General features: G+C 42.2%; 3 protein-coding genes across 3 annotated transcripts; all 3 read right to left on the minus strand.

Annotated features, from left to right (window-relative positions):
- Positions 1-23,601: 23,601 nt before the first annotated feature.
- Positions 23,602-28,918, minus strand: LOC126996295 (basic proline-rich protein-like; the record flags this gene model as incomplete). Its single annotated transcript, XM_050856672.1, has 6 exons — positions 28,754-28,918; positions 26,100-26,331; positions 25,752-26,021; positions 25,655-25,703; positions 24,458-24,622; positions 23,602-24,250 (listed from the first exon to the last, which is right to left on the minus strand). Coding segments are annotated over exons 1-6 (1,530 nt in total), but the record flags the coding sequence as incomplete, so codon positions are not given.
- A 2,137-nt stretch (positions 28,919-31,055) lies between these two features.
- LOC126996073 (uncharacterized) lies at positions 31,056-34,199 on the minus strand. The gene is made up of 4 exons (XM_050856143.1): positions 33,992-34,199; positions 33,295-33,492; positions 32,984-33,088; positions 31,056-32,529 (listed from the first exon to the last, which is right to left on the minus strand). Exons 1-4 carry the CDS (start codon positions 34,013-34,015, stop codon positions 31,891-31,893), a joined length of 966 nt encoding a protein of 321 aa, XP_050712100.1. The 5' UTR covers positions 34,016-34,199; the 3' UTR covers positions 31,056-31,890.
- Positions 34,200-35,662: 1,463 nt separating this feature from the next.
- On the minus strand, positions 35,663-60,108 carry LOC126996074 (high mobility group nucleosome-binding domain-containing protein 5-like). The gene is made up of 5 exons (XM_050856144.1): positions 59,996-60,108; positions 53,551-53,604; positions 37,472-37,696; positions 37,241-37,345; positions 35,663-36,618 (listed from the first exon to the last, which is right to left on the minus strand). Exons 2-5 carry the CDS (start codon positions 53,575-53,577, stop codon positions 36,004-36,006), a joined length of 972 nt encoding a protein of 323 aa, XP_050712101.1. The 5' UTR covers positions 53,578-53,604; positions 59,996-60,108; the 3' UTR covers positions 35,663-36,003.
- Positions 60,109-66,974: the final 6,866 nt, after the last annotated feature.

Genomic DNA, 66,974 nt, shown 5'->3' on the forward strand with positions numbered 1-66,974 from the left:
GTGTCTATTTTTCTCTATCTATCTCTCACATAACACAGCAAGAGTCAACATGCTACTGTTACACCAAGGACTATACGGCCTTTAAGTTTCCTTGCACTGTCCATCGTGTCAAGCAGAAAATGACAGCTGTACAAGTGTCTGCCCCGCCCTGCCCTGCCCTGCCCACAATCCGCCGACGCCCCTTGCCCTCACCTGCGCCATTTAATGTTCTTTTATATAATGATTTTCCGTGAATCTCTCCTCCATCCGAATGAGTTGCTTTGAGAGGAGAGATAACAATGTAAATAAGAGAAGCATTAGAGTAAATAAACGAAAAAACGACAACAAAAGGAATCACCCGCAAAAAGACGTTCGAACCAATCCACCAAAACAAACTTCACACACAACAGAAGGATTCAATACCCTTTGTGTCTCCTCTTCTCCGGCGTCTCCAACTGTCCGCCGAGTATAATGACCTCTTCCTCCACCTCTTTACGGAGACACACCACAAGAAAGCTCTCACTCCGTTGTCTCAAAGTTCAATTCACGCTTAACTGATTTCTCTCCCCGTAAACCTCAGAAAAGACAACAGATGGAGGGAGGAATAATGGAGGAAAGAAGGGAGAGAAAGAGGAGAGGAAGGAAGGACGGAGGAGAGAAAGGAGGAGAAGGAGAGAAGGAATGGAGGAAGGAGGTGCATAAAGCGGAGTGTGTTGTTTCCTTCTCTATCTCACCTCATTTTCTGCTCTCCTCCATTCCCTTATTTTCTTTCATTCTCTGTCTCACTTCCGTATTGTCTTTCCTCCTTTCCTTTCTTCCTTTTCTGAGAGTCATATTTCCTTCATTATCTCCATTTCTTCTCTTCTTTTCTCTCTTCCTTTCTTTCTTATTGAGTGATCTTTCCTTTATCTCTCTCTTCCGTTTCTTCTTTTTTTCCTCTCTTCCAATCTTTCTTTATCTCACTTTCTTCTCTTCTTTCCTTCCTTACCTTCTTCTTTTAGTGAGAGTGGGATTTTCTTTTTCCTCTCCCTTTCCTTTCTTCTTTCCTCCCTTCCCTTCTTTCTTTATTGAGTGATCTTTCCTTCCTCATCTCCCTCCCTTCTCTCGTTTTCTCCTTTCACTTCTTTCCTTACCTCCTCCCTTCTTTTGGCAATGTGGGGGGGGGGGGGGGTTTAGGAAGGAGAAAATGGATGAAAATTGAGACAGTGAACAGACAGAAATGAGAGAGAGAAAAAAGAAAGAGAATGCATAAGAGGTAAATGGCAAATGTATCAGGGTTTCCACAGGTTTCAAGTCACCTAACCTGGTTTCCGCCTTTTTCCACTCCCGGAATATAATACAATTGCGTTAAGAAAATGAGACAGTGACATCAAATTCACCTAAGTTTTACGTGTCATTGTAGGTCAGAGAAATACGGGTTGATAGAGAGAGAGAGAGAGAGAGAGAGAGAGAGAGAGAGAGAGAGAGAAATCAATATGAAAGTAAAATACATATTGATGCGATTTTCAACGTTGTCTAAAATATATTATTATGCTGATGTTTGTTGGGGAAGACATATAATTCTCTCTCTCTCTCTCTCTCTCTCTCTCTCTCTCTCTCTCTCTCTCTCTCTCTCTCTCTCTCTCTCTCTCTCTCTCTCTCTCTCTCTCTCCTAACACAGATAACATATTATAAAACTTAAGTGTCTTTTTTTTTTTATTCTTTCTTATATTCAATCAAGTTTTGCGAACGAGAAAAATATGAGAAAAAATCCGAATCCGACTAAAAAACTGCGGAAATCCTGAGACGCATTTGCCATTTAAGTTTTTGACCCTTTTTCTGTATACTTTCTTGAATCCAGTTTCCAGGTTGATGACAGACAGACAGACAGACAGACAGTGACTCGTACGGCAAATGAGTGTGACAGAGAGGAAAAAAGATGAAGTAGCATATTTTTTTTCTCTCTTCCTCTCTTTCATTCTCTCTCTCTCTCAGATGAAATGACGGTGCTGTTAGATAAAGAAGAATAAGGCTGAGATAAAAGAAGAGTAAGAGGAGGAGGAAGAAGAGCAGGAGGTTTAATGATGAGGTTAAAAAGAAGAAACGATGATGAAAAGTGAAGATGAAGGAAAAGAAGAGGAGGATGACGAGAACTATAGAGAAGAGGGGGAGGAGGGGAAGAAGGAAGAGGGAGATGGAGAGGAGGAGGTACAAAAGATAATGATTAAGCAAAATATCAAAGAGAGAGAGAGAGAGAGAGAGAGAGAGAGAGAGAGAGAGAGAGAGAGAGAGAGAGAGAGAGAGAGAGAGAGGTTAGGTCACAATATGTATAATAAACATTGTAGTTATAGGTAGAGTCGCTCCACTTTCACTCTCAAAGCTGCAAGAAATGCACCTTTTTCAGTCCACTTTGGTGTTCCACAACAGAAAATGATCTCTCTCTCTCTCTCTCTCTCTCTCTCTCTCTCTCTCTCTCTCTCTCTCGTATCATCCGTGAAGGTCTCCTGACCCGTGATTTTCCATAATTTACCTTTAACACACCTGGCTAGAGTGAAGACAGGTGTGAAAGTGTGTGTGTGTGTGTGGGTGAGTGTGCGCTTGCGTGCGTGCGTGCGTGCGTGTGTGTGTGCAGTAAGGAGAGTAGGTGGGTATGTAGGTCTAAGTACTAGTATTATTATCATATTTGTAGTAAAAGTAGTAGTAATAATAGCAGCAGTGGTTGTTGTTGTTTGATAGGCAGTGTTGCGTTCAGTAGTCAAAAGATAAAATAGAGAATTGACATATTTGTGGGTAAGGTCGAAGATCATAGAAGAGAATTAAGCAAATATTATTCTCTCTCTCTCTCTCTCTCTCTCTCTCTCTCTCTCTCTCTCTCTCTCTCTCTCTCTCTCTCTCTCTCTCTCTCTCTCTCTCATACACACAAATGTTTGATAGGTGGTTGGTTTTGTCTAAGTCTTTTTTCCAGCAACTAATTTGAATGTGGAATCAGAATCCTTTGTACATGCAGACATAGCATTGAAACATCTACGTAAGAAATAATTCTTGATCATCATCAGTATTAAAGTAAAAAGTGTAAAGTAAAAGTAATTTATCTTCAGTTTATCCATGACACATTTTATTTTTTGTAATTATATCAAGATAGATCTGGAGTTTCAAACTAGCTCACTTTTTTTCTTTTTTATCTACTCTGCGTGGTTAACGTGTTGCAATCATATTCATATCAGTGTTTTGCCTCTGGTGTGATTTCTTTACCATTACAAAACGAAACTTGGCCACCTGTTTTTGTTCCACTTCACCTGCCATGCATCTATCGAACCTTGTAGTTATATATTCCTTTTTTTAATTTTCTTCATATGGCGCCGGTAAGCTTTCTTAATGGGGCCCGATGGTCGGCCCCAGCCCGTTGTGGCGCAGGCAAATATTTTAGTGGCGCCATTTTGATTGGCTCATGCTGCTCTCACGGGGTCATCTTTGATCCTCTCTTTTAGAGGGAGAATTTAGAGTCCGGGTTGATAGGTGAGCTTCAGAACAGGAGGTGTAGTCCTAGGCCACTCGGCGGTGACTGAAAAATCCCAGGTTGTGGCGGCGGACAGGATGTGAACCCGCGTCCTCCTGCAAGCGACGCCCACACGCTATCCACTCAGCCACAGCCTCCCCGAAAATTGTCCACCTGTTAGTCACGTCACCTGTCATATCTACATCAAGCTTTGTAGTTATAAGTTCCTGTTCTACCTTCGAAATCTAGTCACCTGTTCCACTACCACCTCACCTTTCACACCTACAACGATCCTCAAAGTTAACTCTTCCTGTCCTGCCTTACTCACAGTGCTACTAGAACACCTTTGAACCCTCAACTTTTCTCTAGCCTGTCCTGGAACACACCCTTTTTCTTCTTCTCCTTACTTTACTGTCTTGCTTTGCCGTCAGTCTCGTTTAGTTTTCAAATCCATGTCTGCTCATCGAGGGGATTCTATTTTGGTCTACATCAGTTTTTTTTTAATTATTTCATTTTTCCTTTGTTGCCCTTTCGTGGATCTCAATAATAACAATAAGAGAAAACAATCACTTCACTTGTCTCGCACCTCACCTGAAATGTCTATAAAGCGCCTGATATTCACACCTATTTCTCTCCCACTTCACCTGTTATACCTACGGAGAACCTAGAGTCACCTGTTCCTCAAGCACCTCCTCTGTAATGCCTTTCATATCCTTGGTATATTTTCAAAACCCACCAGAATGTAGACGGTAAATTTTCAAGGGCGAACGGGTATACACAAAGAGAGCGAAGTCACCTATTCTCCATCCACCTCACGTGCGACAATATCTACAACAAACCTCGAAGTCACCTGTCCGTTCCCTTCGCACACCCGAGTCGCCACACCTCAGCCCCGGAATAAAGTAGACGGGTGCTGGCTGGCGTCTCCTTAGGTAATCGCACGTAATCGGGGTAAAAAGCGACCCTTCCACTGCCTTACCGAAAGCTTTCAAGTCATCAAGCAAAAACGGATATTATCTCAGCACACTCTTTGGGTTGCAACGTCGCTTATAAAAGAAATCCCACTCGAAACTTTGGATTTACTGTAATATTTCTCTTCGTTATACTTTTCTGGGTGTTTGAGGTTAAGTTTGGTATTCTTGTAGTCTCGCCCAAGACCTTCTAAGAGCTTAAAGTGCCTTGGATGACACCAGAGGCAGCGTGAGGCCGTCAGATCGAGTTGGGGCACGAGCCAACCAGCGGCCGCGTGAAAGCTCCCTCCCTCCTCCCTCCTACACGAGCTTATATAAACGTGGCAGGGGCGAGCGTCTCCGATCAGTGATAAACAAGGGACGACACCGCGATGTTGTCACTCGAGGTCATGCAGTGAGCGAGTAGTTTTGAGCCAGAAGTCAGAGAAAAAGAGAAAAAAGGAAAGAGAGGGGAGTGACCCAACGCTTCCTCCCTCTCGGCTCGGACATGCAGTGCTCAAGGGGCGTCGTGGTGGCGGCCCTGCTGGTGAGTCTTGCCCAAGGTTCACGTTACTTCTAGGCTCGTCACCCCTTCCACCGACGCCATTTGACCCTCCCGCCAAAACTTCCTTGACGCCACGTGACACAGCAACCTAAAGAGACTAGAGGCCCCATCATGCCCGCAAATATCCCAAAGTTTTGCCAGAGAACAAAACCGTACCAACTGAAAGAAGATGAGCACCGACGGTGAATCTTTCTTTAGGCTGTTTCCCTTTCCACTTACTGTCTACCTTCGCCCATCCAATCTCCGGCCGAAACTGCTTGAAAGAACCAGTAAAATGATGCTATAACGTCTTAAAATTCCCTTAAACTATCCAAAACTTTGCTTGAAAGGAGAATAGAATAACGGAGAGGTGGAATACAACTTATTTTTCTGTGGCCAATGAAACGTTCGAAGAGAGCGGCCATGATGCTTGACACAGAGCCACCGTGATGGAGCAAAGTTTTAAAATGACAAAAATAACTAAAACTTTCTGCCGAGATGAAATGCAAAGGTGGAACACTATTACTGCTTGTACCGATTGTCTATGAAATTAAAAAAAAAAAAAGAGTATGAGCAGCACAAGAGGATTGCAACCTTGACGGAAAAAGTCACCGAACAAACTTTTGAAACAAGCCCACGATTCATATCATCTCATTTCAAGGTCTTGCAAGAATCGGAAAACAATAAACTATAATTATTTTTGCATTTTTCAACAATCATAAGAATGTACACAGTGTATCAATGGCTAAAAGAACATATACAAAGATTTCATTGCTAAAAGTAACGAAAGAAGACGAGCAACACCAGATGATCGCGAATAACGTCGAGTAATACAAACAAAACCATAACAAATAATAGTAACACATAAAAGAAAGCTTAGACGAGGCAAGCGCAACACAAAAACACCATGAGCACCACTAGGAGTAAATTCGCTACGGTCATACACATGGGTGACTCGACAAGACACTCCCTTACACGTGACTCAAGGCGAACCGAACCAATGACCCGTTTGTTGGAGGTGAAGGACAAGCTCAAGGACGCAGGAGCTCTAGGAGGGACTCAACTATTTTCACGCTTCTCCAAAAACGGCAAAACAACAGATGACGGAAACTGAAGCTGCATCGGAACAACATGACAACAATCCACACAGCGACAGACGGGCAAAATAACAGAATGGGAAAGAGAATAAAAGCAAAAATGGAGAGTTACAAAGCAGGGAGTGAGAGAGACATGACAAGGAGCGACCAAAGCGTGAATGAACGATAAGAGCCAGAGGAACAGAAGAAACGACAAACTGAATAAAACAAAGCAAAGAGACAAGACAAACAAGAGTGAAACGAAGATAGAGAAGCTTGAGACACCAACAAGAAGACACAGAGACGGAGCTTCTAATGACTCACAAAGGAAAGGGTAAACCAACTAGAAACAAGAGGACAGGAAAGAGCAAAGACACACAAAAGACAGACCAAGCACAACCAACACGAGGACAAGGAACCAACCACAAGCACTAACGAGAGACAGACAACTCAAGGCAACGCAGGGACTGAAGCACACTCGTCTTTGCTTCCTCCAGGCCTGCGTGGCGGCGCTGACTCTGAGCTGCCACCCCGCCACAGCCCAAGAGCCCCCTCAGGACACCCTCCACAGACCTCAGCTCTCCTCCGTCAGCCCGCAAGAGCTTGACGGCGAAGAGAGACCAAACAGTGACCAACCCGCCTCGCTCTCCCTCACGGACCAGGTCGAGGATAAGGACGGCAATGGCAAGGTAAGAAGGAGGATGGCAGGTGTGTGTGTGTGTGTGTGTGTGTGTGTGTGTGTGTGTGTGTGTGTGTGTAGATTACATTACGGTAAGTTTAGCTAGGTTATGATAGGCAGGGTTTCGCCAGATTTGGTGAGGTTAGGTTAGATTATTATACACAAGGTTATGCTTTGTTAGGCGAGGGAATGAATGCAAACACGTCTACATAAGCGATAATGATGATGATGATGATGATGATGATGATGATAATGATGATAATGACGACAATAAGGAGGAGGAGGAGGAGGAGGAAGAGGAGTCACTAGTCAGCCATATCACTCGAGCAAACAGCAATGACAGCCGCCAGTTATCTCACACAAACACACACCCGAGTGATGACTGACAGCAGGGGGCGGGACACACACACACACACACACACACACACACACACACACACACACACACACACACACACACACACACACACACACACACACACACACACACACACACACACACACAAGAAGGTTAAGCATTATTCAGCAAAATTTCAGAGAGATGGACGCAGAGGAGGAGGAGGAGGAGGAGAAAGAGGAAGAGGAAGAGAAAGATAACGATGAAAACTAAAGGAGAGAGAGAGAGGAAAATAATCAGATAAGAATGCTATTATCATTATTATTATTATTATTATTATTATTATTATTATTATTATTATTATTATTATTATTATTATTATTATTATTATTATTATTATTGTTATTATTATTATTGGTATTATTATTATTATTATTATAATGATTATTATGTACGATGATGATGAAAATAATAATGATGATGATGATGATGATGATAAGGATAATGAGGAGGAGGAGGAGGAGGAGGAGGAGGAGGAGGAATAAGAAGAAGAGGAAGAGGAGAATGAGGAGGAAGAGGAGCAAAGGAGAAGGAAAAGCAGAGGAGAAGCAGAGTTGAAGGAGGAGAACCAAAATTGAGGGGAAGAGGCAATGGATATGGAGGAGAAGAAGAAGCGGAGCTGGGAGGAGGGCGAGGAAGCGAGAAAAGGGAAACGAAAACCCCGTACAGAGAGGAGAGGAAGGGGAATTGGACCACCACCATAAGAGGGCGCGAAAAGAAAGTCTGAGGGGTCCAGAAAAGAGAAAAAGAGCGGCGGACACAACAGAAACTTTCACTGAGGCAACTATTGTGCGCGGCGCCGAAACTGCTACCAAAAAAAAAAGTGGTCTGCTTTAGTTTGCGTCTCTCTCTCTCTCTCTCTCTCTCTCTCTCTCTCTCTCTCTCTCTCTCTCTCTCTCTCTCTCTCTCTCTCTCTCTCTCTCTCTCTCTCTCTCTCTCTCTCTCTCTCTCTCTCTCTCTCTCTCTCTCTCTCTCTCTCTCTCTCTCTCTCTCTCTCTCTCTCTCTCTCACACACACACACACACACACACACACACACACACACACATGACCGTCTCTAGGCCCTCCCAGCTTAAATTAGAGGACATGAACTCTACATTATTGATTATAGATTCGTTACATGTCACACAGAAAATGACATTAGGATATAGAATAAAGCGAAGGATAGTGGAAATAGACCTACATAATAAGTAGACACATAAGTGCATTTTTATGCTATATTTATTAATGCTCTGAGAAAGAAAGTATAACCAAAAATTAACAATACAAAATACGAGCACAAAAGAAAAATGTATTCTCCAGTGCCCCGAGAAACTACCTCAGTATTATGTTTAAAAGGAAAGTCTGTAAGAGGACAAGCGATAAATTTGGAGGGCCGATCCACCAACATGACCTGCAACATTACCTTTGTCCATCAGAATATTCAGGAAAAGAAACACAAACACAAACAACCAAACACAATGCAAGGAAATCATTTGTAGCTCTGGACATGAAAAAAAAATAGTGAGAAGCAAAATAAAAATAAAAATGTTGGCTTATTCTAGTCCCTGAGTTTCTGAGGGACATAAACTAGAAGATAAGAAAGTTACACGGTGTAGACGAGGACAAGGAAGAGGAGGAAGAGGAGGAGGAGGACGAGGAGGAGGAGGAGGAGGAGGAAGAGGAGGAGGAAGATGAGGAGGAGGACGAGGAAGATGAGGAAGAGGAGGAGGAGGAGGACGAGGAAGATGGGGAAGAGGAGGAGGAGGACGAGGAAGATGAGGAAGAGGAGGAGGAGGACGAGGAATATGAGGAAGAGAAGGAGGACGAGGAAGAGGAGGAGGAGGACGAGGATGATGAGGAAGAGAAGGAGGAGGACGAGGAAGATGAGGAAGAGAAGGAGGACGAGGAAGATGAGGAAGAGAAGGAGGACGAGGAAGATGAGGAAGAGAAGTAGGACGAGGAAGATGAGGAAGAGAAGGAGGAGGAAGATGAGGAAGAGAAGGAGGACGAGGAAGATGAGGAAGAGAAGGAGGAGGAAGATGAGGAAGAGAAGTAGGACGAGGAAGATGAGGAAGAGAAGGAGGAGGAAGATGAGGAAGAGAAGGAGGACGAGGAAGATGAGGAAGAGAAGGAGGATGAAGACGAGGAAGAGAACGATGAAAAAAAAATGGCTCTGTAAATTTTAGTTGGGTTCATTATCTTTAAAAGTCAGCCACTCACCCACCCTTGTTACTACGCCTAAAGAGATGGATGAATGAACGCAAAAAAGAGTAGGACAAACATACGCTTTCTCTCTCTCTCTCTCTCTCTCTCTCTCTCTCTCTCTCTCTCTCTCTCTCTCTCTCTCTCTCTCTCTCTCTCTCTCTCTCTCTCATCCTTTCTCCTCGCCGCCTACTCCTCAAATGCCAACTCGGTCATAATTTTTAAAGCAACAACGCAAAAAATTAAATAAAAATACGAGCCGAGGAAGTTGTACTCCTCTGAAGTAACCAGTTTGTGTTCCTTCTTATTTTTTCAACTTTCTATGCCTCCCTGATTCTGATTGCTCTCTCTCTCTCTCTCTCTCTCTCTCTCTCTGGATGATGGCAACTTTTCTCTCTTCAGTCTGGTAACAATCCCATTATTTTTTTTTCCCCTCTCGGTGACATTTTGAAAAGGTGACTCGTTCATCAAAAGCAACATCGACTTTCTATTTAAGCAAGAGATAAAAATTAAAAAAAAAGGGAAAAGATAATGAAGCCGCTATTGTGTATGTGACTATGAGGATGCTGGGGAAGAGGGGAGGGGAGAGGGAGGTACGGGAGAGAGAGAGAGAGAGAGAGAGAGAGAGAGAGAGAGAGAGAGAGAGAGAGAGACGGGGGAGGGGTTATGTAAGGAAATGAGTGGGCGTAACTGATTGGGCGGGCCGATGTGGTTGTGGTAGCGTGTGAATCGGGACACAAACTAGGAGCATAAAATGACGTAGATGAGGTTAGTAAACGAATATGTGTTAAACTCCAATCTAAGTGTTATGTACGTATATGTGGTGTGAGTGTATGAATGTGTGAGTGTGCTGATAGGCGTAAGAAGGTGTGATATGCTACAGTCAACCATTAAGGCAACTCACACCATAGAATATGAATGTGTAAATATTTTGATAGGCAGCAGGCCACGAATAAGGTAAACCAGACCACAAAATATGAAGTAGGAATCATGATATTAACCTAAAAGATGTTATGTATCAAATATCAGCTTTCATCATATTTCGTTTTAATTCGGTCCAAATTATTTTGTCTTTTGGGAGAGTAATCGAATTTGTAAGGCTAATCAGACCACAAAAAACTAGCAAGAATCAGAACGACGTCGTAAAGCATAAGTCACGTACAGATATCAGCTCCCATGCACTTTGGCTTCAGTTGTCCCTATTTCATCATTTTTTCGTGGGGAGGACAGAGTATATAGTTCTTCTTCTTCTTCTTCTTCTTCACATATATATATATATATATATATATATATATATATATATATATATATATATATATATATATATATATATATATATATATATATATATATATATATATATATATATATATATATATATATATATATATATATATATATATATATATATATATATATATATATATATATATATATATATATATATATATATATATATATATATATATATATATATATACATATATATGTATATTATTTTTATTATTTCATTATCATTATTAGTATGAAGATAAAGGCGTTGATAAAGCGGATTTCAGTGAACCCTAATTTCAATTTTTTATGTCTTCTTTTCCTTTCCGATGTGGTTATGCGGAGAGTGACATTTCGTACTTGTTTCCCACCCAAAAATCCTATTAGTGGAAATCACTGGGTTTTTAATTGCTTCCACTCCAACATGGCTTCATCTTTCACTGACCTATAAATTATCACTCCTAGCAAGGGATTTCTAGCTTGCGTAAAGGACACGGCGGCACAGATTCCTTAATTTAGTTCGATTTCAAAATTAATTCAAACGCACTTTATAGAAAGCGAGAGCTGGGTATAGCAAGTGATCAAGGGCAGGTGAGTGTTGTCACCTTAAATTAAGTCGAGGGTTCAACGGACCTGGGAAAAGGAGCAAGTTTTTAAGTTTGGGTGTTTGTGGGAGGGGGGGAGGGGGTGGTGGATGAGGGGGGGGATGGGGAGGAATCGTACCCTATTACTGTGTGTTTGTGGTGGGGGGGAAAGGTAGGCTGGGGAAGAATCTTATGTATGTACCCTGCTACTAGAGTGTGTGTGTGTGTGTGTGTGTGTGTGTGTGTGTGTGTGTGTGTGTGTGTGTGTGTGTGTGTGTGTGTCAGAGTATAAATCTTCCTGTATACGCAACATACTTAAAAAAGAAAACGTAAACAAAAAAGCAGTTCTCAGGTAGCCAACGATAACAAACAGTCACAGGTAAAGAGTCTAGCCAGGTGCTCCTTAACCTGACTCTGCCTGGAAGCACGACGCACTCGATCTCGCCGTGAAAGTGTTGAGGCAAAAACATAGCAGTTCTTGCCCAAAAAACACCTCGTCAGCCCGCGAGATGAACTGGATCTGACTCCAAACCTCGCTGTCCAAGACCTCGCAAAGATACATTTTCTTTTCGTTTCTTCTCCAGTTTTCACTTTCGTTTTCTATCCCTGTCTCTGTGTCATTTGTGTCTGTCTGTTTGACCATCTGTCTGTCTGTCTGTACATGGTCTCAATTTCATCTGTCTGTCTTGTCATCTATCTGTCTAGTCTGTGTATGTCTATCTTTCCATCTTTGTTTGTTATTTTTATTTCTGTCTGTGTTTATGTCTGTCTTTCTGTATCTTTTTGTATCTGTCTGTCCGTCTGTCTCTCTATGTCCGTCTGTCAGTCTGCGTGCGTCTATCTTTGTATGTCTGTCTTGATATTTCTATTGTTTTCTTTATTTGTCTGTTTTTTCTGTCTTTCTATCTGTCTGTCTGCCTCTATCTCTGTCTGTCTGTCTTTGTGCATTTTTGTTTCCTGTCCCTCTCTCTCTATCTTTCACTCTTCTTTTCTGTCTTTCTCTGCATCTGTTTGTCTGTCTGTCTCGCTCCCATCCTGGCTTCCAAACAATCAGGGAGAGCGAAAGGTCTGAACGATGCCCAAAAAAAGAGGTCCAGAAGGGCGAACCATAACAAGGGGCATTGATGACTAAGCTACTTTTTTTTTTACTTTTTAAAATGACCCGAAATTATCAGAGAAAGGCAGAGTATATCGCTATTGTTGTTGTTGTTATTATTATTATTATTATTATTATTATTATTATTATTATTATTATTATTGTTATTATTATTATTATTATTATTATTATTATTATTATTATTATTATTATTATTATTATTATTATTATTATTATTATTATTACCATCACCATCATCAGTAGATTTATAAAAAAAAAGCGATGATGCAGCTGATTTCAATGACCTCTAATATTTCACTTTCTTTTTTATCTTCTTTTTTCAGTGCAATGCGGTCATGCGGAGTGACTTTTCATAACTGTGTCCTCAGTATAATTCTTATTAGCGGAAATTGTGTTTTTTATTATATATTTACACTCCAGTTTCAAAGGGCAGAAGGAAAATGAACCACAAAACGAATAAAAAAAAGAGAAACACAAGAAAATTAGGACTAAAGAGAAGATAAACCGACCTGAAATGAAGTAAACACACACACACACACACACACACACACACACACACACACACACACAAAGAAAACAGACCCTTAATATAGTAAAAAAAAAACACACGAGAAAACGGACCCCAGCTCAAATTCAAACAAAACCCAAATGTAAACTAACGCAAAGGTGAAAGAAAACGGAGCCAACAACGAAGTAAGAAAAAGATGCTGGCGCTGAACATAACGCGGTGGCCGAGGACAAGTCTGGGCGGCGTCGGTTTTAACAGGATCCATACGGGTGTTAAGAAGAAGGCTGCGCGCAAGTCAAGGAGAGACGCGACGAAAACATTGAGTTGTGGCGCGGCGTAATTAGGGTCAAGGAAAGCCGCCGTGACGAGGTGGATCTTACGTGACATGAGGGAGGGGATGAAAACAAAGGGAAGACGAAGAGGAGGAGGCGGAGGAGGAGTGGGACGGGAAGTGAAGAAGGTTGTTGCCTCAATCAATAGTACTCTACTACCTCCTTCTAGTCCTCGTGTACACCTCATAGTCAGTCCTATCAACGCTCATATTCTCAAGCATGTCGGGGCCTACACACCCACAATTGTTAAGGGTTTGGTAGGAGTTGTGAGCATTTCCATGGGTAGTTTTTTGACTCCAGTGATAGTTTGACAAGGCTTCTGCTCTCCATGAACGTTAAGAACATTCACGAGAACCCGACTAAACTCCTTTGTGGTCTTTGAAAATATATGTTGTGAGAGCCAAAAGTGTCCGCCCCATTGACAGCCACACCCACCACGAGACTCCCAGGTAAAGATGCCGAAAAGGAACATAATGTAAAGTAAAATATACGAATCATGATAAGGAGATCATTCAGAACACTCCCCTGAGACGCCCACACGAAGGGGACTCTATTGAAATCCATCAGAACAGGCCCATGCAGACTTACCACCGTTCAACGCCTCGATCTTTCACGTGTCTATAAGCCTGTATCGCAAACCCCACGCCCAACCCCTTCACCCTACAAGCTCTCGCGCCAAGACCCCAGGAAGATTGTGATCGTATATACGAATCATGATAAGAAGATTTAGAAGCAGTAATTTTATCATTAGTTAATGTGAAAATGGGTAATATGATAACGTATGGAGTATGCATCTCATGACCTCTTTCTTTTTTTTTTTTAGGAGTAGCGAGTTTTTTTTTTTTTTTTTAATTTTTTTTATTTTTTGAGCTGTCTGTCTTGCTGTAAAAAAAAAAAAAAAAAAAATTACCAGATACGAATGATGATATAGAGGTTTGAAAAAAAAATCTTACAAACAGTTTACGGAAATGCAAGACAATACTATTTTATAATGATGCCAATGATGATCTCTGAAGTTTAAAAAGATAACAACAATAATTTACACTGATATACAAAATACGACCAAATAATGTAATAAATCAGTTGAGACTCATAAACAAACACAGTCTGAATAGCAACAAAACACTCCGGATAGGAAAAAAAATACTGAATGGAAAAATGAACGAGAACTAAACTGAAGCGATAAAAAAAAGACAGTAAATCGCAATAAGAAAAAAAAATGAACCCAAACTCTAAATAAAAATAAAATGCTCTGAATACAAAAACAAACAAACAAATGAAGAAACAAACAATGCACTTTAAACATGAGAAACAAACAGTGCCTCCCCAAAACATCACCTGCAGCTCCATTACGGCTCAGGTAACGGCAGGTAAGATGAGTCGAACGGTGCGCAATTACGAGCCACTTGAAGGAAATACTAAGCGAGGTGCATGACCCACCAAGGCCGGCGTATACCTGTTCTTTGTATTGGTGGTGGTTGTTTTTTGTTGTTGCTGTTGTTATTATCATTATTTTTACTATTATTGCATTATTTTTACTTTATTTTAATTTTTATTGTTTTACTTCTTTTTCTTTTTCTTTTTCTTCTTGTTCTAGTTCTTGCTCTTCTTCTTTTTCCCTTTCTTTTTCTTTTCTTCTTCTTCTTATTATTATTATTGTTATTATCATTATTATTCATTTACCTTTTTATTTTTCCCTTTCTTTTTCCTTTTCTTTTCTTATTATTATTGTTATCATTCTCTCTTTTCCGCTCCTCCTCTTTTTCTTCTTGTTCTTGTTCTTGTTCTTCTTCTTTTCTTGTTTTCTTGTTGTCGTCATATTATTATTATTATTATTATTATTATTATTATTATTATTATTATTATTATTATTATTATTATTATTATCATTATCATTATTATTTCTATTAAAATTATAATTACCATTACCTGATTTTTATTCTCTGTATAACACCGATTAACTGATATTATGCAAGTGAAGGGAACTTGCCCTCTTGAAGTAAAAGTTAAAATAAAGAAATGAAGCTAGTAATGAATATTGTTGAGTATATGACATCTTCCACGACTTTCGTTCACTGCTTTTAACATTTTCAAGCGAGAAGAAAACAGTAACGCATAAAAAGTTGAAGAAAAAAAAACTGGATAACAAGTGACTAAGTTAATGTTGTTGATCTTTTCCTCAGCTTTTTTTTCTAGTCGACATTCAGGTCTTCCACAACTTTCTTTTTCTTTTAATTTGCCAGCGAGGGAAAACAGATCTAACGGTGTAAGAGAAAGACAAAAACGGTTATTGAAAGGGTTACGGCAGTTGACCTCTTTCACAACTCTCCTTTTCTTCTTTTTATTTGCTGGTCTAGAGAAAACGGATCTGAAGTCCAAAAGAAAACGTGGCTAATGAAGGAAAATGGGACACTGGTTGACCCCTCTCGCACCTACAACTTTCCTCTCTTTCGTTTCTTTTGCTGGTTAAAGAAAACGGATCTGAAGGCAAAAAAGAAAACGCGGGTGATGAATGAAAAAGGGACACTGGTTGACCCCTTTCACGACTTTCATGTTTTTGTATCAATTTGCTGGCAAGAGAAAATGGATCTTGAATTAAAAAAAAAGAAAAATAACAAGAGTAATGAACAGTAATTGCTGGTTATAGAAAACGGATCTGAGGAAAAAAAGAAAACGCGGGTGATAAGTGAAAATGGTACGCAGGTTGACCCCTTTCACGACTTTCATGTTTTTGTATCAATTTGCTGGCAAGAGAAATGGATCTTGAAGTGCAAAAAAACGAAAAAAAAAAAACGAGAGTAACGAATAGTAATGATACGCTGGTTGACCCTTTCCTCGACTTTCATTTTCTTTGACATTTATATTTTGCTCGACATTTACCGTCCATCTTGACTCGAAATGTTTCTTGACCTGTCTGGCGCTAAGTACATATCTGGCCTCTATCTAACCCCCTTTTTTTTTGTATTTTTTAATCTAAATTACGAACGTCACGCTGAAATTTACACCTCTACGAGCAGGCTATTAAAAAGAATTACATAATGGTGACTTTTTTTTTACCTGTCTGGCGCTAAGTACACACCTGGACTCTACCTAACACAGAATTTTTTTGTATTTTTTAATCTAAATTACGAATGTCACGCTGAAATTTACACCTCTACGTGAAGGCTAATTATATAATGGTGACTTTTTTTACCTCTCTGGCGCTAAGTACACACCTGGACTCTATCTAACCCAGTATTTTTTGTATTTTTTATCTCTAGTTTTGAATGTCACGCAGAATTTCACACTCCTACATTTAGACTATAAAAAAAATTATGTAATGGTGACTTCTTTTTACCTGTCTGGCCACATATATCTGGACTCTACCTAACCCAGTATTTTTTTTTATCTCTAAAGTCGAACGTCACGCAGAATCTTCAGCTCCTACGTACCGACTATTAAAAATGATTTCTCGGCGCTCTTTGCTCTGATACCCTAAGCAACGATCACTGTTATAGATGCCGGGAATGCCTTTTATTATAGCGCTGAATTACACTGCATCATTCTTAGTAAAAAAAAATAAACACTGCATTTCACTATTAATATAATACAACAGCACTACCTGTCCTATTAACAAGAGCGACTGTACCAAAAAAAAAAAAAAAAAAAAAAAAAAAAATGCACTTAATCATTAGTATAAAAAGCAACACTGACTTTGATATTAATGAACAATACTGCATTTCATTATTAGTGCAAAAACAGCAACATTGCCTTTCACTGTTAGTACAAAAAAGTCACATTTAGTAGTATCAGTCAAAGAGAGGAAGCATATATATTTTATTCTTTGTTACTTCAATCACAAACAATAAATCAAAACCAATCACGAAAAAACAATAAAACGATATTCTGCCTCAAACAAAGAAACAAACAATCTACCTATTTTTTTCTCACTGACCTTAATGACAAACCACAAAACAAAACAGAAAAAAAACTATAGCTATACATCTTCCTCCGTCCCCTTGAGGCAACACCAGATCCCTTCCCCCACCCTCATACCCTACCTGCCTTACCCCACCCTCATACCCTACCTGCCTTACCCCACCCTCATACATTAATCATAGCACCTTGACCTTCTCCTCGCCAGGTACGCGGGTCCTTCACCTTCGAGACAGACCGACACGACCTCGAGGCACAAAAGGTAGACATCTCGAAGGTAAGTGATCAAGGATGGAGGAACGGGGAATAATGGAGAAGAGTTAAAATAAAATAAAAATGTCAGTAAGCGGGAACGGATGGAAGGATAATCAGAGAGTAGAATTAGAGGGAAGAAAGGAGAAAACAAATAGATAGAAAAAATATAGAAAGGGAAGATGAGAAAAACTGAGTATTAAATTAGAAGGGAACGATGGAGAAGATTAAAAAAAAACAATAAGAATAGATTATAAGGGAGGAAAGGGCAGAGAAATAGACAAAACAATGAAAAGGGTAGAGAAATAAGTTTGTGGAGGATAGCTTTGCAAGGGTAAAAAGTTTGCAAGAATAAAAACAAAACAAAACACAAGTATATGGGGAGTTTGCATGAATCCAGTTGATATTGTGATGCAATGTAATAAAAATATAAAATAAATATTAGATCAGCATTTCTACTTGAACTCAAAAATAGGGTGAATTTATCTGATTCTTGGCATACAAATGATCCAGTAATTAATCATCCAGTTAATGATCCAGTTATAAATATGTTTTGGAGAATACAAGAGGACCATAACCAACACATTATTACCTGCAGGACGCCACAGTGACCTCCGAGCGCCAAATCTCAGCCCGCTCTGCCTCGTCCCAGCCCCAGCCCTCGTCTAACCTCAGCCCCATACAGGCCGGGGAAGACATCGCCGTGGCTGAGGACGAGCCTACCGACCCCCTCCACGCCCCAGGTACTGACGAGAAGCACCACGGGCCGAACGCAGGATTGGGACAGTTTAGTTTCTTCCTCAACAACCAGCAAAGGCCACAGTTGACCCTCCCGCAATTCCCGATAAGGCCACTTTTCACCTCACTCCAAGAACCTAGACCCATCAGACCCCAGGCACATGTACAGGGAGGGTCTGGCTTCAACGTTTTCAGTCCACACCTCGGAGTCAACGTAAACAACCCAGTTAACCGGTTAGTTCATTCAGGTGGTAGCTCGGGCATCCAGTTGAATCTCCAAAACTCCGGACAGGCTCGGGTGAATCAAAGACTTTTCAACAACCCAATTGATCGCTTAGCCCACCCAGGCCAGTCGCTCTTCCCGTCACTTCCCCAGAACTTCGGACGCCATCGGGTGAGCCAAAGACCTTCCGGTGTCCGCTTAACCAACTCAGACCAGCCAAGACAAAACCTCGAACAGAATCACCAAAACCCAAACCCTGTCAGCATCGAGAAAGCCAATCTTGACTTTGTGCTTTTCTCTAACAACTCCACAGGCAAAGGGTTCCAGCATCAACTACGGAAGCCCGGTTCTAGGCAGTCCAGACCAAGTCCTAGCCCCACTTTCAGGCCCAGTCCTCGTCCCACCCAGAGGCAAAAGACCCACCGCTTTGATTTCAGCCACGGCGGTACCCAATTCGACCCACCTCGCTCGAAGAAACCTAGTAACATTGCATTCAACCAAGGCATATCCATTATACGCCCCCCAAGCAGACAACACAGACCGAGGCAAAGAGTGGCAAGTTCTGATGAGCTCACCTTCCACCCACCACGAAGAAACCAGCCTCAAAGCATATTCTTCAACCCAAGGGAACAGAACACCCCCCCGAGACGTCCACACGAAGGGGACTCTATTGAAATCCATCTGAAGAGGCCCAAACTTACCGCCATTCAACGCCTCGACCTTTCACGTGTCTATGAGCCTGTATCGCAAACCCTACGCCCAATCCCGTCACCCTACAAGCTCTCGCGCCAAGACCCCAGGCAGAAGCTTGTGCTCGTCTCCACTTCTGCCCCCGAAATCTTCTTCCCCCAACACCAAATCAAGTCCACGGTGTTTCAGGCTTCCACTCCTTCACCTCCCCTTCCCTCACGCAAACACCCACTTCAATCCCTCGAGAAGACACAGATTTCTTCCCCTCCAGTTCACCAATCCTTCTACCGACCGTCTTCCCCAAGCTCCACCCCCTCCCCTAGCTACAGCACCCCCTCCAGACCCCATCCGTTTGCTGCACACTCAACCCCCTCACGTAAACCCACCCCAAAGACTAACCACCACTTCCAGGACACCTCCCCTACACCAATCCCGAAACTCCACTTCTCTGAGGAGCAAGAGTCCCCACCACAACGCTATGGACCCCCAACACAGCACTACACCCCTCCACAAGAGAAATATGAACCACCACAACTTTATGAGCCCCCTACGCAAACATATGCCCCTCCTACACCCCCACCACAATTATACGCCACTCCCACTCCCCCACCAAAATTATATCGTCCACCAACACCCCCACCACAACTATACGCCACTCCCACACCCCCACCACAGAAGTACCGTCCCCCCACTACCCCACCACAGAAATACACCCCTCCCACACCCCCACCACAGAAGTACCGTCCCCCCACTACCCCACCACAGAAATACACCCCTCCCACACGTCCACCACAGAAATACAAACCGCCAGTACCACAACACTTCCGTGCCCCCACAAAATACTCCTTCCCCCCACCTTCTTTCTATGGCACTCCAAGGCGCGATGATGATGATGATGATAGTAGTGAAGAAGAAGAAGAAAGGAGGAGGAAAGGACATAGAGGAAGAGGAAGAGGAAGAGGAAAGGATGACGATGATGATAGGAGGTTTGGTGGAGATGATGGGGAAAGAGATGACAGTAGAGAGTTTGAAGATGATGGAAGAAGGAGAGGAGATGACAGAGGAGATGACGAAGGGAGAGAAAGAGGGAATAGCTTCTTCATAAAATTTGGAGGAGGAGGAGACGATAGGAGATTTGGAGGAAGAGGAGATGATGACGGTGGAAGAAGAGGAGACGATAGAAGATTTGGAGGGAGAGGAGATGATGACGGCAGAAGAGGAGGAGATGATAGGAGATTTGGAGGAAGAGGAGATGATGATGGAGGAAGAAGAGGAGGAGATGACAGAAGATCTGAAGAGAGAGGAGATGATGACGGCAGAAGAAGAGGGGATGATAGAAGATTTAGAGGAAGAGGAGATGATGATGGAGTAAGAGGAGATGATAGGAGATTTGGAGGGAGAGGAGATGATGACGGAGAAAGAGGAGGAGATGACAGAGGAGATGACAGAGGAAGAGGAAGAGGAAATACCTTCTCTATAAAATTTGGAGGAAGAGGAGATGATGACGGAGGAAGGAGAGGAGGAGATGACAGAAGATTTGGAGGGAGAGGAGATGATGACGGAGGAAGAGGAGGAGATGATAGAGGAGATGACAGAGGAAGAGGAGGAGGAGATGACAGAAGATTTGGAGGGAGAGGAGATGATGACGGAGGAAGAGGAGGAGATGATAGAGGAGATGACAGAGGAAGAGGAGGAGATGATAGAGGAGATGACAGAGGAAGAGGAAGAGGAAATACAGTCTCTATAAAATTTGGAGGAGGAGGAGATGATGACGGAGGAAGAAGAGGAGGAGACGATAGAACATTTGGAGGAAGAGGAGATGATGATGGAGGAAGGAGAGGAGGAGATGATAGGAGATTTGGAGGAAGAGGAGATGATGACGGAGGAAGAGGAGGAGATGATAGAGGAGATGACAGAGGAAGAGGAGGAGATGACAGAGGAGATGACAGAGGAAGAGGAGGAGATGTTAGAGGAGATGACAGAGGAAGAGGAAGAGGAAATACCGTCTCTATAAAATTTGGAGGAAGAGGCTACAGCAGATTTGGAGGAAGAGGAGGAGATGATGACGGAGGACGAGGAGATGAAAGGAGATTTGGAGGAAGAGGAGGAGATGATGAGGGAGGAAGAGGAGATGATGACGGAGGAAGAGGAGGAGACGATAGAACATTTGGAGGAAGAGGAGATGATGATGGAGGAAGAGGAGGAGACGATGACGGAGGAAGAGGAGGAGATGATGGAGGAAGAGGAAGAGGATATGATATAAGAAAAGGAGGAAAAAGTCAATTCATAAAAATAGGAGGAGGAGATGATGGAGGATTTGGAGGAGATGACGGAGGAAAAGGAGGAGATGATGGAGGATTTGGAGGAGATGATGGAGGAAAAGGAGGAACAGGGCACTTCTTCATACGATTTGGAGGAGGAGATGATGGAGGAAAAGGAGGAGATGATGGAGGAAAAGGAGGAGGAGATGACGGAGGAAAGGGAGGAAAAAGTCACTCTGTTGGAGGAGGAGATGACGGAGGAAGAGGAGGAGATGACGGAAGAAAGGGAGGAAAAGGCCACTCTGTTGAAGGAGGAGGAGGAGATGATGGAGGATTTGGAGGAGGAGATGACGGAAGAAAGGGAGGAAAAGGCCACTCTGTTGGAGGAGGAGGAGGAGATGATGGAGGATTTGGAGGAGGAGATGACGGAGGAAAGGGAGGAAAAGGCCACTCTGTTGGAGGAGGAGGAGGAGGAGATGATGGAGGATTTGGAGGAGGAGATGACGGAGGAAAGGGAGGAAAAGGCCACTCTGTTGGAGGAGGAGGAGGAGGAGATGATGGAGGATTTGGAGGAGAAGGTGGAGGAAAGGGAGGAAAAGGGTCACCACTCTGTTGGAGGAGGAGGAGGAGGAGATGATGGAGGATTTGGAGGAGGAGGAGGATATGAAAGAGGAGGAGGAGGAGGAGATGATGGAGGATTGTCAAGGAGGAAAGGGAGGAAAATTGTTGGAGGAGGAGATGATGGAGGAGGAGGAGGAGAAGGAGGAAAGGGAGGAAAAGGACTGTTGGTGGAGGAGGAGGAGGAGATGATGGAGGATTTGGAGGAGGAGATGACGGAGGAAAGGGAGGAAAAGGCCACTCTGTTGGAGGAGGAGGTGATGATGGAGGATTTGGAGGAGGAGATGACGGAGGAAAGGGAGGAAAAGGCCACTCTGTTGGAGGAGGAGGTGATGATGGAGGATTTGGAGGAGGAGGTGACGGAGGAAAGGGAGGAAAAGGCCACTCTATTGGAGGAGGAGGAGGAGGAGGAGATGACGGAGGAAGAGGAGAGGGAGGACTAGGCATATCATTTGGAGGAGGAGGTGGAGGAGGTAAAGGAAAAGGAGGATTTGGAATACTAATAGAAGGTGGAGGAAAAGGAGGAACAGGAGGTCACCACGCAGAGGAAGGAGGAGGAATAGTGGCATTTGTAGTGGGAGGAGGAGGAAGAGGAGGAGGAGGAGGAGTTGAAGGAGGATTGTCAATGGAAGAGATTATAAAAATTATGTTGGAAAAGATTGGAAAAGGAAGACATGGCGAAGGAGAAGGAGGAGGAGAAGGAGGAATTATAGGAGGAGGAGGAGGAGGAGGAGGAGGAGGAGGAGGAGGAGGAGGAGGAGGAGGTGGAGATGACGGAGGAATGGGAATGGAAAAGGTCATTAAAATTATGTTGGATAAGACAGGAGGAGAAGGAGGACATGGCAAAGAAGGAGGAGGAGGAGGAGGAGGAGGAAAAGGAGTAGATGCTGGAGGATCAGAAAGGAAAAAAGTTATCAAAGTTTTATTGGACATGATAGGAGGAAAAGGGGAGCACAGCGAAGTAAAAGGAGGAGGAGGAGGAGGAGGAGGAGGAGGAGGAGGAGATGAGGGAGGATCAATAAGAGAAAAAGTTATCAAAGTTTTATTGGACATGATGGGAGGAAAAGGGGAACACAGCAAAGTAGAAGGAGGAGGAGGAGGAGGAGGAGGAGGAGGAGGACAAGAAGGAGGAGGAGGACTAACATTGGGATTATGGAGGAGGAGTCGAAAAGGACAATGTTGGAGGAGGAGGAGGAGGAGTAGCAGCAGGAGGAGTAGGAGTAGGAGTAGGAGGAGGAGGAGGAGGAGTAGGAGGACATGAAGGATTATCTGGATTCGGACTAACATTAGGATTGGGAGGAGGAGAAGGAGTTGGAGGAGTAGCAGCAGGAGGAGGAGGAGGAGGAGGAGTAAATGAAGGATTATCTGGATTCGGACTAACATTGGGATTGGGAGGAGGAGAAGGAGTCGGAGGAGGAGGAATAGCAGGAGGAGGAGGAGGAGTAAATGAAGGATTATCTGGATTCGGACTAACATTGGGATTAGGAGGAGGAGAAGGAGTTGGAGGAGGAGGAGGAGGAGGAGTAGCAGGAGGAGGAGGAGGAGGAGTAAATGAAGGATTATCTGGATTCGGACTAACATTGGGATTGGGAGGAGGAGAAGGAGTTGGAGGAGGAGGAGTAGCAGGAGGAGGAGGAGGAGGAGTAAATGAAGGATTATCTGGATTCGGACTAACATTGGGATTGGGAGGAGGAGAAGGAGTTGGAGGTGGAGGAGTAGCAGGAGGGGGAGGAGGAGGAGGAGTAAATGAAGGATTATCTGGATTCGGACTAACACTGGGATTGGGAGAAGGAGATGGAGTTGGAGGAGGAGGAGTAGCAGGAGGAGGAGGAGGAGGAGTAGAGGTTGGAGGAGGAGGAGATGGAGGATTATCTGGATTCGGACTAACATTAGGATTGGGAGGAGGAGAAGGAGTTGGAGGAGGAGGAGTAGCAGAAGGAGGAGGAGGAGGAGTAGTAGTAGTAGGAGGAGGAGGAGGAGGAGGAGTAGCAGGAGGAGGAGGAGGAGTGGTTGGAGGAGGAGGAGGAGGAAATGAAGGTTTATCTGGATTCGGACTTACATTGGGATTGGGAGGAGGAGACGGAGTAGGGGGAGGAGTAGGAGTAGGAGGAGGAGTAGAAGGAGAAGGAGGATTTGGACTAACATTGGGATTAGGAGGAGGAGAAGGAGTTGGAGGAGGAGTAGCAGCAGGAGGAGGAGGAGGAGGAGGAGGAGGAGGAGGAGTAGGAGGAGGAGATGGAGGATTATCTGGATTCGGACTAACATTAGGATTGGGAGGAGGAGAAGGAGTTGGAGGAGGAGGAGGAGGAGGAGGAGGAGGAGTAGAGGTTGGAGGAGGAGGAGGAGGAGTAAATGAAGGATTATCTGGATTCGGACTAACATTGGGATTGGGAGGAGGAGAAGGAGTAAGAGGAGGAGGAGGAGGAGGAGAAGGAGGAGGAGGAGGAGAGGGAGGATTATCTGGAATCGGACTAACATTAGGATTGGGAGGAGGAGAGGGAGTAGGAGGAGGAGGAGGAGCAGTAGAGGTTGGAGGAGGAGGAGATGGAGGATTATCTGGAATCGGACTAACATTAGGATTGGAAGGAGGAGAGGGAGTAGGAGGAGGAGTAGGAGGAGAAGGAGGATTTGGACTAACATTGGGATTGGGAGGAGAGGAAGTTGGAGGAGGAGGAGGAGGAGAAGGAGGAGAAGGAGTAGGAGTTGGAGGAGGAGGAGGAGTAAATGAAGGATCATCTGGATTCGGACTAACATTGGGATTGGGAGGAGAAGGAGGAGGAGAAGGAATTGGAGGAGGAGGAGTAGGTGGAGGAGGAGGAGGAGGAGGAATAGGAGGAGACGTAATTGCAATGGGAGAGGAAATTTTTGGCCAAAGAATAATGGGAAAAGAAAACGAAGGAGGGGAGGGAGGAATGGGAGGAGGAAAAGAGGGTAAAGGATTTGGATTAGGATTCGCATCAGGATTAGGGGAAGGTAAAGGAATAAAGGGAAAAGGAGATGAACATGGATTAGGATTCGAATTAGGATTAGGAGAAGGAGGAGGAGGAAAAGAGGGTAAAGGACTTGGGTTAGGATTCGAATTAGGATTAGGAGGAGGAGGAGGAGCAGAAGGAGGAGTGGATGGAGTAGGAGAGGGTAAAGGACTTGGACTAGGATTCGAATTAGGATTAGGAGGAGGAGCAGAAGGAGGAGGAGGAGGAGAAGAAACAAAGGGTACAGGAGGTGAACTTGGATTAGGGTTAGAATTAGGATTAGGAGGAGGAGGAGGAGGAGTGGGTGGAGGAGGAGAGGGTAAAGGACTTGGATTAGGATTCGAGTTAGGAGGAGGAGGAGGAGGAGGAGAGGATAAAGGACTTGGGTTAGGATTCGAGTTAGGAGGAGGAGGAGGAGTGGGTGAAGGAGGAGAGGGTAAAGGACTTGGATTAGGATTCGAGTTAGGAGGAGGAGGAGGAGAGGATAAAGGACTTGGATTAGGATTCGAGTTAGGAGGAGGAGGAGGAGGAGGAGAGGATAAAGGACTTGGATTAGGATTCGAGTTAGGATTAGGAGGAGGAGCAGAAGGAGGAGGAGGAGGAGAAGAAACAAAGGGAACAGGAGGTGAACTTGGATTAGGGTTAGAATTAGGATTAGGAGGAGGAGGAGGAGGAGGAGGAGGAGTGGGTGAAGGAGGAGAGGGTAAAGGACTTGGATTAGGATTCGAGTTAGGAGGAGGAGGAGGAGTGGGTGAAGGAGGAGAGGGTAAAGGACTTGGATTAGGATTCGAGTTGGGATTAGGAGGAGGAGCAGAAGGAGGAGGAGCAGGAGGAGGAGAAACAAAGGGTACAGGAGGTGAACTTGGATTAGGGTTGGAATTAGGATTAGGAGGAGGAGGAGGAGGAGGTGGAGGAGATGATGGAGGAGGAGGTGGAGCTAAAGTTATCAAAGTAATATTGGATAAAACAGAAGGGAAAGGAGGACATGGTGGTGGAGGAGGAGGAGGAGGAGGAGGAGGAGAAACAGGAGGAGGAGATGGATTTTCCGAATTAGGATTAGCACTTGGACTAGTAGGAGGGCCAACAGTTGGAGGAGGAGGAGGAGGTGGAGAAAGAGGAGGAGGAGGAGGAGGAGGAGATGATGGAGGAGCCGGAGGAGGAAAGGTTATCAAAGTCATATTGGATAAGACTGGAGGAAAAGGAGGAGGAGAAGGAGGAGGAGGAGGAGAAGGAGGAGGAGGAGGAGGAGGAGGAGATAGAGAAGTTGGAGGAGAAAAGATTGTGAAGATTACATCAGACAAAACAGGAGGAAAAGGAGGGCACGGCGCAGAAGGAGGGGGAGGAGGAGGAGAAGGAGGAGGAGGAGGAGGAGGAGGAGGAGATGCAGGAAGTGGAGGAGGAGGAGGAAGTGGAGGAGATGGCGGAAAATTGGAAGGAGGAAAGGGAGGAGGAGGAGGAGGAGGAGGTAAAGGAGGAGGAGAAGGCGGTGGAGGAGGAGGAGAAGGAGGAAAAAGCGGTGGAGAAGGAGGAAGAGGTAAAGGAGGAGAAGGAGGAGAAGGCAGTGGAGGAGGAGGAAAAGGAGCTGGTGAAGGAGTAGGAGGAGGGGAGGGTGGAGAAGGAGGTATGGAAGAAAAATTAAAAGGAAAAGGTGGAGGAGGAGGAGGAGGAGGAGGAGGAGGAAAAGGAGTTAAAGAAGGAGAGCATCATGAAGGAAAAGAAGGAGGAGGAGGAGGAGCAGGAGGAGGAGGAGGAGGAGGAGGAGGAGGAGGAGAAGGACATGAAGGAGGAGGAAAGGGAGGAAAGGGACACAACTGGAGCGCAGGAGGAAAAGGACATGAAAAAGTGGAGGGAAATGAAGGAGGAGGAGGAAGCGTTGGAGGAAAGAACGCAGGAGAAGAGATAGGCAAAGGAGGAGAAGGTGGAGGAGGAGAAAAAGGAGGAAAAGGAATCGAGGCAGGAGGAGGAGGAGAAGGTGGGGAGGGAGGAGAAGGAAAGGGAGGAATTGGGAAAGAAGGAAAAGGAGAAAACTGGGATAAAGGACACAAGGACAAAGAACACAAAGAAACACAAGCAAAGGAAGGAGGTGAAGGAAGGGAAGAAGGGAAAGGAGAAAACTGGGATAAAGGACACAAAGAAACACAAGCAAAGGAAGGAGGTGAAGGAAGGGAAGAAGGGAGAGGAGGAGACGGTGAAGGAGGGGAAGAAGGAGGGCACGGAGGAGGAAAGGAAGGAGTGGAAGGGGAAAACTGGAGTAAGGGGAAAGGAAAGGAGCACAAATTTGGAGTTGAGGAAGGAAAAGAAGGAAGAGGAATAGAAGGAGAGAAAGGAGAACATGGATTTGATGAGGAAACAACAATATTTGGAAGAAAATTCAAGAAAGAGGAAAGAAAAGAAAAACATAAAGAGGAAGAGAGCAAAGAAGAGGAGGAAGAGGACGAGGAGGACGAGGAAGATGAAGAAGAGGATGATGAGGATGACAGTGACAGTGAAGAGGATGATGAGGATGACAGTGACAGTGAAGAGGATGATGAGGATGACAGTGAAGAGGAAGAGGAAGAGGAGGATTCATCTTCTTCCTCGTCATCTTCTGAGGAATCTGATGAGTCTTCTGAGGAAAGCGACGAAGATGATGAAGAAGAGGGAGGTGAGGAGTTCTCGGAGGAGGAGGAAGAGAAAGGAGGGAAGGAGTTCTCGGAGGAGGAGGAAGAGAAAGGAGGGAAGGAGTTCAAGGCTTATACCTGGTTTACCTCCGTGTTGCGGCAGGCAGCGGAGAGGAGGAGAGAGGAAAGGAGAAGAGGATTTTACGATTATTTCCGAGGCAGACAGAGACATGAAGAAAAGGAAGAAAAGGAAGACAAGAAGCATAAAATCAAAGAACATAGACACGAGGAAGAGGAACACGACGAAAGGCGAGGAAGAGGAAGAGAGGAAGGCGAACATGAAGAAAAGGAAGAAGGTAAAGGAAGACAGGAACATGAGGAAAGCAGAGAGGGAAGAATACGTAAGTCTTCCCATGAATTCGATGAGAGAAGATACAGAGGAAGAATACGAGAAGGAAGAAGGTACTTTAGATTCAGGAAGGAAGACGATGACGATGAAGAAGACGATGATGAAGACGACTCATCAGAGGAGGACGACGAAGACGAAGATTCATCATCGGAGGAGGACGACGAAGACGAAGACGAAGACTCATCAGAGGAGGACGATTCTTCAGAGGAGGAATCAGAGGAGTCCAAGGAAGAGAAGACCCTTTACCATAGCAGAGACAGACATCGTTACATCAGCAGATACAGGAACAGAAACGGAGGTCTCAGCAGGTACAGAATCAGAGCAGGAAGCCGAGAGGTGAGGAACAGATTTGGACAGAGAATCCGCCACGAAGATGAAAGCAAAGAAAGAGGAAAGGACGGAGAAGACAGGCACAGAGGAAAGAGTGATAACAGCAAGGAAGAAAGCCACGGCGAGAAGGAAGAAAGTGATGATGAGAAGGAGAGAGATGAGGGACGCAGAGGAAGTTACGGAAGAGAAAGAAGCAGAGAAAGAAGCAGAGAAAGAAGCAGAGAAAGAAGTCATGGCGGAAGGGAGAAAGGAGACGATGAGAGTGAGAGAGATCATGAAAGAGAAAGGGAAGAACAGGAAAGAAGAGAACATCACGAAGGAGAGAAAGAGAAAGAAGACCATGACAGGGAAAGAGACCATGAAAGAGAAAAGGGCGACCGCAAAAGAGAAGGAGAACACGGAAGAGAAAGAGACCATGAAAGAGAACGAGAAAAAGACAACAAAAGAGAAGATCACCAGGAAAAAGGAGAAGACCACGAGAGAGACCACAAAAGAGAAAGTCACGAACGAGAAAGAGAGGAAGACCACGAACGGGAAAGAGAAGACCATGAACACGAAAGCGAAAGAGGTGGCAGCAACGAAGACAGACAGAGCAGCAGGAGCAGGGGCAGCAGGGAGAGGGGCAGGGGCAGCAGATACAGAAACCACGGCTCCAGGGAAGAGGACCCGAGTCGCCTCCACTTGCAGAGACTGAAGGAACTGTTTGGCCGAGGCAAGGGCGTCTTCGTCGACCACCGAGACTCCTCCGAAGAGACCTCTCAGCCTGGCTATGGAAAGTCCTACAGCCGCGTATACCAGAGACGAGATGATCATTAAGGGGGTACTCTTGTGTCTTGTGTTGTTTTATTGATAGTGACGGAATACGGGAAAACGAAAACCAGGTAAAGATAAGTCATAAGTTAGAAGGGCGGTGTTATACGAAGAGAATGAATGTTGTGTTAGTGTTAGTTAGTTATATAGAAGGGAATGGAGAGAAAGATTGCCGTGTTAGTAAGTGATATGAATGGGAATAAGGAAAGAGATGAGAGTAGGAAGAATGTTGTGTTAGTGTTAGTAAGTTATAAAAAAAAGGGAATGGGGAAGGAATAGGAAGTAAAAAGAAGGAATGTTGTGTTAGTATTAGTAATTCTCTTCACTTACATAAACCTGTTTCGCTATTTATAAGACACAGTCATATTTATTTTGAAACTTGCACTTAATATGTCACGAAAGCCATCACATAATTTATTTCGTCATACCGTACGCGAAATACTCATTCATTATTATCAAAAGTCACAACTATAATAGAACCATGAACTTATTTAGTCATTTCCATTAACATATTTTGTAATTTATTTAAACCATGTAATCCATTATATTAATCTATCATTAATTCAGACTAGGTAAACAACAAGATATTTAGTCAGTTAATTTAGACATGATAGAAGTAATCATGTTATTCTGTAAATTATTCTAAGTTTAACTGTCATACATGATTATTTGATTGTACTATTGTAAGATATTTAATATTGTTTTATTTATGTATACATATTTATAGAATAACATTATTGTACGATTCTGTTCATATGTGTGTGTGTGTGTGTGTGTGTGTGTGTGTGTGTGTGTGTGTGTGTGTGTGTGTGTGTGTGTTACCCTGTGGTGCATCAGATTAAGCATAAGTACGTTGCTCAGTCATTCCTTCACACACCCTTCGGTCCGTCTAATTATTGACGCAGTACAATAGTTCATTTAGTTTCGCTTCGTTTCATTACGTTTCGCTGTTCATGAGCCGCAGAAAATGTGCATCTCTCTCTCTCTGTAATATCTGGTCATCAGAATAAAACTAGTAATAAGTGCCTCGCTTGTTTTGTTCCTGCCTTGAACTACACACACACACACACACACACACACACACACACACACACACACACACACACACACACACACACACACACACACACACACACACACACACACACACACACACACACACACACACACACACACACACAAACAGCGTGACCCCAACAATCGCAAGACATAAACGAAAGACTAATCAATAAGAAACAACGAACAAGTAGTGAGGCAAGTAAAAAAAAAAAAAAAAGAGTAAATCATCAATATGTAATCAATGATGTTAATAGAAAAAAAAAACAAGATAAAACATTACAAATTGCATATATGAGTGGGAGGGTGTTTTTTTCTGTCAACAATACGTAATCACAAAATATCAAAGACAAAAAAAAAAATACAAATATATTTATAAAGTGTGTGTGTGTGCGTGTGTGTGTGTGTGTGTGTGTGTGTGTTACCCATATTGCTTTACTTACCCTAGAATGTCCCTGCTTGCCGCTCCTGTCCTCCACGGCAATGCTTGTTTCCACACACACACACATTGAATCACTTTTTAAATCCCTCGTTTAAATCTCACACGCGCGCGGCCATTTAAACCATTCATGGAAACCCGCCTCTTTAAACCCACCCATAAAACAAACCATAAATAGCCACACGAACAAAAATAAAATCACGAAAACATTACACAAATTAAATACTACAAAACGCATCTTTACTTTTAAAAACAAAATCGCTAACACTCGGTTATGTAAAAGACGCCACACAAACGGGGTGGAACTGGTCGTCATGGCAACCGCACCGCCGGAGGGCTCACCACGGCTAGACAGTTAAACTCGCTCTTCTTTGGCTCACAGAAAGTTTACCACAGGATGTCTTTTACTCAGGGGCTCACATTATGTTCAGTAACGCTCACTTTACCTCCACACGTCCCAGCAACCCCCACAGTGCGTAAATACTCGCGTTATTAAGTGAATGTTAACGAACGTCCCACGCCCACCTGTATCTCTCGTGTGTTTGAGCGGGGCAGGGCTACCAACATGGCGTGCACCCCGGTCAGGATTGCCAACCTTATTTATGCTGTTATTGTAAGTATTATTGAGGTTATTGAGGGTAGTGAGAGGGATATAAGTTTTATTTTAGACATAAATAGGATAAATATTGAAGTGTGTTGTCTCCTAGCCTGTTTTTTCTTTTATTTCCATTTAACCTCCGAGTTGGTTCTTCTTCTTCTTCTCCTTCTTCTTTTCTTCTTTCTTCTTCTTCTTCCTTCTCTTCTTCTTCTTCTTCATTTTCTTCATTTTCATCTTCTTCTTCTTCTTCTTTTGACCTGTTCCACTTTGTATCGTTTCTTCGGTCCTCCTCGGTTCTTCCTTACACTTAAGATACTTCACTACGAACACTTAGTTACTTCACTGCGCACACTTACACACTCCACTTTGCCTTGCACTTTGTTTTTCCTTCCACTGCTTCCACTGACTGTCGCTTTTCGCTTTTCTTTTCCTATGTTTTGTTTCATTTCACTTTCCGTTCGTTTCCCTTTATTTCGCTTCCCTGATTCCCCCTTTACGTTCTTTTCCATGCTTATTTTTGCCACTGAAGAATGTTGACCGTTCATACATTGTTTTTCTCCTTTTTTTCCTTTTTTTTCTCTTTTTAATCTGATTTCTTGATTTTGAAACGCCCTATCAGCCTGCAATATCAGCTTCCTTATTTGTTCCTTATTTCATCTTATATTCACTCTCTTTGATTTCTTCTTTTCATTATTTTCACTATGTTGTTGTTGTTGTTGTAAATATTATATCTCCTCTTTCTCTCCTTTCTCCTCTTTCTCTTCCTCATCATCCTTTAGTAAAATGGAGGAATGGATTGTCTTTTTCTTTTCTCTTTATCTTCAAGTCTGTCTTCTTTTCCCGCAGCAAAAGAAAAAAAATATATTAACTAGTCCGTGGGAGTTACTGTCTTCGAGGGAATGATCCGAGGAGGGAGTTTGTCGGTGTCGGGGTGAGAGGAGGGAGAAAGGAGGTAGGGAAGGTGAACCGTCTACCTGTATTCTCCCTCACGTGGACAGGTAAAGGGAGGGGGAAGATTTTAGGCCGTCCAGGTGAGCTTACGTTGATTAGTCTCAATTGTACCTGTTGTTTATCCTCATCTTGTTCCTCATCATCATCATCCGCTTCCTCTTCATTCTCTTCTTCTTGTATTCTTTTTCCATATTCCTTTTCATCGTCTTCAAGTTCGTTTTCTTCTTCATATTCCAGTGTTCTCCCTAAGTTATCCTCTTTTTCCTCGTATTTTTCTTCGTCTTCCTCATCGTCTTCTTCCTCCTCGTCACTATCATCACTATCACCTTCACTATCATCGTCATCGTCTTCGTCGCTGTTTACATCTTCTTCGGAACTGCTATCATCATCATCCTCATCTTCATCACTATCTTCATCACTATTTTCATCACTCTCTTCGTCCTCCTCAGAAGATTGCGAGTCCTCTTCCTCCTCCTTCTCCTCCAACACTCGCAGAAGCCTCGCCGTCCTCTCGTAGTGCCTCAAAAACTCCTCCTTCGCCTTCGCCACGTCCGGGGTGTCCTGTGGGGGCTGCCCGGGGGAAGAAATGGAAAGGAAAGGAAGGGAAAGACTATGAATCTGTAATGAAGACGTCAGGGTGGGATAGCAAGGAATATATGTTAAAGCTCCATGACAGACTCTCCAGGCAAAATAGAAAGAAAGAGAGGAAAAAAGGAAAGTCTGTGAACCGATAACCAAGAACTTCAGACAAATATAAAACTGAAGATGAGAGGAAACATCTGAAACCAGTCGTCGAAATCTCTAGAGGAAAGAAAATAGAAAATGGGTAAAATTTGTGCACCAGTACCGGAAGCCCCCAGACGATAGAGGCAGAAAAGAGAGCGTAAAAGTTTGTTCCTGTGTGATGTATACATTCCATGGGTTTGTAGTGGACAGGTGGGGGGGGGGGGCTACACTCCCACACCTCTGCTAAACACCCACGCAGCCCTGGGACAGAGTGGAGTCAAAGGACACAAACACCCACCTGAGGCAGAGCGTCGCTTCTGGCCCGGAACCCATTATGGTCAGCGTCGTAAGTCACGGACACTTCACGCCCGACCTTGTCCACGAAGGAGTACGTGCCCGTCACCTGTGCGAAGAAATAAGAAAGAAAAGAAATTGAAAGGCCATGAACCTGTGACGGTGAACGAAAGAAAAGAAAGGAAATGAGAGAAAAGACAGAGAAGATCTAACAAATATACGATAACACGATCAATGCACAATCTAACATCACAATCACCAGTAACCATTATATTTTCTAATCTCCTTTTTCTGTTTCGATTCTCCCTCACCCACCTTGCCCTGCTCGTCTCTGTGCTCGAGTCTCTCCTGCTGCGGGAGAGAGAAGGAGAACTTGTAGGAGCCTTGAGGGCCCTGGGAGGCCGTCTGTGTCACGCCCTTGAAGCTGGAGAGGAGAGGACCCTTGAAGGTGCTCTGGGCGGCCGCTTGGAGGCACCACCAGCCCGCCGCCACCACCACCGCCGTCACACATATCTAGGAGGGAGAAAGGGACGAGGCCTCTGTCATCCGCCTGTTTGTGTGTGTTCATGGGATGTCAATTTGATTTCAGTCCCTAAATCCTCTTAAAATGTGTATTTGTGTATTCCTAGCATAATATATCTGTTACTTCTTTAATGATCAAGCATTTGACGTACAAATCAGTAAGAAACCACGATACTAAACGAAATAATACTACATGAAAACAGAAAGCACAAGCAAACGCGCAGGAAGAATTATAATACAACACACGAGTCCTCGTAAAATTCACACATACATAAAAAACAAACAGACAAACAAGCAATCAAACAAACACGTAGAAAAGGCAGATATTCAAAGCAGAAAACTTATCAGGCATCCACCAACGAAATTTCTACTGAGTTGGTCGTTTTCAATTTCAACAACCAAATACACACACACACACACAAAAAAAAAAAATCTACACACTCTACCACTCTATCTTCAGGAGGAGGATCAAACACCATCTTCGCCTCACCGTAACAGGTTTAGATCCCATCATGCACACGTTATGGATCACTAGTAAGCTTTAGTGGTCTTGGAGAGTCTTGAGGTGCCCCGAATCAGCGACACCTGCCAATGGCCCGCCCTGATGAGCACTACCACACACCCATAGCCTTCGACCCTTTATATCCTGCCACTAAGAGGATCAAATAACACCTTGAACCCATTCACATAACCCATATACTGAAGGGTACGTTGGATATGAGTTCTGATGTCATTGATGGGTTCTGATTCTATTTGACTGTTTTGTGGTGTTGTGAAGTTTATGGTGAGCTACTTATTTTTTTTGTGTGTGTGTTTAAAGGTGAAATGATGAGTACGAAGATTGTTAGTTTGTGACCTTGAGTGAGTGAATGAGTGAGTGTGTGAGTGAGGGATGGAGGGAGAAAAAAAGGAAGGCAATGAACGAATGAAATGACGGAGGGAGAAAATGTGTGAAAAACTGAAAAAAATAAATGAGTGAGAGTGATTGAGTGTAGAAGGGTATGAATGAAAAAAAATGAAGGATGAATATGAAAAGGAGTTGAAGAAAATACGAGTGTTTAAATAAAGAAAAATGTATAAATGATTGAATAAGTTAATGAGAGACAGAGTGAGCGAGGAAGGGAATGAATAAGAAAATGAGGGACTGAATACGAAAAGGAGTTGAAAAAAATACGAAGGTTTAAATAAAGAAAAAAATGTATAAATGATTAAGTTGATGAGGAACAGAGTGAGTAAGGGAGTGAGTAAATGAGTTCCTAAAGCCAAGTTAATGTTGAACCCTCTGTTCCCAACCCGCTTAGAAAATCCGTGTGCAGTAACGGATATATATTTTTTTTTTGACAGTCTACCATTAATAAAAGTGAAGAGCTGTTAGAACATGAACCTTTACTCTTTTTTTTTAACTGTGATTATGACAAAAAAGTGACGCGAATACTACCTACTACTACTACTACTACAACTATTACTATCGAGACCACTACTACTACCAAAACAAAGGTTAATTAAGCCAATACACAGGTAAACACAGCTAAGGAACAAAGGTGACATCCAGGTGAGCCACAAGCACTCAGCCAGGCGGGACAGGCTGGACAGGTGAGGAGTGAAGGTGTTCCTCAGGTGTAACTTTACCTGTCACTAGAAGGGGAAAGTGTCCATAAGGCGAGGACGACCTGAAGGGAGCCACTACACACACGAAAGGGCAGTAAGAGATAGGGAGAGGGAAGGAGGGCCAGAGGGGGGGAGGAGGAGAAGGTAGGGTAAGAGAAGAAAAGAGGGGAATAGGAGGGAGGAAGGAAGGGAGGACTATAGGGAAGGAAAACAGAATATAGGGTAAGGAATATATGGTGAGAGAAGGAGAGAGAAGGGGAGAGAGGGTAAAAGGAGGAATGAAGGAAGGGATATAGGGAAGGAAAGTGAAAAGAGAAGGGAAGATGGAATATAAAGTAAAGCAATAGACAGAAAGAGTTATTTTCAAGATAGATGAAACAAGAAAATAAAACGAAGAGGTAATCAGAGGAAAAAAGGAAAAAAAGTGGGGATATGCTGAAACTGAAAACGGAAAAAAGAAAGAATAATTGAGAGGAAGCAAAATTAATTAACGAATGTAGGAGACGCAAAAAAAAAAATGGAAATAAGGAGAAAACAAAGAAAACAAAGTAAATAATTGTGAAGATTTTTATTACCATTTCCTGTTCCCAAGAAAAATAATACTCTCTCATATATATTTTAAAGTCTACATAAATACTATAAGAAGCACCTCATGAGAACACACACACACACACACGCACACACACACACACACACACACACACACACACACACACACACACACACACACACAACACACACGTTCACACAAATACACTAACTGATTCTTTATTCAAATCCATAAATAATAATAGAATCTCTAATACCCTTTTCAGCGATAGGTCAAGGAAGGGAAGGTCTTGGAGTCCGTGGGAAACCGTAGGACTCCTTCAGGACCCTGCCAAGGACTCCTACTCACTGCTTGCCGGAGGAAAACTGAAGGAAATTCGGGAAGAGAGAACCACTGCTTCCCGATTTCTTTGAGAAGCCGCTGTAGGATGTTGAAGGGGAACTGAAGAAAAAGTGCGTCTTCTTATGTTGCGCCTTTTCTTCTCCTTCTCCTTCTCCCACTTCTTCCTCACCCTCTTCTACTTCTTGCTCCTTACCCTCTTCTTCTTCTTCCACTGCTCCTTCCTCTTCCTCTTCGTTATCAGTGTAGTAGAAATCCTCGTAGTTCTCCTCTTCTCCCTCCTCTTCCTCTTCCTCCTCTTCATTCACGTTGGCAAAATGGAAGTCTCCCTCCTCCCCCTCTTCTTCACCCTCTTCTTCCTCAGCCTCTTCACCCTCACCCTCCTCCCCCTCTTCTTCTTCTTCCTCCTCCTCGTCTTCATCCTCCTCCTCTTCATTGCTTTCCTCGTCATCGTCTTCCTGAGAGCTGGAGCTGGAGTCACTTTCGCTGCTGGAACTCTCGTCGTCGTCGTAGCTGTAGTCCTCCTCCTCGTTCAGGGCCTCGAGAAGCTTGGCGGTCCTGTCGTAGTAATTCAGGAACGTTGCGCGAGCGGCAGCCACATCAGGAGTGTCTTCAGGTGCCTAAGGGGGCGGAAGAAGAAGGTTGAAGAAGAGTCAGGAGGAGCAGAGAGTAGAGAGAAGAGCTCTATACGAAGAAACAATGAGTATAAGATGAGTTTGCAGAAGGACTAAAACGAGTGAAGAATAAGGGATGAGTTGCAGATGGATAGGATAGAGGAAAATAATCGGAGAGGCGGAGATTGAAGAAGAGCAAAAGGAAGAAAGAATAAATGGAAAAGCGGCACAGGAGGAGGCAATAAGCATGCGGGATGAGTTAGAAGAGGGATAAATACGAACGATGAGGATGGAATGCCTTGCAGAGGGTTATGACATATGAAAGGAACTGGATATGATGAAGGAGCAAAGTTTGGACTGAATAATAGTGCAAAACTACGATAAGAAACAATAGATAACGGATGATCTTGATGAAGGACAAAATAGATAAAACAAGGATAGGACAAAGTGGTTAGCTTGTAAAACGGATAACTTAGTAGTGACAGAAAGACAGAAAGATAAAGGGTACAATAGGATGAAGGACTGAATGGCAAGGTAGATGTGAATGAGGTAACTAATTAAGATGGGACAAGGAAAGCCGGTGACAGCTGGCAAGGGAAAGTGACACGCCCTGGAAAGTCTGACTCACCTTCGGCAGGGCGTCACTCTCGGCCCTGAAGCCATCATGATCGGCAGTGTAGCGGACAGACACTTCCTCTCCGACGGGATCCACGAAGGCGTAAGAACCGGTCACCTGACGAAGGAAGACCGCAGGTGTTAGAGGACAGGTAGACAGCTGATTCATTAGAACGTTTGACTAGATTTACATTACAACATTAGAACATTAGAACATTAAACTCAGAACCTCACAAGCCCTCACCTTTCCGTTTTCGTCCCTCTGTTCGGTCCTCTCCTGCTGCGGGAGTGAGAAGGCGAATCTGTAGGTGCCATCAGGACCACGGAGCAACTCATTCTGCGAACTCCTGAAGGTGGACAACAGGTGTGTGGGGTCATCCTGGGTATTGGAAGGGGTCTCTGAGGGGGCCTTGGAGGGAATGTAGGCGGCTGACGTGATCCCCGCCAATACCACAACGGCCGCGACCACCTGAAGAAGGGAAGAAAAAGGTGTGTAAGTTACCTTTGGAGTTTTAATTTGGTAAGGTGACACGGATCAAGTAAAGGAGATCAGGTGACACTCCTTACTCTTGATATAACGAAGAACACCTGTGGAAAGAAGGATAAAGGTGTGTGTGTGTGTGTGTGTGTGTGTGTGTGTGTGTGTGTGTGTGTGTGTGTGTGTGTGTGTGTGTGTGTGTTTACCTTGGCCTTGGGATAAGTAAAGGTGGAATGTTTGTTTGAGTCACACACTTTCCAGGGTCTGAGTAACTACCTGTTGGAGACAAATCGCTACTTTTATTTATTTGTTACAGTTGTTATTCTTGTTATTATTTATTTTTTTGGTTGACTGACTAATGAAATAAACAGATAATACTTTGTGGGTATAATGGGCGACTGTCAAAGCTTGTACATAGGTGGCAGGACTGTTCCCATCGGTCCATTTTTCTGAAGTTAAAAGTCAGAGGCTTAACGAGACGCACGCTAAATGATGTATTTATGTATGGCAGCCAACGTTACGATAATGATAGTTGGCTTCATTGTAATTATTCAACGTGATTGCCAAAGATTAAAATTTATAATAATGCATTAAAGGTTATTGAGAGATAAATACAGTGTCGCACTTTATGAAGAACCACCTTTGAAAGTCCCCAGTTGTTGCCATCTTATCCATGTTATGTCGTTGCCTGTTCTAGCTTGTGATATGAAAAAAAAAGAGTTCTCCAATATTATATCTAAAAATCAGAATATTAAAGAATTCTTCAAAAAAAAAAAGTCGTGTAAAAAGAATTTCCTCTCCAATAACGAAAGAAAACGCTAAACGCCGGAAGCATCCACATTACAAGCTCCAAAAGGCGAAAGAAAATATTTATGAACCCCGAGAAAAAAAATCGTAAGCAACATTTTCTTCGCACGAGTTGAAGAAAAAGAAGAAAAAAAAAAATTATCGGACGGTGGCATCACGATTTGCCTTCTCACCCTACGAGGGGCGCGGCGGGAAGGTCAGAGGTCAGGGGTCACGTGGAGGGCAGGAGCAATGACCACCATGACACACACACACACTCACACTCACAGTAAAGGAGAGCTCAAGACCTTTATGAGGCGGTCAGGTGGGTTAAGGTGGACACGACAGCCCCGCGTGACCCCGTGAGGAAAGGTAAAGGAAAGGTAAAGGCGGGACTCATTAGCACCTGTTTCCCTCCCTCCCTCCTGATCAGAGTCACCTTTCCCAGCGTTACCTTTGCCCCCTTCCACCACTTTCCCTTTTATTTTCACTCTCCTTCTCTGCTCCTCTCCCCTATATCCTGTTTTATTTTCCTTCGTCTTATCAACTCTTCTCCTCACTATCTTCCTCTTCTAGCACCCTTTGCATCTGTCTCTTCTCCTTTCACTCTCTCTCTCTCTTCTCTTCTTTCTCCTGTTCTCCTTTCCTTCCTTTTGTGTTCTCTTCTTCGCTTTTCCTCTCCTCTCCTGGTCTTCCATTTAGCATCATATAACATCTGTCCTGTAATTCTGCACCCCAGTCTTTCATTCTTTCCGAAAAGCTACACCATCTCTAAGGAAAAACAAACAAACAAACAAAAAATAGACAGACAGACATAGACCTTCTTTTCTGATCAAACATCTCCAATTATATACACAAAGAAGACGATTCGAGGATCTAAAAATAATATCAACGGGTCTTCTTTTTTATCTTTCTTTTTGTAGGCGTAAGTTAAGTAAGGTAAATATTTTTGAATTTTGCTTTTTACTCTACTTTTCAATTTCGTTTCCATATGAGTAAAATATAAAGAGTCTTGCTCCGAATTTCCTTCTCGCTTGAAAATATAAAATAAACAAGTTCTGCTCTTAATTTTCTTCACGCTTGAGAATAGAAACATAAAAACAGTCCTACTCTAAGCTCCCTTCTCGTTAACCTAGTGAAGCTGACCTCTATTGCCTTCAGCTCCTTTATTCTCACTCCCGTGTTGTTTCTTTACCAGGCGTGCGTCACACAATCCAGGACGCGGACTAGTTTTCATCCCGTTACTCAAGAGCGAGGCGAACCGGTTCCTCGAGAAAACAGGTTTGAAACGGTGTGCAAGGCGATCGAGCGAAAAAAAATATGCACCACTGAATAGGCGTGAAGAGGTTTGCTAAGAAGAAAGACGCTCGCGAAAGGATGTTAATGACTTTGTGAAGGTTAGTAGGACTGTGCAGGGAGGGAAGGAGGGAGAGGTGGAATGCGTGGGAGTGAGCCGAGTGCATCACAGCCACGACGATTACCTCACACCTGGAATTAGGGAATTGGCCCTCCTTGTTTTGGGCTGAATAGTAACAAGTCGTATGGTGGAACGGTGAAAGGTGTGTGAAGGAGCTAAATGCACCCTCTCCATTATGATTTATATGGCACCAAATGGGAGAAGTGACATTGTTTTTGGCGAGGGAGTAAATATTTCACATTATTGGGTGTGGAGGGAAATATCTGATCTTTTCCATTAGGTTTGTCTCGTTGGGAATGGAACAAGTGGAAGTATTTGGGTAGTGGAAGGGACTATCTGATCCTTTTCATCAAGTTTGTCTCGTGTGAAATAGAAGAAAACTGAAGGAATTGGGAGTGGAAGGAAATAGATTAACTTTCCCACTACGTTTGTCTCGTTTGAAAAAGAAAAAATGGAAGGGAATGGGAGCGGAAGGAAATAGATTAATATCCTCACTGCGTTCGTCTCGTTTGAAATGGAAGAACTGATGGTATTTTAGGAGTGGTACGAACTATCTGATCTGTTCCACTAACTTTGCCTCCTCCGGAAAAGAAGGACTCAAGTGATTTTGGGTGTGGAAGGCGATATATCAGCGTCTTTCTGTCCTTTCTTTCGGGCTCTCTGTGTCTGGTCGTGTTGGGCGGTGCAGGGTTGCGGGTGGGTGGAGAGCTCTACCAAGAATGACGCAATACTGAGGAGTAGGAGAAGGAGTAGGAGTAGGGGGATGAGGAGGACGAGGAGGACGAGGACGATGAGTAGCGGCGGTGGCGGGGACAAGGGCGTGGGTGTGGCTGTGGGTGTGGGTGTGGCGGGGATATGTCACACGCACCCTCTTATGACCACATCCAGAGTCCTTCCACACGCGATATACAGGATCCCAGTGCACATAAATAACCTTTCACTATTAACACACACACACACACACACACACACACACACACACACACACACACACACACACACACACACACACACACACACACACACGTTCAGTACACACAGACATACACAGCCTCCCGCTACACATTATCTCCCAGTACTCATACATACACAGCTCTCAAGTGCACACGGATACACAGCTTCCTAGCACGCACATATACACTGATTTTCTCTGCACTACACACCTTACAAGTACATACATTCATATTCTCTGCTATTGGATAACTATTTTTGGATGCATTGAAATCACTACTTCTAAGATACACGAATTTTATACTTCAATTACTTGGATCACTACTTTAGGAAGCATAAAATTCAATACATATTTAAATGATGCACGGATTGAATTTGCATTACTACTTTTGGGAGCATTTAAGTCACTACGTATATCATGCACGGACTTTACTTCTACACTTGGATTACTACTTTTGGACGCATCAAAATCACTTCATATATAAAGGATACATGGACTCAACTCTCTCTATTTGGATTACTACTTTTGAACGCATTTGAATCACTACATTTGTGATATCATGTAACACTGATTAACGCTTTATTTGGATCACTTCTTCTGGAGACATTAAAGTCACCACCAGTCCGTTCCTACATCTTTCCCTTTTCATAATTACAACAAAAACTCGGTTAATCGTTCCTATATTGCCACCTGTGCACTCGTCAATACATCACCTCTAAATCATGAACCAATCAATTTCTATTTTGTTCGCTTAGCTGTGAAGAAAATGTCATCTTACGCTCTCATTTTAATTTTCTTTTTATCTTTTTTTTCTTTAGATTTTTCCTCCTAGCTCCGTTTCTAATGATCTATAATATATTTTTAAGTTCACACCATTTTCTTCGATAACAAATGATCTTTTTCCTCGGCCTCAACGTTCTGCTCTAATATTCCAATGAGTCAAAGTGATTTTTCCTCGGTGTTTATTACCTTCATTTCTGAGTCAGTAATTTTTCTTGAGCATTTATTTTTAACCTTCTTCTAACCTTTACCATGAGTGAAAGGAGGTGAGGCAGAAAAGAAAGGCGCACGAAGAGGAGGGTAGCGAGGTGAGGAAGAAGAAGAACAGGAGAGGAGAGGAAAAGCGAAGAAGAGAACACAAGAGGAAGGAAAGTAGAACAGGAGAAAGAAGAAGAGAGAGAGAGAGAGAGAGAGAGAGAGAGAGAGAGAGAGAGAGAGAGAGAGAGAGAGAGAGAGAGAGAGAGAGAGAGAGAGAGAGAAAAGGAGGAGAGACAAATGCAAAGGGTGCGAGAAGAGGAAGACAGTGAGGTAAGCAAGTAGAACAGGAGGGAAGGAGGGGAGAAGAGAAAAGTTCAAAAGACGAAGGAAAAAAAAACAGGATAACGGAGAGAAGAGCAGAGAGGGAGAGTGAAAGAGAAAGTGAAAGGTGGGAAAGTACTGCATATATTCTCAACAAGCGCGCCAGGTGTATCCCGTCCCAGGTGTCAATCCGTCTCAAGTTATATTAGTACAAGTTACATAAATTGGTCTTCTTCGCTAACTTCGTTTTCTTTCATACTTTATCATCACCAAACTCTCACACTCTCACACTCTCTCTCTCTCTCTCTCCTGTCCTCTCATTATCTACTCCGGCCTTGATCTCTTTTTTTTCTTTCTCTATATTTTTTGCCTTTCCTTTCAAGACCTATTGACCTCATACTAACCGGTCATTGTCCTCTCATCTAACGGCGAGCGTCTCTTTCTCTCTCTTATTCTCTCTCCTTCTCTTCTCTCCTTCCCTTCGGCTCCATACCTCGCTAAGTGCCTCTCTTGTATTCTCTTCTCCCTCCCTCCCTCCCTACTCTCCTCATTTTCTTCCTCGCTACATCCCTCTTGTGTACTGTTCTCTTTATTTGTCTTCCTTCCTCCCTCCTGCATATTCCTTCCTCGCTACCTCCCTCTGTGTCCTTCTGTCTCCCTTTTGTCTTATCTTTTCCTCTCTCTCACCTTTCCTCCTCTTCTCATTTCCTTCCTCGCTATCTCCCTCCTGTGCTCTCTCCTCTATTCCCACTTCCTCTCACCTCTGCTATTTTTCTTCTTTAATGTTTCCTTCCCTTCTTCTTCTTTATTTGATCCTTTCCTTATGTTTTCCTTTCCCTGATTTTGCTCTTTCCCCTTTTCTCCGTGGTGTCATTCTCTCCACTTCTCTCTTCTTCATTCCTGCCTTTAGTTTGCCCTCCTCCATCTTTATTCTTCACTCCTCTCCCTTCTTTTTTCTATCTGGTTATCCTCCTTTTCTGGACTCCCTTTCTCTCCTTATGTTACACTTATCCTATATCTTCTCCCTTTGTTCTCTCTCCCTCCTCTCACACCCTCCTCTTTTCTTAGTTTCTCTCTCTTCCTCTTTTATGGGTCATGTTTTTATTTTCTTCTTTCGTTTTCTCTCCCTCCCCCTTTCACACTCTCTTTTTTCTTAGCCTTCCTTACTTTCTTCTTTTATGGCTTTACTCTCTCTTTTTCTTTATCTTCTTTCCACACCAACCCAGCTGTCAGGCAAACGGTGTCAAACGGTCATCGGATTTTTGTGAGCAAGGGAACGAAAAAAAGTTGGCATTTCTTGATAAGGTGCGAAGTGAAGGAGCTTATGACGTGATGGAAGGGGAGGGAGGGAAGAGAAAAGAGCGATGAGGGAGGGAGGGAGGGGAAGAAGGAGGAGGCGAAAGGGGGCGTAAGATGGAAGAGAAAGAAAGAGGTGGGGAAGGTGAGTGATAGTACTGGAAGAGGAATGGAAGGAAGGATGAGAGGGGTCAGAAAAAGGGATGGGAAGAGAAATAGAGAAAGCAGAGGGATTTGTTAAAGGAAGGAAGAAGGAACGAATGAGATAAAAAAAGGAGAAAAAATGACAAAAGAACGAGGAATAAGAGAGGGGAAGGGATAAAAGGGCGGAGTGAAGGCTGATAAGGGAGGGAAGGAGGGGAAGGGTAGGTTGGATAGGGGAGAAGGAAAGGTAGCGGAGGAAAGGTGAGGGCAAGGTTGATGATGCAAGGAGTCACAGGTAAGATAGAGAGGGAGGAGTCAGCCACAAGGTCTATCAAAAGGTACATCAACAGGAGCTACGTATATCAACCTGGACAAGAAAGTAGAAAGGATTTAAACACGGTTACTCCAATGTCTTTTGAGTACTATAAAGGGAGGAGGCTTAGTTTATATATTTTTTTCTTTTCTTCCTCTCGTGTTTCCATTCATGGTTGCAATTATTTATATCTGCTTCGTGCTCATTATTATTGTTTTGGGATCTTAGTTTTATTTTCCTGATCGATATATTTTCTTTTTATCCGCGTCTTTTTTTTCTGGCACATGATTGCATTTGTCTTCGTTTATTTATTTATTTATTTCATCTATTTATTTATTCATTTTATTTAGTGATTAAAATTATTGCTTTTTCCTTAATTTTATGTTGGTCTTATTTATCTTTACTTGCTCTACTTTTTGGGGGGCACCTTTGCTTTCTTGAGACAAATAGTTGGATTCGTGTTTTCATTTGATTACTTCACTGAATCGCAACATTGCTCTATTTCGTTACTTTGATCTTAAAATTCTTTACCTCACTTCATCACGATATGCATTTTGTTTCGCACCGTCGATTTCATCAAACACAAGATTAAAGGCGCGGTTACATTAATTTCATCACCGAGTCGTGGTATTTCTCCTCTAATTAGTATTGTCTAGATATCTTCACTTTCATCTCGTGCCTTTCATGCCTCTCTTTGTTCTCATTGTTTTGTCTTCCTCTATGAGCGGGAGACTGATAGGCTGACTGTGTGTGTGTGGGGGGGGGGGGGGGTCTGTGTGGGTGGGTGGGGGGGTGTCGAACTGGAGTGAACGTGCGTGTCTGATAGTCGATCATCAGTACCCTCTAAGCTACTCGAGCCGCCACTAAGGTTCTTGAGATCACACAGAACTCGTTTCGTGTATGTCTTCCTCCTCCTCCTCCTCTTCGCCGTCTTCCTCTTCCTCTTTCTTGTTTGTTTCCGCGCCAAAGCAGGCAGTGGTAATGACAGAATCTAGTTTGAAGTGAACTTGATCGGGCACATGAGTGTTGTCTGTTAAACAAGCAGCACTTCCTACTTCTTCTCTTCCTCCTGCTCCTGATGCTCCTGTTCCGCTTTCTCATATTCTTCCATCTACTTCTCCTTTTCCTTCGGCTTCTCCTGTTCCTCTTCCTTAGCACATTCGTTTTTCTTTCTCTTAATTCTTCTCTTCCTGCTTGTTATTGTCAAACTTATTCTTTCTCTTATTCTTATCTTCTCTCAGGTATGACTAATTAGTTATACTTCATTATCACTCTTAATTAGTTCTGCTACAGGGAGTAAAGCGATTCATATAAATAAACACACCTCTGTCTCTTCCTCCTTCTCTTTTCCTCCTCCTCCTCCTCATCATCATCATCATCCTCTCCTACTGCCCCCACTCATCATCATCACCTTTACGTTTCTCTTCATCTTCCTGCTTCTCCTTCACCTCCACTCCCGCGCAAGTAGACAAGCACTCAACAAATATATGCTCAGCAAGCTCGGCTCTCTCCTTAGGCAAACTTAACCCCCACGAGCTGGTAATGACGAACCAAGACAAACAACCTCGAGATAATTGAGAACTTGAAACTTGAGAGACGACAAGGAAGAGACGGTTCGATGGGAGATAGAGGAACACGAGCACTTCTCCTACGACTGCATTCCTTCCTTTCCATGATTTTGACTCTTTCAGAAAGCGAACACAAAACGAAACGAAACATCTGAAACTTATTTTGATGGGATTTTTCGCCCTTTTTCTCTTTTTTATATGTCAGAGAAACAACCTACACCAAACATTTATATACATTATTTTTACAAAGCCTTTAGCCTGTTTTATTTTACTGGAGGAGGAAGAAAGGGAATGATCAAGAAATAAGAAAGGAGACGCTGGATTTTTATAGTTGATTAAGTAGAGCGACACATTGGGTTTTTAGGACAGACTGAGTGGAAAAAGTCAGACTGAGCGGGGAGAGAGACAAGGTGAGTGGGAACCAGAACAGACTGAGTAACAATGAGATTAAGAGAGATTACAGAGGAAACCATCACACTGAAATATCTATTCGGTCTCACACAAATATAGAAAAACATGGGCAGTTGCGACATACGCTTTAAGGGGGTATTACACTGGACAAATCTCCCGTGGATCTTCATTTAAACCACGATTTCCGCTGGCGTGGTTCTCATATTTCCGTTGTTTTCTGACGTGTCCACGATCTTCCAAGGTAGATTTCACTGAAGGACGACGTACGGTATTACTCACCATCATCATTAGCAGCAATAACAAGAAACAAATGAGAACCACGCTAGCGGAAATTGTGGTTTGACTGAAGATCCACGGAAAATTTGCCCAGTGTAATAGCCCCTTAACACAGAAATGCTACACTCTTTCTGTCTCTATAAACCTTTTGCCCCCATAAGACTATAATCACATGCCAGGAAAAAAAGCAGGTATAATATCAAGGTGTACCGAGCGCGGGTGTGACGAAAGGTTAATAAGGGAAAGTCACTCTAATATTTCTCTCTATGCAATCAAGATTTTTCTCCCGTAAAAAGAATATCAGGAGAGGGGTGGATAGCTTGTGGGTGGTTACTGGTGCATGAGAACCAAGACCTAATACCTGCGGCTCATACCTCCCCCGCCTGACCCTCTCACCTGCCACCCCGAAAATGGGTCCATCAAGTGTAATAACAAGAAAAATGTGCGGCGAATGTACAGGTAGACTATGTGTTAATGAGCTCTCGTTCACCTGTGACTGATTAAAATGAATGTTGGACGATTACCGCCACTACCACCTCTACTGCCATTACAATTACTATTACTACTATTACTATTATTACAACTATTACTATTTCTACAACTACTAATATTACTACTAATCCCTTTATTACTCCTCCTCCTCCTCCTTTTCCTCTTCTTCTTCCTCCTCTTACCCTTACTCCTACTACTACTACTACTACTATTACTACTACTACTACTACTACTACTACTACTACTACAAATAATAATAATAATAATAATAATAATAATAATAATAATAATAATAATAATAATAATAATAATAATAATAATACCCACTTCATAGGTCGGGGTTTGCTTAAGACTCTTGCGTTCCCTTCACTTCCCTTTCAACTCTCGTGAAACCAACAGGAAATACTTGCGAATCCTCAGCCCTCAGAATTTGGGTTATATATAGTACGATGCAATGCCGGAAAAATAAAGAGTAAGCTAAATATTTTGAGACTAAGCAACACACACACGCGCACACAAACGCACACAAAATAAAAATAAAAATAAATAGATAAAAACCTTTTCCAACAAAGAGTGTGAGAGAAACTATAAGAGAAGGAAAGTAGGACGATGAGAAGGGGCAGGAGAAAACTAGAAAGAATGTAGAAGAAAATGAAGAATAGGAGAGGGAGGGGAAGGAGGAGGAGAGGGAGAATGAGGGGGAGGAGAAGAAGAGGAGGTGGAGGAGAGGAGACAGAGGAGGAAAATATGACTCCAGAACGGAAAGTGAAGGACAAGGAGGAACAAAAGAAAGAGAAAGGGAGAAGAGGAGGAGAAGAAAAGAGCAAATTAACATAGTGATTAACAATAAGTAGGTCTGGGCAATATATTAAGGAAGGGAGGAGGAGGGAAAAAAGGGGAGAAGGGGAAGGGGAGGAAAGGGGAGGGGGGACTAGCCATGAACCAGTCTTTTGATTCAAGGGTTAACTGGTTTGAAGTGCAATATTGTAAGGGGGGAGAGGAGGGAGGGGAGGAGGAAGGGGGGGAAGGAGAGAGGAGGGAAAGGGAGAAGAGTGAAACGGCATTGAATTCTTGTCTTTTGTTGTTGTTATTGTTGTTTTTTGTTGTAATTGTTGTTGTTGTCTTTGGAAGTTTTGGTGACCATGAAGACGAAGAAGAAGAAAAAAAAAGTAAGAAGAGGGGGAAACAAAATAAAAAGAAGAAGAAAAAAGATGAATTAAAAAGAAGAAAACTGACCGGGAAAAATAAAAAAAAGAAGAGGAATTACGAAGCAGAAGAGGAAGAGTAAGACGAGGAGGAAACAAAATATATAAAAAAGAAGATAATGAATAAAAGAGAAAAAAATAACCGGGAAAAAAAGAATAAAGAAGAGGAATTGAAAAAAGACAGAAAAAGAAGAAATGAAGGAGAACAAGATAGAGAGGAAGGGAAGGACGGATGAAGAAAAAGGGAGGATTTTATTGAGTTCACCACCACCACCACCACCACCACAACCACCACCACAACCACCACCACTGCTACCACCACTGACTGACCTAACCGCTAAACAAGGGGATCGAGGTCACCAGTTCGATGCCCGACATGCAAAAACCGGTTCTAATACGTCTCAAGTAAACACGATGACCTCTGTGTGTGTGTGTGTGTGTCAAGGAAAAGAAAATATGATCGGGAAAAATAGTTGTCTTGGGAAAGTATGACAAATTGGACATGATTCTCTCTCTCTCTCTCTCTCTCTCTCTCTCTCTCTCTCTTACTCGATTTACTCACACGCTTTACATTTTCTTTCTCTTCTACAGGCAATATTTTTTTCTCTCCGTCACACACCAAAACATTTCCTTGATTTCAATAATATATTTTCTATTCTCTATTCTATCTCTTTATCTCTCTCTCTCTCTCTCTCTCTCTCTCTCTCTCTCTCTCTCTCTCTCTCTCTCTCTCTCTGACCACTCAAGCAGACAGGGATAAAGAAAACGGATGCACGACATAGGACTCAGGGGTAACTACATATAAAACAACCTGCACCAAAAACCAAGTAAACGGTGATGATTATAGTGGTGTGGAAGGTAATTGGGACAGGTGGTCAGCGGGTGGCGGTGGGTGCGTGCAGGTAAGGTCAGATTGTATGGTAATGAGGGTGGTGGATGGTGATTGTGGTGGTGGGTGGTGGTGAAGGTGGTGATGGTGGTGAAGGGGGGTGGTATTAAATCGTGTTGGGTCAGAGGGCGTGTCCGTGGTGGCAATGGGACTGGCACGAATGTATCTATTGCCCTTCTCTCCCTCCCTCTCCCTCTCCCTCTCTCTCTCTCTCTCTCTCTCTCTCTCTCTCTCTCCCTACCTCCCGTATTACTCAGTCTACGTTTGCTCCCTACTTCAATCTCCCATTTTCTCTCTTACCTTAATTTTCTTCTTCTCTCCCTCCCTGTCTTCCATTCTTCCTTTTTATTTCCACTATCTTCCTTCCTTCCTTACTTGCCTTCTTCCCACATTCCCTTCCTTCCCTCCTTCTCTCCTTCCCTCCCAATTTTTCTTCTCGTCTCATATCTACTGAATCACCTCCTTCATTTCCCTCTCATTCCCTACATTCCTTCCCTACGTCCATACTTCCTACCTTCCCTCCCATTCCTCCATTCCTTCCTCACTTCCTTCTCTCCCTACTCACCACCTTCCTTCTTTCTCATTCCACTCCGTCCCTCCCTACCTCCCCTCCCTTCCATGCCTCCCTACCCTTCCTCCCTCCCCCTCCCCAGAATTCCTCTTTAGGCATCACACCCTCTGAGCCGTGACCGAGCACACACGCCCCGCCCGCTCCTTAACCTTCAAAAAGATATATACAGAAGAACAAATATTACACCGCCATAAAACACACGGAATGAGTCCACGAAATATTACCGCAAAAAAAGATAGGGAGGACGTGATGAAGAAAAAATGTTTTACACTCATAAATATTTACGAAGAAATTGTGGAAGAGAGTTAGGTAAGAATCAACTGTAAGGAAGTAATGATGCTTCCTTAAATGTATAATTAAATAAGTTTACAAAATATGGTGTAAGAAATTTATGTAAAAAATAACACCACAGCCATAAAAACACAATCAAATGAGGTCACGAAATGCCACGATAAGAAAAGTGTGCAATAAATATTCAAGAAATCCTTTAAACTTTATTATTATAGATTGCTAAAGCATAAATGAAAAAATAAATATTCATGCTATTTATGCTGCTATTTCTAATATTCCAGTGACCGGAAAAGTGAATTTCTAATGAATGTTAATGGATGCATTTCCCGCAGTACGACCGAAAATGAAATGAATGTAATCTTTAAATCTGTAGGAATGTAATCTTTAAAAGTCTACAATGTAAACCTTCCAGCGTTAAACAAATACACAAACACACCCCCATAAACATAAATACACACACATTCCCTTCCTTTCACTAATTACCCCAAAATGCTAATTACCAATCATATGTAAGCCATACATTCAATGAGCCATACGTAAGGAGAGCCTTCACCAGGCACCATCATAAACCTGTTAGTGAAACAGCTAATGGCCGAGACTTGATGACCGCGGAGGCTAATGACGACGGTGGAATTATTAGGAGGAAAAGTAAAAGTATTTGAGACGAGAAAGTCTGCGGAGTAAACTCTGTTATTTCATTGCTACTACTACTACTACTACTACTACTACTACTAGAACTGTACTACTACTACTACTACTACTACTACTACAGTACTACTACTACTACTACTACTACTACTACAGTACTACTACTACTACTACTACTACTACTACTACTACTACTACTGTACTCCTCCTCCTCCTACTATTACTACTACTGTACTACTACTACTACTACTACTACTACTACTATTACTACTACTACTGTACTACTCCTACTCCTACTACTACTACTACTACTACTACTACTACTACTACTACTACTGTACTCCTCCTCCTCCTCCTCCTCCTCCTGCTACTACTACTGTACTACTACTACTACTACTACTATTACTACTACTACTGCTGCTGCTGCTGCTGTTGCTACTGAATGATGTTATTTTTTTTGGACAAGGGCGTGACAGGTGAAAAATAACGTAAGAAAACAGGTAAGTTATCGAAACGTCACCTGGGCAAACAGACGCACGTGAGGATGTTTAATCAAGAAAAAAATAATTTGAAAGATAAATTGAGAAAGATTTATTGGAATTATTGCTGTTTTTATGTTCGTTCCTTCATGTTTGTGCTTCTATTTATCTTGACTGATTCTTTATTACGTATTTTTTTCTTTTTTTTTTTTTGGTTCTATTGTAAACTTTAATATACAGGTTTTTCCAGTATCATTTATTTAATATCTGTTTTCTTATTTCCTTAATTTATGACAATCCCATTTTTCATCTCTTCATTTATACAAACTCCAGAGAGACAATGTTTGCGTTATTTTCTTTCTTGACCTTTTTTTTTGTTCTTTATCACAACTGTATTCTGGTCTTTTAATTATTAGTTTTTATTTATCATTCCGGCATTTATCTCTATTGTTTGTGATGTAAAATAAATTCAAAACGTACAATTAGTTCATCATTTACGAGTTTGTTTTTCCTTTTTTTATCTGTCTTTCTTCTTATTTATTTACCATTCTTTACTATTTGATTTTTTTCCCTCGTATTTATGTTATTCACTTTTATTACAAACTTCAACGTGTAGCTTTTTTCTCTTTACTTTCTCGGGTCAAGCGAAAAAAATCTGACCTTACTTGCTTTCTGTTTCGTGTCTCGCTGGAATATATGGCGACGACCTTATCAAGAGCCAAACTTTGCATAATGTTTTTCCTTCTTGCTCGTACTCTTGACATTACCTGCGTGGCATTGCACCGACCTGACCTGACCCTACGGTGTGTGCCAGGCTGTTCACTTGCACCCTCTATCTCCTTCCCTTCATTCCTTTCTTCCCTCCTACACCTTCTTCCATTTCCTCACTGCATTACTCCTACACTTTCCTCCCTTCTTTTCACGATGTTTCTTTTATATTCTCTTTTTTATCCTTTTTGTCTTTTTATCACATCTCTTTCTTTCTCCTCTCTCATCTTTCTCCCTATCCTCTCTTTTCTTATATAAACGTAAAACTAAATGTCAATCCTGTTTTGCGTGTATCTTGTTACTAATTTTGCTTCCTTCTTCCTTCTCTTCTCCTTTCCTTGTTCCTTTTCTTCTCTCCTAACACCCTCTTTTTTTTTTGACCTTGTGTTATCTATCAATTCAACCTCCTAAATATTTCAACAGCCACTTTACATAATTTTTTCTCTCATATAATAGCTCTCTCTCTCTCTCTCTCTCTCTCTCATGACCAATTAAGTAAACGTGACCTTGCACCTTCGCCTTACCTTTCTCCCCTCAGGTAAGTTGCACAGGTAAGGTACACACACACACACACACATGCACACACACACACACACACGCACACAGGTAAGGTGAGGTGATCATTTACGCAGGTGGCAAGAACGTGACGCCCAGGTAAGGTCTTGCTAGCATTTGTTTGTTTTTTATTCGTTCATGTTTTGTTTTATTTATTGTTATTTAAGTTAATGAATGATCGTCCTTTTATTATTGTTGATGTTGTTATTGCTTTTTCGATTGATTATTTTACTTTATTGATTGTGTTATTTATTTTATTTTTTTATTTTACTCTATGTTCTTTTATTTATCAGGTTTGCAAAGAAAGAATAAAGCAAACAAACAAACAAAAAAACAAACAAGCAGACCGTTGCTTAGTGACAAAATTGACTAAAGACACAATGAAAAGTGAAAGGCGTCTCAGTCATTCCTCTCCTCCTCCTCCTCCTCCTCCTCCTCCCTCTGATGTAAGACTGGGAGGGAAGGCACCAGGGAAGGCAGGGTGGTAGGGAGGAGAGAGCAGGGTGACATAGGGTGGGGAAAGGGAGGGGGGTAGGAGGCGGAGGAGGTGAGGAAGGAAAGTGTAGAGAAAAGTGAAGTTTGAGGAAAAAATAGGAAATAGGGATTGAAAAGAAGAGGAAAATCAGGAATAACAGACGAAACAAAAGTAGAGGACATACAAAACAAATAAACAGAAAAAGAAAACGGGAAAAAAACAGGAAACAAGGAAACAGGAGAGAGAAAAATAGAGAAACAAATAGACAGGAAGAGACTGTGAGAGAGAGAAGGAGAGAATAAAAAAAGATAAACAGATAGACAGAGACAGAGAGAGAGAGAGACAGAGAGACAGAGAGAGAGAGAGAGAGAGAGAGAGAGAGAGAGAGAGAGAGAGAGAGAGAGAGAGAGAGAGAGAGAGATAGAGAGAGAGAGAGAGAGAGAGAGAGAGAGAGAGAGATAGAGAGAGAGAGAGAGAGAGAGTGAGAGAGAGAGAGAGAGAGAGAGAGAGAGAGAGAGAGAGAGAGAGAGAGAGAGAGAGAGAGAGAGAGAGAGAGAGAGAGAGAGAGAGAGAGAGAGAGAGAGAGAGAGAGAGAGAGAGAGAGAGAGAGAGAGAGAGAGAGAGAGAGAGAGAGAGAGAGAGAGAGAGAGAGAGAGAGAGAGAGAGAGAGAGAGAGAGAGAGAGAGAGAGAGAGAGAGAGAGAGAGAGAGAGAGAGAGAGAGAGAGGAGGCTGAATGACTTGCCGGCGCCCTAGAGGTCACGCCCCTGCCCTTGACAATGGGTGAGCCGAGTACCGCTACACAACGGAGACACACACACTCATACAGACACACCCTTCTCCTTTTGTCTTTATCTCTCCTAATAGAGGCGTTAGGGAGGCGCCGACGGAGGGAAGAATAGCAGGAAAGACTGGAGGACGTGGGGAAACAGAGGGAGGAAGGTTATGATGGGTTAAAAGGGAGGAGGGAGAGGTTAAGGCGTGTGGGAATGTGGCTGTGGAGGATGCTTACCGTCATTATGGGAGTGTGGGAGTTCATGGTCCTGACTCTTGCTTCTTTACGGACCTGAAAAGAGAGGGAAATATGAGGTTAGGAAGCCATAACGTTGCCGGTGAAGAGAGTTGCCGAAAACCACACACACAAACACACACACAAAAAAAATCCTGGGTAATATTTCGCTTCCTTTTTTTTAACTGAAGACATGAAAATGAAAAGAAGATGAAAAAATAAAAGAAAACAAAGAAAAGATAAATGACAAGGAAGAAAAAGAACAAAATAATAGCGGATACTTAAGAGAAAATAACACGAAAATAATAAGTAAAAACACCTGAAAATAGTGTACATCATCCTTGTTATTCATTATACTGCCAAGGAAATACATTAACTGAAGAAACACACTAAATAAAACTCTTGGCAGCACTTCACTCCCTTGCACGAAATATCCAAGTACTTAACATGTGAACCTCATCCTCGTTATCTCTGATGCTACCAAACGAAGATATTAACAAAGAAGAAAGGATAAGAGAAGGAAGAATGAAGCAACTTTAGTAGTATTAAAATTAAGAAAAAAAGAGCGGAAAAGGAGACTGATGAGAGACGAGAAAGAGGAAATGGGAATAAGGATAAGAGAATAGAAAGAAGAGAAGAAACGAAACAGAAAAAAACAACCCTCCCACATGCTTAGCAACTTTTCACTCATGCAAATCTCACTGTCCAAAAGTAAAAGAGCGGAAAGGGAGACTGACGAGAGACGAGAAAGAGGAAACGGAAATAAGGATAAGAGAATAGAAAGAAGGAAGGAAGGAAACAGAAAAAACAACCCTCCCACATACTTATCAACATTTCACTCATACAAATCCCAATGTCCAAAAGTGTTCAACCCAACCTTGTAATACATTTTCTCGGGGAGTCCATGACATCGATCAGAAAAAGCGCTGATGTGGGTCACTTCTAAACTCCTAAAACATGTCTCAGGTAAGTTGGAACTCGTCAACAGGTAAATCAATTTGTCACACCCCACGTAAGGCGGCTCAGTGACCTTGTGAGCTTGATTAAAAGAAAACAAACAGGCGGATAAGTCGCTGTGTCGCAGGATAAGTAAGGCTCTTCGACAACCTTGCATACCTGACGGAAAAGAAAAGTGAAAGAAAATAATTGTCAGCGGAAAACCTATGTCACTTAGAGGTCAAGATAATCGAGTTTGCAGTGATAGTAAAAAAAATGTTATAAGAAAACGTATAATCGGAACAGCATGACCAAAACTATATAAGAAAGCTATTAAGTTCAAAGAGTTAGGAAGAAGTATTGGTATGTTGAAAGAAAATATTGTAAGATTTTAAAAGGACGACGATAGCTAGAAGGAGAATGAAAGAGACCTTGAGGGAGACTGTTTCGCTATGAGTGGGTGAGGAGAAGAAAGGTTTAAGTGATTGCGAAAGACGAGGAGCATTGTGTTGGTGAAGGAAGGAACACTAAAAGAAAAAAATGACTTAAAGGAAACATAAAAGGAACGAAAGGGTTGAAAATATATAAAAAAAATTAGAAGAAAATATGTGAGAAATGAAAAAAAAAGTAAAAAATGAGAAAGAAGAAAATATGTGAGAAATGAAAAAAAAAGTAAAAAATGAGAAAGAAGAAAAGATGTGAGAAATGAAAAAAAATGAGACATAGAAGAAAAGATGTGAGAAATTAAGGAAAAGAGAAGAATGTATTAAAAGAAGACAATTAACTGATTAGACAGAGACTTGAAACACATGAATGCCAACATACTCTGAACACACACATACAAAAAAGCAGAGAAAAACAAATAAGTGAAAAAATATCGAGAAAGGAAATAAAAGCAGCAACACACAACAAAAAAAAAGAAATATCACAAAGAAAAGCGCAAAGGAAAAAATAAATAGGAATAGTAAAAATGTAGATAGGAGCTGTGAACTATGAAAAAAGAAACAGAACACACACAAAAAAGAGGAAATGGGTTCTGCTAAGACAACAAAACGCCATAAACGTCTACATGATCTGAATGAACACGATAAACTAGTCCGTTCCTTGTGGTCAGACGCCCTAACTATTTCCTGTCCTTCGCGCCCGCCATAAACCCAGTGAACACGACAGCGCTCGCCCGACTCGCCCCGCTCAGATTAAACGAGAGATACTGGTTAGGAATGAGAGAAAAAACAAAAGGAAAACGAGAGGATTCCTGATACAAGGGCAAAGCTATAGTTCTCGTCAAGATATCACCCATTACACAGAGGATAAAGGAGAGATAATAGAAACAAAAGTAAAAGAAGTATAAAGGAATGGCGACGAACGATGGAGAGTGAGTAGAGGAAAACAAAGTAAAGCAAGAAGACTACCATTTAAAGGGAAAATAATATGTTCTCGTCAAAACACCACTCAGTTTACACATGATTAACCAGAGATATTAGTAACAAGTTTAAAATGAGGAGAGAGAAAAGGAAAGAAGACACCTCACGAGAGATAATGATGAAAAAGAAAGAAGAATAGATAAAGTAGAGAAGAGAAGAGAAGAGAAGAGAAGAAAGGAGAGGAGAGAAAGAAGAGAAGAGAAGAGAAGAGGAGAAGAAAGGAGAGGAGAGGAGAGGAAAGGAGAGAGGAGAAAAGAGAAGAGAAGAGAAGAGAAGAGAAGAGGAAATGACAGAAAGTGCAGTTCTTGACCAGACTTCATTCTCTTGAGACAGACTAAACGGAAGATGCTGGTAGAACACTAAAGCAAAGGAAGAAAGAGAAGAAAAAGTAAAGAGAGGAGAAAGAAGACTCCTGATCGCAGCGTAGAAAGTGTGTGGTTCCTGTGTTCGATTAAGCGTTCAATCATTTTTAGCGGTATCTCAGAGGCGGGAGTGCAAGGGAAAACACCAACAAAAAATAACAGAAAAAAGAATCTTAAGATCTTCTGAATATAAAACAATTATGCAAAATAGATACGAATTCAGACTTCTATATTCACTTTCAAAAATAAAGGTTCGCGGATTTATAAGCAAAACAAGTATATCAAGGAAGAGCGCAAATGTAGGAGAATATATTAGAGTTCAGAATTTGTATTCACTCTCAGAAGCCAAAGTGTGCGCGTGTTGCCTTTAGGGAAGAAATGTAGAATCTTAAAAATGAAGGGGCGATAAAGTGCTGCAGAATGGATAAGGTTATACGGAAGACAGTGATTTTATGTGCAAGGGTTGTGTTCACCGCCTGAATTCGACCTAGGTGTAAATATCTCAACCTAAAAAAGACCAAATATAAAAGAGTCTGAAGATAAAAGTTCAAAGTACATTTTCATACGAATATCACTTTTAAAAATTATGGATTTCTACAGAGGGACTGAGACAAGGCGCTGTGATGCTTGTTCTTCAGAGTTATAGTGAATTAATAACTGTATTTAATTAATGCCTAACACAAAAATGAGAATAGCTAATGTGAAAGCTGAAGAAATAAACAACACATCATGAGGCGGCAAATGAAGCAGAGTAGAAAGAAATACGAGACGACGAAAACACATGAGAAAGGGAGGGAAAATAAAAGAAAAAAACTTGAAAACGGAAGAATTGATAAAAAATAAATATCTAGCGTGAGAAAATTATCATCTCCTAACAATAATATGGGGCAAAGAAGCAGCATGAATAAGCGATGGAGAATGAGTCAGTAATGAGATGCAACTACCAGTATGAGTTGCTAATGGATAAACAAAGAAGCAAAACAATACAAAATGGAAAGGCAAGCAAAATAAAGCTACTAAACTACTAACTAAACTACTTAACTAAATAAAACTACGAATAATGAATGCTCAAGAAGGATTAAAGTTACTACCGACGTGAAAAAAAAGACGAATCAGAAGACGAGCAGCATAAAAGATTAACAAAAGAAAGACTTCCTAATGGCTACACTAAGCACTAAGGGTAACTACACAGACACAGGGAGAGGCAATGCAGGTCTCCCTTAGTCATGCTCTACCTTGATGGCTGACGAAGCGAAACGAGGCTACCACCAAGGCTACCTAATACCTGCGCCCTGGTACTGGAAGACATAAAACGAAGGGAAAAAACTATAGAAGATGGAGAGTGAAAAATGTAAATGAAGGTGAAGGAGATAAGTGTGTAGATTTTAAAGATATCGCTTGTCCTATCAATTTTCCTGCATCTCCTTCTCCTCATTTCTTCTTCTCCTTCTCTTTCTCCTCCTCCTCCTCCTCCTCCTCCTCCTCCTCCTCCCAGCAAGTCAGGTGAGGTTAGTCAAGGCCGGAAGTTGCTCTTGAACTGTGCTGAGTGTTTTTTCTTCTCTCTTTAGTTATCTTTTTTTCGCTCTGTTGTTGCAAGGCTCGGAAATGTCACACACACACACACACACACACACACACACACACACACACACACACACACACACACACACACACACACACACACACACACACACACCTTTGCCAATAGAAAACGAGCGTTATATTTACGTAAACACTGAAATTATCTTAAAGTACCGTATCCTAAACGACAAAATGTTAAATACCTCTCAAAGTAAAGTATTTAAATAACACACTGAGGCATGATAAGTGTTGCATCTTTGATAATAAAAGTCAAGCGAATATCTCTCAAAATCATTCATGCGTAAAGCACAAATTATCGAACCAAACACCGTATTCTGAAGTATAAATGTAAAGTAAATCACTAAGAAAGGCTCTCAGATAACAAGCTAATGCATAATAGAAAAGCAAAATCCTATGTAAAGGGAATACGATCACTTCACTTAATATATCCCAGAATTTAACTTACAACCTGAAATCGATAACAGCCAAGCGCCATTAAGTAATCTTTAATAATATCGGCAACTTGCTTGAAAATGTATTACTATCATTCTACTTATTATCTCTTGTGACAAAGCATAGATAAGAAGGAAAGTATTGGCAATCTCTAGTAACACTGTGATGCTTTTTAACTCTCCTCAACTTTCCGTACTCTTATTTTATTTGTGTTTTACTTTACTCCTTTGCTTACTGTGTGTGCTTATTTTCCACAACCCTACATTACAGAGAACGTGTGAATCCAATTAAGATCTAAACAAATCAATAAGTATCTCCCACGACTACAGAACGATAGGATTTATTAGTCAATCAATTCCATATCTTTTACACCTATACAGGATTAAGTCATTGCGATCTAAACCCCTCACCAGTTATCTTTTACTAGTGGACTGTAGGCGTGTGTATATTACCTGAAGCCACACCTGTTCCCACGTTCATCAGGTAGATCAAGGTCGCGTGGCTTACCTGCACTTCCTGTTATGACCGAGTAACCTTTGCGTCCAGGAGGAAGTGATGTACTGGTTGTAAACTCTATTATATTGCCCGAGCTTGCTTCCTTTAAGATTGACACTCATACATATAGACATAGATAGATAGATAGATAGATAGATAGATAGATAGATAGATAGATGGATAGATATATGGATAGATAGATAGATAGGTAGATAGGTAGATAGACAGATAGACAGATAGATGGATAGATAGATTTATAGGTGGAGAGGTGGAGAGATAAAAAGATGTATTGTTTGATGAAATAGATAGACAAATAGATAAACAGATATAGATGGATAGAGAAATACACAGATATAGATAGATTGTTAGATTATTAGAGCTAGAGAGATAGATAGATACAGATAGATAGTTAGATGAATGGAGAGATGGAGAGGTGGAGCGATAGAGAGATAAATTGTTGGATAAAATAGATAGATAAATACAAACATACATATATGCGAGATAAATAGACAGACAGGTAGATAGATAGATAGATAGATAGATAGATAGATAGATAGAGAGAGAGAGAGAGAGAGAGAGAGAGAGAGAGAATGTCACTAAAACATTTGCTCTTCAATACCCACACCCATTCTCTTCTGCCATCACTACCCCGCCTACTGAACTACTATTTACTAACTTGTCTCCACCTATTGTCTTCCCCTCCCTTGACCTCTGGAGTAAATGGTAGATCGAAGCGAAGTCAATTACCTGCCTGTCTGCTAATTAATCAACCTCACCTCTCTCCCTACACTTACTACCGTTCAAAACACACCCATTACACCCAACCCACTAACTCAGTCCATTTGTCACGAAGGAAAGATAGTTTTCTCGTATCAATCCTTCACTTTTCGCTTCCTCTTTTACCTACAAATTATCTTTATCCTTCTTTCCTCTCGAGATGGAATAATGATGAACAACACTCTAGGTTTTCTATAACACTTCACTCAACGCAAAATACACACCCGAACCACTAAAGCGCATCGTTCGTCACACCGTCAGTCACACTTCAGTTGGCGTATGTCGTGTTATGAGCCGAGTAACTGGAACCAAAGAGCTGAGTAGCCCACCAAAACAAAGATGTGTGTTGTGAGCCAAGTAGCGGCAGAGAGCGAGCAGACTAGCGCACCAAAACAATAACACGTGTAGCCAGGCACTCACTGGACTTATCTCGGTGTCTTCTCGCTTCTGTGTCCGCCTCGTTCTCGCCTCCACGTTGTAGTGTCACACCCAACGCCTGCCGCCGCTATATGAGAGGACCAGGAGGCTCCGTCTAGGTCAACGCGTCCAGTCTCACGGGGGAAAAAAATCAGTTTACGGCGATAACTTAATGACCGAGGCTGTGGGATGGAGGGAGGTCATCTCTTCCGCGCTTCCCTGGTGTTACTTCCCCTCTCTCCCTCCCTCCTTCACTTCCCTCTCTTGCTCTTTCTCTCTGCCTCCTCCTGCCTCCTACCTGCCTCCATCATGCTATATTTGTCTGTCCCTTTTTTTGGCAGTTTCCTTGTCTGTTGTGAACTTGATTGTGGGAAATATTAGGGTGAATGTCTTATTTACTTCTTCTGGTCTGTCTGTCTGTCTGTCTGTCTGTCTGGGTAGTTGTTCCTGTTTGGGTGTCTGTTTTATCTTTATGTCTGTTTGGCTGTCTACTTGCCGCTGATCTTATCTGAATACATGTCTTTTGCAATAATCTCTCCCTCGATCTCTCTTTTTCTACCTGTCTCTCTTTTTCTACCTATCTATCTATCTGTATGTATCTATCTATCTCGTTTCCTGTGTTCCTGACGGTCACCTTGCAGCCCGGACGAACGTAATGCACTTGGACGGTGAATGAGGAAGTGCCAGAGACTTATTAAGGATTTCAACACTGATTTTACCTTTCTCGTTAGACGTCACACGATTGGGTAAAAGCGCTCGTGGTTCTGGGGCACAAGCTGCATGCCGTGCGTGTTCTGATTTTATCTCTTCTCTGCATTTGCCTTTATTTTTGTTTGGCTTTTTCTCTCTTGCTTGCTTTTAAACTGAATTTCTTTATGCTTCTTGATTCGCTCTTTTCTCTATTGTTTTCTTTTAATATTTTTGGAAAGTTTTAAGCAGGACTTCTTATATCTGTTTGCTGTGGCTCGTCTACGTATTTATTTTCATCGGCTTAATATTCCATCATTCTTACGTTGTTTGACCCCTTGAATGCGAACCGCCTACAAGAAAACCTCACCAAGCTGCAGGAATGGAACAAAAAGTGGCTGCTACAATTCAATGAAGAAAAATGTAAAGTCCTGCACCTTGGGAGGGAATATCCAGTACACCAATACCACATGGGAAACACTGCACTATTCACCACAGAGGCAGATAAAGATTTGGGACTACATGTTACCAGGCTACCAGTGAAGGCGAAATCCGTGCCAATCGCAGCGAACTGGTTAAGTGTAAGAAGCATTCACAACAACACTCGCTTATCTATAACACTTCACTCAACGCAAAATACACACCAGAATCATTGTTTGGTCTTCTTTATCAGATATTTCTTATGTTCTTGATATGCGTAATGAGCTTGTGGTACTTTTTATTGGATCACTAAAGCCAAGGGAGTGTTTTGATGCTTAAAAGAGTGCGAGACTTGGATTCAGTTACGATGCGTTTGTGACGAATTTCAGTGTTTTTGAGCCGATTTCACAGTCCAACACAGTGTCTTCGTAACAGCCCGAACCAAATTATAGAATCCTATGCAATCGAAAATGGTGAAGTCTTCGATGCCACACTAAATACACAAGACTTTTCCTGTATAGTTTCATCAAATATGTGAACTTAAATATAAAGACTAGACACTATACAAGGAAATTTCGAAGGCTCTGGTATTGGTTTCGGAGCTTAGTAACCTGTCATGGGGAACTGTGAAACTGGCCATTAGTGTTTGTCAAAGAAAATCACAGGGCTCATTAACATAATCTACATGTAAAACAGAGCATAATAGAAGAGGAGCAAATTTAGATTATATTTGAGCTGATTTTCCTTATTATCGCTCTGTATTCTTAAAGTAATGGAGATTCACTATTTGGACCCACGAACTAAACTATGTGTGCATGGAGGTAGGTCTTTAAGGGTCATAGTTTCCGGACGCGTTGCCACTGTGCTCAACTCCGACTCACTGGCTTAACTAATCCCTATTACTGAAAGAAAAGCCAATTAATATATCAGGTGTTTGCCATTAGATAGTACCAAGGTATTCTATTCAACACACACACGCACACACACACACACACACACACACACACACACACACACACACACACACACACGCACACACACACACACACACACACACACACACACACACACACAGGAAAGAAAGCAAAGATAATAATAATAAGAGGAAGCAAACAGCATTAGTACCAGAAGGGCAGAGGAGGCAAACATCGAGGAAAAAAAATAATAGTGCCTTAGAAAAACATGCGGGGTGGGTGGGAGAGAGAGAGAGAGAGAGAGAGAGAGAGAGAGAGAGAGAGAGAGAGAGAGAGAGAGAGAGAGAGAGAGAGAGAGAGAGAGAGAGAGAGAGAGAGAGAGAGAGAAAATACGACCTTTGTGCGCAAGCGAAAAAAAGAGTAAGAATATAAAAAGAAAAGAGGAGGAAGAGCTGGAAGATTAGGAGGAGGAGGAGGAGGAGGAGGAGGAGGAGGAGGAGGAAAGGAGAACAAGATGAGAAAATATAATAGCGGAAGATAACGAAATGGAGGTAGAAAAAACGGAGCTCTGGAAAAGGTGAAGCGAAGAAGAGGAGCAAGAGATGGAAGAAGAGGAGATGATGAAAGATGAAGAGGAGTAGAAGGTGGATGGGAAACAAAGAAGATGATGCGTGAAGAAGAGGGGAAGGAGGAGCAGGAGCGAAAGATGATGAAAGATGAAGAGAAACAGAAGGAGAATGGGGGAAAGAAGAGAATGGAAGAGGAACAGAAGTAGGAGTAGAAAGAAGGGGGAGAAAGGATGAAAATAAAGAAAAGTATAGAAAAGGAGAAGAAGGCGGAAAAGAAGGTAGAGGAAGAAAGATGAAGAGAGTGGAAGCGTCAGGAGAAAAAGGATAAAAATTAATATATAAAAGATTGAAGGACGGAGGAAGGGAAGAGAAGAGGGAGAAGGAGGGCAAGGATTCGAAGCATGTGTAGGAAGAAGAGGAAGAAGAAAAAATGATATATGAAAAAGAATAGGAGGACAAGGAGGATAAAAAAGGAAGAGACAGGAGAAGAGGAAAGAGGACAAGGATTCGGAACACCAGGAGGAGAAGGAGGAAGGAAGAGAGGGAGAATGACGAAATATGAAGAAGAGTAGGAGGAGGAGGAGAAGGAGGACAAGGATTAGAGGAGGGTGTGGTCAGATGAAGGTGTGGTTGCCTGCCTTGCCTCGTCTTCGTTAAAGGTTCCGGGATAATATTTATGTATCTTGAGGACGGAAGCGAGACAGAGGAAGGGAAAAAATTGTGTCCAGTGAAAGTAGAGAACAACCCGGCCCAAAGGAGCAGAGGGAGGGGCGCAAAGGGTATCATTACACGTGTTCTTCGGAGTGTCTCAACAAATAGGTTCTTGGAAAGGAATAATTATAGCTCGAAGGGAGTAAAATGTGTCATTCCTTTTTTGCGTCTTGAGAAAGAGAGAAGAAAAAGAGCGATACTAAGAAAAGAAAGGAAATAACAGATATGCATTGTAATGGGGATAATAGTAATGATAATAACAATAATAATAACAATAGTAATGATAATGATAATGATAATGATAATAATAATAATAATAATAATAATAATAATAATAATAATAATGATGATAATAATAATAATAATAATAACAGCAACAACAACAGTAATAGTAGGAATAGTAGTAATAGTAAGAAAAAATAAGAAGGAAAAATAGATATAAAGGGCAAGGAGCTTGCGTACCATTACTGGTGCTTTTAGAAAAAGTCATCTGTTATCCTTTTTGATTGGCGTGACAGTCTTCACTGATTGATTTATTATTCGTATCAAGAAACGCGGTTAGACTCTAAAAAACGAACCTCGAATCACCCCAAACAGTGAGCGATACAAATAAAATAAACCAATCAAATACAAAAAAAGAGAAAATACGTATAAAGAAACTGAATAAAAAAGCACAAAAACTCATGTATAAAAATAAGGCTACATAACAATAACTTCAAAACGTAGACTAACAGAGGAACATAGGGAGTCTGCAAGAGGACGGTAGGCATATGCAAGGCAGCTCCAGTGAACCAAACCCCACCTAACATTACTATCCATAATTTTATTTGATCTTCATTAATGTGTCTATCGTACTGGCACTCACTACATGACTGCAAGGCCCGTTCCATTCATCCACCACTGTTGGTAAACCGATTCTTGCCAATATCCTTGTTAAATCTCAACTTATCCAATTCAAACCCATTACTGCGTGTCTTACCCGGCTCTCTTACCATCAGAGCCTTATTAATATCCCCCTTATTAAAGCCAGTCATCTATTTATAAAACTCGATCAAGTCTCCTCGCACCCTTCGGCTTTCTAGAAAATGCAAGTTTAATTGTTTAAGTATTTCCTCGTAAGGCAAGTTTCTTAACCCCTGAATCATCATTGTCATCCTCCTCTGTACCGATGCTAACCTTTTGATATCTTTTCTATAGTAAGGTGACCAGAACTGAATCGCATAATCGAGATGAGGTCTCAGTAATGCTACATATGGCGTGTGGATGACTTCAGAGCTTCTATTGCTTACGCTCGTTGAAATGGATCATGTTATAGTACCCTGTTTGCACGCTTTCTATCATGGATGTATTGTGCCCTTGGACGGAGATCAGAGCTCACTGAGATCCCTAAATCCCTCTCACACCTAGACCTGCTTGGGGGTTGTGTAGTTTAAACAATAATTATGTGAAGGGTTATTCCTTCCTACACTCAGAGTATTGCATTTTCCGACAGTGAACTCCATCTGCCACTTCCCCGCACAATCATACAATTTGTCTAGTTCGTCTTGGAGAACACTAGCGTCCTCAATTACACTGTTGAGCTTTGTCGAACGCTTTACTAAAATCAAAATATAATCATCATAGTATTCATCCATAACTGCCGTTTCAATTAAAATGAAAAGAGTCTCATGGGATGGATTTCAGGAGATATATTCAACATCTGCCAATCTCTGCTCCTTTTTATGAATAAAAAATTGAATATATAAATAAAAGATGACATAAATTTCATCAGTGCAGGAGGAAAACTTACGAGGCTCAGGAAGTGGAGCACATGCATACCTCAAGACCGGTCCAGCTTTGTCAAGGAGATATAAATGTATAAAGGTGAGCATCTGCTATTACGACTACTACTACCACTACTACTACTACTTCTACTACTACTACTACTAATAATAATAATAATAATAATTCTTCTACTACTACTTCTACTTCTACTACTACTACTACTACTACTACAGTTACTACTATTTCCACTAATACCACGACTACTACTACCACTTTTTCTTGGCGGTAATAATAATAATAATAATAATAATAATAATAATAATAATAATAATAATAATAATAATAATAATAATAATAAGGCCTTGTGAGCAAAGTGAAGAGGAAGTAAACTATAACTCTCTCTCCGTCTGTCTCGAATTCATTTCTTCCTCGTTACATATTTCTTGCTTGATATATCTATTTGTTTACGACGAGACGGAAGCGATTTATGGAACGCGTCCAAGAGTGGGAGTCGAGGGGAAGAAGGCGCGTGGAGAGGAAGGAAACTTGTCGGGGCGGAGGCTGACAGGAAGGAAAGCAAAACACGGGAAAACACTTTGACTTTTGTGTCTTTCTCTCTCTCTCTTTTTCACCTTCTCTGATCAGGTGAGGGACCTTGCCTTACCTTGACTGACTCTGACTCTGACTCTCTCTCTGACTCTCTGACACACTCTCTCTCTCTCTCTCTCTCTCTCTCTCGCAACAATATTTTTTCTCTCTCATCCTTGCCTTTAGCAGTTCTTGAGGGATTTTATGAGGGGTAGGCAAGGGGGTAGTGGTGGTGGTGGTGGTGGTGGTGGTGGTATTCGTGTGCTGAACTCTGTCATTAAATGGTCGTTTATTAAAATATATTGTTCTTGAAAACCCACCTTGCAAAATGTTACACGCGAGAGATAAAAATTTAATAGTGTGTGTGTGTGTGTGTGTGTGTGTGTGTGTGTGTGTGTGTGTGTGTGTGTGTGTGCGTGAGCGCGCACTAAACTAACAAGGAAAACATCATCAAACACTCAGACAAGCACTGATAAACAAACACAGCGACAGAGGAAAAAATAAGAGACAAGAGAAACACAAATAGAGATAAACACAGACAATGGGACAGACAGAGACGGATACAGACAGACACACAGACTGATCGACTGACATTCTGAATAAAAAAGAAAAAAAGAACCCGATGACAGTAAGATACCATTTCCGTTTTTTTTTTTTTATATTCAACCAAACTTCCTTGATCTATTCTTAGTCTGTTTGAATTCTTGTTTAGCGTCGAACTTTAATTAACTTCCATTACTTCCACACACACAAGAAATGTAAAATCCATCTGTGTTTGTATATGTGAGTCTGCCTGTGTGTCTGTTTGTCTGTGTGTGTGTGTGTGTGTGTGTGTGTGTGTGTGTGTGTGTGTGTGTGTGTGTGTGAGGAGTCGTCTTCCGCCTTACACACCAACTATTTCCAAAGTCCGAAAAGGAAATCAAACGCGTTCCCATGAGTGTTTTTTTACGTTCACTGTGCCGAGACCTTGACCACAGAGACCAGCAGAGTTAACAAGCTACCCCCGGAAAGGCTCAAAACTCCTATGAAAACCTTAGTAAATGCGTGTGCTTGGATGACGAAATGTTTCAGAATATGGTCAATTGTCTGTGTGTATATATGTGTGTGTGTGTGTGTGTGTGTGTGTGTGTGTGTGTGTGTGTGTGTGTGTGTGTGTGTGTGTATATCTGCTTATACACGTCTCTCTGTGTCTACTCTTTGTCTATCTATTTATCTCTCTCTTCCTTTTACAAACGGGGAAGGGAAATGGTAAGGAAACGGGGAAATTTATGAATTCCCCATTTTTTCTCTGACTGGGTGATGGGGAAATCGGAAATGGGCAATACGATG

This window comes from Eriocheir sinensis, chromosome 9 (assembly GCF_024679095.1).
Source record: "Eriocheir sinensis breed Jianghai 21 chromosome 9, ASM2467909v1, whole genome shotgun sequence".
NCBI lineage: Eukaryota > Metazoa > Arthropoda > Malacostraca > Decapoda > Varunidae > Eriocheir > Eriocheir sinensis.

Bases quoted from the DNA above. Each gene is read 5' to 3' on its own strand.
- LOC126996073 (XM_050856143.1), bottom strand. From the start codon at position 34,015: ATGATGGGATCTAAACCTGTTACG. The intron at 33,089-33,294 runs GTGGGTGAGGGA...TTCTTCGCACAG, and splicing joins ACAGAGACGAGCAGGGCAAG to GTGACGGGCACGTACTCCTT. The intron at 32,530-32,983 runs GTGGGTGTTTGT...TCCCCCGGGCAG, and splicing joins GAAGCGACGCTCTGCCTCAG to CCCCCACAGGACACCCCGGA.
- LOC126996074 (XM_050856144.1), bottom strand. From the start codon at position 53,577: ATGAACTCCCACACTCCCATAATGACG. The intron at 37,346-37,471 runs GTGAGGGCTTGT...TTCCTTCGTCAG, and splicing joins AGAGGGACGAAAACGGAAAG to GTGACCGGTTCTTACGCCTT. The intron at 36,619-37,240 runs GTGAGTCAGACT...CCGCCCCCTTAG, and splicing joins AGAGTGACGCCCTGCCGAAG to GCACCTGAAGACACTCCTGA.